This window comes from Sphaerodactylus townsendi, linkage group LG11 (assembly GCF_021028975.2).
Source record: "Sphaerodactylus townsendi isolate TG3544 linkage group LG11, MPM_Stown_v2.3, whole genome shotgun sequence".
NCBI lineage: Eukaryota > Metazoa > Chordata > Lepidosauria > Squamata > Sphaerodactylidae > Sphaerodactylus > Sphaerodactylus townsendi.
In genome coordinates, this window is record NC_059435.1 from 21,970,722 (window position 1) to 22,031,669 (window position 60,948).

Genomic DNA, 60,948 nt, shown 5'->3' on the forward strand with positions numbered 1-60,948 from the left:
ACCTTGATGCTCTGAACAGAAGGAGGGTGAGAACTTTCCAGACAAATTTCTGCATTTCATATCTGTTTTCAAGACAACTTAAAAAAATATATGCCCCAGGCAGCAAGGTACTGTCTTTAACAATCAGTGTCCGATTTCATGGGATGTTGGTGTTCATGACTGAAATGTAAGTGGTCTGGTCTGGTTCAAAAGAGTAGTTGCAGATGTGTGGGGAGATACAGATCAGGGCCAAGGCACTGGGGCATTTTTCTTGATCAGAAATAGACACTGAGGATTCCTTCTTTAAAAAACATGGCTTGCAGAGCATGAGGACAAGAATTAAATTCCCCTTCCACTATGCTGTGGCCACTGTTCCCTTATGCCGTGGCCACTATAGAAGAAGAGAAGAAGAGTTTGGATTTATATCCCCCCTTTCTCTCCTGCAGGAGACTCAAAGGGGCTTACAATCTCCTTGCCCTTCCCCCCTCACAACAAACACCCTGTGAGGTGGGTGGGGCTGAGAGAGCTCCGAGAAGCTGCGACTAGCCCAAGGTCACCCAGCTGGCGTGTGTGGGAGTGCTCAGCCTAATCTGAATCCCCCAGATAAGCCTCCACAGCTCAGGCGACAGAGCGGGGAATCAAACCCGGTTCCTCCAGATTAGATACATGAGCTCTTAACCTCCTACGCCACTGCTGCTCCTACACCACTAACCTTCCCCGTCCCCATAGCATACTAAGGTCTTATGAACTTTAGAAGATAATCTTCCCATACCTTTCCCCTAATGCTTAATTCCTTTCATTCTTGATCATATTCAGTCTCATCAGGCCTTTATGAGCTTGTGTATGTGTAAATTTCTTTTACTTTACGAAGTCATACCTTCTGCCTATCAGGAAGACCCTAATGCAAAATTTACCATGAATGACCCCACATTACTGATCTGCTGGTAAACACAAAACCATCTAGTTTACCATGAGAAGAAAAGAGATCTGAAAACTCTAAAACACAGGTTTGTTTACTGCTGTTACTGTGTTTTACTAGCCTTTGGCATTGACTTAATTTTACCACTTTATTACCAGGATCTTGCCTGGTATCAGTGAACCTAATAACCAATTCCAAGAGTGGAAAGAAAAACAGTATATTTTGCAGAAGAGGCATTCTGTCAGCGTGAGGCACGCTGTGATATTACAATTCCTTATATATCGTTCCATCAGTATGTGGCATAGCATTAATACCCTCATTGATTCTTTATTTCACATCTTCCTCCCTCTACAGAAATACATAAATACTTAAGTTACTTATATTCTTAACATGCAGGTTTACCACATATGGTAAGTAGCCCCCTTCCCCCACAAACTGGAACTCAGAGGCCCCTTTCGCACATGCAGAATAATGCGTTTTCAAACCACTTTCACAACTGTTTGCAAGTGGATTTTGCTATTCCGCACAGCTTCAAAGAGCATTGAAAGCAGTTTGAAAGTGCATTATTCTGCATGTACGGAAGGAGCCTGAAGCTGTTTCTCACAATACTAGAACCAGGGGGCATTCATTGAAAATGCTGGGGGGAAGAATTAGGACTAATAAAAGGAAACACTTCTTCACGCAACATGTGATTGGTGTTTGGAATATGCTGCCACAGGAGGTGGTGATGGCCACTAACCTGGATAGCTTTAAAAGGGGCTTGGACAGATTTATGGAGGAGAAGTCGATTTATGGCTACCAATCTTGATCTTCCTTGATCTGAGATTGCAAATGCCTTAACAGACCAGGTGATCGGGAGCAACAGCCGCAGAAGGCCATTGCGTTCGCATCCTACATGTGAGCTCCCAAAGGCACCTGGTGGGCCACTGCGAGTAGCAGAGAGCTGGACTAGATGGACTTTGGTCTGATCCAGCTGGCTTGTTCTTATGTTCTTATGAGCCTAACATGGCCTGCAACAATTTCTGCACATTCCTACTATCAGCTTCTTCAGAGGGGGTTAAACCTGAAGCTGTTTATATGCCACTGTGAACACAAAATGCAATACTGCTGAAACTGAAATTGACACACACTAGTTGTATGAAGTAGTTTTAGACTACATTGCCAAATTGATTTAACTCAAAACTCCCAAACAAAAACAAAAAAAAGCCTCTTATTTAGGCCAAGTAAAACAACACAAATGAGCGTACAAGCTTTTTTGTCCTCTAGAATTAAAAGCCACTGATATAAGGGCTGCTTCACCCAGCTCTATGCTGGCAGCTCTCTTCCCGTACACTCTCAGGCACACTGAAACCCTCTGACTGGGTTCCAAGCAGCTATGGATATTGCATTTCAATCCTGCCCTTCCTTCAAGCAGTTCTGTGACAATGGCAGTTTTATTCCCTTGTGAGATATTTTAGGCTGAGAAAGTGTCCAATGGCTGCCCAGTGAAACTCAGGTCCCTTCCGCACATGTAGAATAACCACTTTCAATGCACTGTGCAGCTGGATTTTACTATGCAGAATAGCAAAATCCACTTGCAAGCAATTGTGAAAGTGGATTGCAAATGCATTATTCTGCATGTGCGGAAGGGGCCTCACAGCCGAGCAGGGAGTTGAGCTCGGGTCTCTCCAGCCCAAGACCATAGTAGCTATTTGTGACCTTTATTTTTATACTTTCCTTACAGCAATCTTGTCAAGTAGTTCAGGCTGAGAGTGACACTAAGGCTTGCCAATCGCCAGGTGAGGGCTGGAGATTTCCCAGAGTTACAATTGAACTCCAGACTACAAACATCAGTCCCCTTGGAGAAAATGGTTGTGTTGGAGCCTTTTGGAGGATGGACTTTACAGCGTTATACTCCACTCTAAGACTGTCAGTTCCTGGTTGGGAAATAGGTGCAAATTTTGGAGATGGACTTCAGTGGCACATGTTGCCATACAGTCCACTCTGCAGAGCATCCATTTTCTCCAGGGGAACTGATCTCTGTAGTCTGCAGATCAACTGAAACAGCAGATCTCCAAGCCTCATCATGAAACCTCAGCTTCATTCCCAAATTTAGAGGCGTTTCCCAACTTGGCAACTCTGCCAAGGGGCCAATTTGTTTTACAGCTGGCATCTTCAGTGGTGTATCACAGACAGAAGTGTGTCACACACTGTGACATCTCTGTGATACACCTCTGAAGATGCCAGCCACAGATGCAGGCGAAACGTTAGGAACAAGAGCAACCAGACCACGGCCACACAGTCCGGAAAACCCACCACAACCAGTTGAACCCAGCCGTGAAAGTCTTGGACAATACATTGTTATGTTTTTATGCCATCTTGTTGTAACTGGTTTTTAATACTTTTACTTTGTGTTGCTTTTATCATTCCATATTTTTATATACGTCAGCCGCCTCGAGTCCCTGGGGAGATCGGCCGGATATAAACTTAAAACATAAATACATAAAAACTATTATTTGTGTTGGCGGGAACGAGGGGCAAGGCAGAAGGGCGGAGTCCTCCCTCACGCCAGGATTGGGCACGCGCCAAGAGGAGTGGGCGCTGATTGGCGCGCGACCGCCCCGCGCGGGGCTGCTGCTCCGTGGCGCCCACAACAGCCCGGGGCGCGTCGGAGCGGAGAGCAACCGCCGCCGCCGCCGCCTCTCGCCCCAACCGGCGGAGGAGCCAAGTTTCCCGCCCGTAGCCTCATCACTCCGCCTCCGGGCCTGGCGCTTGCGAGAGGATGGTCGGGCCCAAGCGAGGCCGAGGAAGGGGGCGGTCGTCCCCCACCAAAGCCCCAGCCGCCGCGCCGCCTCCTCCTCCGCCCTCCGCTCCCGAACCGCCATCTCCGGAGCAGGGCCCGGGCGACGAGGAGAGGCCCAGCCCCGAGCCGGCCGCCGAGAGCGGCGCCGCCTCCTTCCCCCTCCGCGGACTCCAGCAGTCTCTGGGCCGGCTGCTTCCCGGCGGGGCTGTCTGCGCCATGAGGCGTGCGGGAGCGCGGAGAGGCGCCGCCCCCAGGCAGTGCAGCCGCGGCCGGTGGAGCCTGGACTTCCGCGCCTGGCAAGGCTGGCTCTTCGGTGAGAGAGGAGAGGAGGGAAGACGGGGCGGGTGGGAGGCGGCTGCGGTCCGTCCGGGCAAGCGGGGTCCCGGGCCGCCCTCCTTGGAAGTCAGACCCCCCTCCCCCCCCCGAGCGCCTTCGGATCGCCTCCCAAGGAAGGAGGCTTCTGATGAAGGGGGGATGCCGCCTGTCAGCCAGGCGAGGAGAAGGTCGCGCGGGAAGGAAAGCCCTGCCTGCCAATCAAGATGCACGCTGGGCAACTTTCCGCCCCCTCCCCGGAGAGCCGCTCAGAGGGGCCGCTTTATAAATCTGGGGGGGTGGGGGGTGGACCCGTTTGGAGATGGGCGCCTCCAAAACAAATGACGGCCGTTTCCTCCCCACTTCATCACTGCCCCATGGAGGGGGGTGGGTGGGTGCGTCTCATCCTGCATTAACGCTGTTGGCGGATGCTAAAAGCGTTCCCCCCGTTTGCAAAAGAAGGGGAGGCGTTTGCAAAAGAAGGGGGATTCTGACATTTCCCCAATTCCTTGATGGATCAGTGTTGGGAGAGGAGGGCAGAGGAACAGCACTTGTCGCCGTCCAAGTCACTTGCACAGAAAGCAGACCCGCTAAAACGAGAGGTGGACTCTCTTTTCAAGGCAGATGTGCAGCGCAGCTGCGGCTCAGGGGTGTAGAATCTGCTGGGCGCGCCGAAGGTCCCGGGGTTTCGTCCCTGGTACCTTCAGTTGGAAAGATCAGATAGTGGGTGAGGTGAAAGATTCTACCTGGAGAGCGTTGCCAGTCTGAGCGGCTATCAATATTGCTGAAGATCAGCAATAGCTACAGGTGTTCAGCCAGCTCGGCTGGCTGTCAGGATGTGTTGAGAGACCTTTTCAGTTTCTTCCGTTTGAGTTTCTCAAATGTGATGGGGATTGATTCCAGCATGAAAACGAAATCCTAGTGAGAGTCTTGTCATCAGTTTCCCTGGTGCTGGATTAAGTTTACAGAGCACTGTTTGGATGCTCCAGGATTAAGTTGTCAGGCGAGGAGGGTGTGTTCTCTTGCTTTCCCTTGCCTGTGAATTTTGAAAGTTGGTGCTTATGCAGTGAGAAATGGCTGGGGGAACAGCAAGTGCTCCCAGGTGGCCTCCTCAGTTTTGGCGTTAGAGAAACGTAAAGATTTCTGTTTTCTTGGTAGTACTGAATGTGCTTCTGATTTGCAGGTAAATTAGCAGTGATGATGGATATCTGTTGATATAACAGTGTGCTAGCTTGTAGCTGCCCAAGGCAACAGGCTGTAGTTATTTAAAATATTGATAGCCTATATTCCAGCCAAATGTTGCCAATGTGACTAATTACAGACTTTGAAACAATAACCAAAACGTCAATTAGTAAATAAAACCTAATGACAGGTAACTGAACCACAGCAGTCAGCTACGCTCAACATGTAGTACATCTCGAGGGAAGGTGTAGAAACCAGATCAACTAACAGAACTCAGCAAGCAGTGGTCAGGACAAGTGGGTTTACCCTGGAACGGTGCTCATAAGCATAACACGCTATTTTGTGCTCTAGAACGTCCTTAAATATAAATACTGCCCTATTATGCATGTTTACTTGGATTGAGCACCATTAAATTGAATGGGAATGACTTCTGAATAAAGGTTTGGTCTTAAAATACGTTTGGTCTTTGCATGCCATGCCATGTCATACCATATTATTTTTCTTTGTTAGGAATTTGAAACAAAACTTTATTTCTTGTAATTCAGAATTTATTGGTGTTAATGGTCATATCAAAATGAAATGAAATGGTCTCATTAACCCAAAAAGAAACTGGACCATATACAGTATTAACTTTTGTTACTTGTTTTTGAAAATCCCTGATTCAGAGGGTGTGGAATAATTTTTTTAAAGGTAGCCTCGCCTCAAAGGTGGAACTGGAAACTATAAAATCTGTAACAAAATTATATTTATTATATGGTGTATACAGTACGTTTCTTAAAAACACACAGGCCTGGAATACAGGCTATGTATAAAGACAACAGTGTAAACTGTTATAAAGATTTCAAATTTGATGATACACTAATTATAAATGACCAATGCAGGACCATACACATTTCAGTCTTTTGGGCTTTCCTCAGTGGTCATAAATATAAAACATGATTATTAAAAACACATCTGGAAATACACCTTACAAGGAATTTTTATCTCAAAATAGAAAACCTCTTGCATGACCTGATATTGACACAACATGGAAATTTGCTCACACAAAAATCTAGTGTAAAATGACCAATATTTCTGGGTGTCTGTTACATCATCCAGTGATATAAGGTTTTCTATTTTCAGATAAAAATACCTTGTAGGATATATTTCAGGATGTGTCTTCAATTTTTTTTCCCATTTATGACCATTGAGGAAGGCCCAATAAGTCAAAACATGAATGGTCCTGAGTTGGTAATTTATGAGTGTGTCATCAACTTTGTTTGAGATCTTTGTAACAGTTTTTATATGTAGTCTATACACTAGGATTCCTGTGTTAACAAACTTATTGTGTATACCATATAGTTATAAATATAATTGTTTTGGTATCATTCATTTATTCAATTTATATGCTGCCCTTCCACTTGCAGATTCAGGGTGGCTTCCAACGTATTCTAAGCACATTAAACATGTAAAACGTAGATATAGATGGCGATTGAGTTATCTTAAAAATGATGTAGAAATTCAGAATTTACATCCCAATCAATAACTCCAACTCAGTAAAGGATGGGCAGGGGGAAGAGGGGGGCCATTAGTTGGAAAATTGTAGCTGCCTCAACCATATTCCTGGTGGAACAGCTCTGTTTTAGAGGCCCTGTGGAATTGCATCAGATCCTGCTGGGCCCTGGTCTCATTAGACAGAGTGTTCCACCAGGTTGGTTGAAGCCAGCTGGATCCAGGGATCACCAGCAGATTGTTGATTTCAGTGTCCTTTGGGGGACATATTGGGAGATTTTATAGTTTCCAGCTCTTTCTGTACTTTTCTGGTTCAACACCCCCCCCCTTTTGTTGTTTAATAACATTTTAAAGATAGTTCAGTAAATGCCCAGGTAATATTTTAAACTTTTAAAAAAACTGCTGTCGTTTTAGCTTCTTCAAAGGGAAGACTATTTTCCAAGTCCAGTAACATTTTAAAGTCTCAACAACATTTTGTAGCATTTAAAGCAATTAAAAGTCTGTTCCATCTGTCTTTTGCCAGCCACTGTGAAAGAAACGGGAGTCTGCGTTACGAAAGCAGATTCACGCTTATGGGTCATGCTTCTAATGGGTGAGAAGAATATGTTTGAAATATCTAATTTGCATTTATATGTTGATGTGCTTTCAAATTCTACAAAGTATGTGTGTGAGTGTTTTGATTTTTGGGGTGCATAAAGTTTAAGCAGGTGTGAATTCTTACATGGTGCCTTACATTGCTGCTTGGGAATTGTAGGATAAACTGTCAGGGTTTTAACATGTTGTTTTCACTTTTTCTAATGTATAGTCTTAAAGATAACAATTACTAAAATGAATGGATTAGTGAAACATAGGAAACCAACTTTCTATTCAGAGGCTATGCTAACATTCCTAGAAATTTGAGTATAATTTATCTATTTAGTTAATTGTTACCTGCATTTCTCTTCAGTGGGTGCTCAAACTGGCTTCCATCATTCTCTTCTCCATTTTATTCTCACAACAACCTTTTGAAGTAGTGATGCCAAAAGACTGACAATGTGTGATTGGCCCAAAGTCACACCTGGGTCTCCCAGATCCTAGTTTGATACTCTTAACCACTATATGAACACTAACTCTCTAATGCAGCATTAATGTAGTTTTAAGCTGGCTTTTGGGTTTGGAATGCTCAGGAAGAAAGTTAGCATTTAATGGAACTTGCATTTCTAGTGCTTTATTATTATTATTTTCTTAGCAGAAGGGCGCATATATAAAAGCGCTACTTTTGAAGTGAGATATATGTCCACCCGGTGTATGACCTTTTAGTCTTCATGCACTGATACTTCCATCTGTCCCCATAGTATTACAGACATTCCATTCTGAAAGTCTTTTGAAAAGATATCTGCACTTGTGAAGACACCTTCTTGTAAGATTTTTTAACTTCCAGATAAGCATACTGAGTTCAAAAGAAACTGTTTGATCTAAGTATAGTAAATTACCCTACGAACAAAAAGAAAGGATAAAATAAAATGGGTACCATGCTGATGTTTGAGGGATCAGTAGAGAACAACTCTCAGTTGTTCTGTTTTTTTGTCCAAAGTGCCCTAAAATATAATAAAGCAACGTGTAGTGTACAGGATTATAGGTTTGTTGCATATTTAGGTGCTGAGAATGCAGCGAGGTGGGAATCTAATAGACAAATAAATGAATAATGTTTTCAGTGCTTGTACCTGAAGTAAGTTGTTTTCTTTAATTTTTTTTAAAACAGCTGCAATTTTTGGAATCCTGCACTGGTAAGCATATCTGTAAGACATGGCATGGTTGGGAAATTTAATCCAGATCCAGAACTGGGTGGTGAACCATAATTATGGTGTCTATTTGTTTTGTGGCTTGGGCAATAATTTTCAGTAATTCCAATTTCTTTCTCTTTGGAGTCAGACTTGTACAGTTCTTCATTTTCTCACGCTTCACACATTTTTATGCACATATTCTTCATCTCTCATTTTCCTCAATCAGGAATGTCCCATTTCCCAGATTTGGGACCATTCTCATCTGCAATGCTATTGATAGGCTGGAAGCCTGTTATGTAGTGTTTCTGGGTTTGTTGTTGCGCTAGCATTAATACTGCATAAAAGTGCATGAGTCTTTGTAACTGCATCACACAGGTGATTTGTGTTAACCTTTTGCTTTAATGTTGAGATCCTTTTTACGTACACTACTGACAGGCCATGTATTGCTGATTCTATATCTGTGAATTTCATAGAATCATAGAGTTGGAAGAGACCCCAAGGGCCATCAAGTCCAATCCCCTGCCATGTAGGAACACACAATCAAAGCACTCCTGTCAGATGGCCATCCAGCCTCTCTTTAAAAACCTCCAAAGAAGGAAACTCCACCACACTCCGAGGTAGTGCATTCCAGTGTCGAACAGCCCTTATTTCCGGAAGTTTTTTCTGATGTTTAGGTGGAATCTCTTTTCCTTCATCCTGGACGCATTACTCCTGGTCTCTGGAGCAGCAGAAAATAAGCTTGCTCCCTCACCAACATTACATCCCTTCAAATATCTAAGCGTGGCTATCATTTGATGCTCGTTATGTTAATACAGAACTTGATGCTAGTTATCTCAATACAGAACTTTATAGTTATCTCAGTTGAATTTTATTTTAATAATTTCGGCATTGTTGTTTAGCCTGTCTAGGTTACTGTGAATTTTATTTCCGGCTTCTAAGAATACCCAGTTTTATGTCACTGCAAAGTCAATAATGACTTTCTGAAAACTGTTTTGTAAACAACTGTTTATCCAATTTTTAGAACAATTTATCCAGTTTTCTAAACAAATACCGAGGGAAGTTTGTCAGATGCGTTACTGAAAATATGTTACATTACAACCTGCTAAGATTGTAACTGAATGAAGAAGGGACTCTTCAGATTTACTTCTGAGAAATATTGTTTTTGTTTACATAGGTATTATGTAGCAACACTTTTTGAAAACAACAATCACTTTTCCCATCTGTCATCTCTGGAAAAGGAAATGGTTTTTCGAACGGAAATGGTGAGAACCTTTTGTACTTTAAGTTAGTTTTAAATTTGTCAAATACCATATTTTTTCTGACATCCTGTTGCAATGTGTAGTAATAGTATTTTACGCTAGAAAGAATTATTGATGCAAACCTACAAAAGAGACTTTTAAAATCTAATCCCCTCCCCCCGCAGTCTTTATGATTCTCTGTTTTAATTCAGCTTCAAAATCAGACGATCCTTTTGTGCACCCTTTCTGGTAAAAGCGGGAACAGGACAACAAACCACAAAGCCTCAGAGAGAAGAATAAGATTCCCCCTCCCCCCCCCAAAGCAACTGATTGGCTTAGGGCCAGCCAGAGTAGGAACAGAGAACTAATCCCTTCAAGGAGATGTGATCATTACAAGATTAGTAAACCCCTAAAGTGAGAGTTTCTATTGTCTTTCCCAGAAGTAAGCAAGGGAGGAGGAGTCCCTTGCAGGATAGGCCCATATCAGGCTGACATGGCTCAGCATCCTGAAGAACCGGAAGCTGTAAAGCTGGGGAGCCAGATTATTCAGACTGTTCTAGTTTTAGGAGTTATTTTATGTGTTTTGCATTCTCCCACATTTGTGAATCCTCTCCAGTGGTGTTTTTTTTTGTCTTCCCCTGCAAGTAATTATATCCACTTCCCTTCTTACTCTGCTTTCCCCAAATAAAGTTAGATGTTGTCCCCAGGTGATTCAAGTGTGAAAGCATTGGGTTATGCATAGGCCAGCTCTTAAATGAGCCAGGCTGCATGTTTAACTGAATAAGGTATGTGTGTGAGACAGGTAGGCAGAAGTTGCCCTGTCAGACTTGGCCTCAGATCTCAAAATGACAGGTGGTGACAGGTACTCAGTGAGTGTGTGGGGGCGGGGGGGTGGGGTGGAGCTGCTGTTTCAGGGGCAAGCAGTAGCCAGTGAGGCTTCAGATAGGCTGAGGAAGTAAGGTCTTCCACATCTGCTTTCCCCCTGCTCTTTCTGGAGAGCCTTTAACACAAACAGTGTCATACTACATTAACACCGGACAGTATTTAAAATTATTGCTTATTTTAGTCTACCATTCTATTGCATATTTTATTCTACCAATAGTGCAGATGTATTTATTTATTATTAATCTTATATACCACCCCTCCCCCGAAGGGCTCTGGGCGGTGCACAACATGAAATACAACAACAACACATATGGAGCACATAAAAAGAATACAAATTATAAATAACAAATACAGGCTCCATTAACCATAAATGCTAAAACCCCTTAAAATACAGCATTCAATACAATATATAGAATAATTATTATCGGCGTCCAGCATTAAAACCCTCATTAAAACCCCTCCTGAGGAGGGGGAAACGGTGTGTCCTGTTGATGTTAAAAGGACCCAAGGTGTAAAAGGAGAACAAAAGGGGCGCACCAATCAGCGGCCAGTCACTCCAGAAGCCCGGTGGAACAACTTGGTCTTACAGGCCCTGCTTAACTCACCAAGATCTCGCAGGGCCCGGACAGCTGGAGGAAGAGTGTTCCACCAGGCAGGGGCCAGGCCGGTAAAGGCCCTGGCCTGAGTGGAAGCCAGCCGCATCATTGAGGGGCCGGGAACCAACAACAGATTGGCCTCTGTCCAACTCAGAGGTCATGCAGATACATTTATACTTATACTGTTCATTCTGTATTTCCACTCTTCAGCTTTTCGTAACTGAACGCTTTCAACACAATTTGTTTCTGATATTGGAACAAATGCTGTTGCCTTGGACTTAGTTTGATTTTGCACTTAAATGGTTAGTGCTGTATGTATATGTGTATTAAATGAGCAGACTGCCAGTGACTTGGACAATTCTGAATAGACTTCCAGCAATCTGAGGCAGCACAGTAGAACTACAAGCCAAATACAAGCATTTACTTTCAATTATATGCAATGAGAGAGATTTTTGCTGTGTAGTTAACTTTCATGTGATCGCAGTGAGTGACTGTAATCTAGAAAAGGTTACGCAAGCTCAATGGGGCTTAAATTAATAGCTGTTATTGGTTGACTTCTGCTAGTGGAAGAAAATATAGTGCTATGTATGGTGATGTGATGTATTTTTGCTGATGTATTTTATCTATACATGTATTCTTTTTAGGGTCTTTATTATTCGTATTTCAAGACACTTATTGAGGAACCATCATTTTTAAAAGGACTGTTGATGATTATGAATGACAACAGAACTGAATATCCTCTGGTCATCAATACCCTGAAGAGATTTAACCTGTATCCAGAGGTAGGACACTTCTTAAGAGGTGCTTTTTTTTTGCCATGGGACTTTGTTATCCTGTACCTAAATCCTACTCAGGTAATTGATACTTACAATAACAAATTAAACATCGTTTCTTAAAAGGGAGCTGTACTGAAATGAATAGATTTTCCAGATCAGTTTATCCAGAATGTGGGGGTATTTGTCAGAAACCTATGAGCATAATTATTTGGACTATTTTATAGGACAGCAGTTCCTTTATAAAACAGAACTGTCAGTATATTTCCTGGCCAGAAAGGACCAAAGCTGGCTCATCAGCTGAAGTTGCTTGAAGGCACCAGTGGCCACCACTGCAATCTGTTTATCTAATAGGAGGCCTGGATCCAACAGGACCCCCAAATTATGAACCTGTTCCTTTAGGGGAGTTCAACACCATGTGGAACAGGAGAATCCCAGGCCCCTTCCACACACGCAAAATAATGCGTTTTCAAACCACTTTCACAAACTGTTTGCAAGTGGATTTTGCTATTCCGCACAGCTTCAAAGAGCACTGAAAGCAGTTTGAAAGTGCATTATTCTGCATGTGCGGAATGAGCCCCAGTTTTGGGGTGAACCTCTGCCTCTAGTAGCACCTCTATTTTGTTGCAGTTAAGTTTTGGCTTGTCTGCCCACACCCATCCCAGAATGCTCCAGGTACCAGTTCATGGTTTCCACAGTTTCCCTGGGATCTGCTGGAAGCAAGACACAGAGCTGAGTGTTATCTGTATATTGGTGATAACTTGGCCCACACCTCCAGATGACCTCTCCCAGTGGCTTCATATAGCTGTAAAAAGTGTGGGGGACAAGAAAGAACCTTGTGGGACCTTGGAGGCCAGAGGCCAAGGTGTGGAGCAGCAGTCCCCAGTACCACACTGTGAAATCTACCTTCAAGGTACTTCCCAGTTCTAATCCTGAAAGGAAGTCTAGAAGTATACCATGAGCAGTGATACCAAAAGCACTGTGTGCTACCCCCATCATTCTCCTGGTGCAAGTCAATCAGACAAGGTGGTTGCAATCCCATAACAAGGCCTAAAATCAGTTTGGAATGGATCCAAACCATCAGCTTTATTCGGGAAACCTTGAAATTGCCCAGCCACCACTCATTAAGTCACCTTGCCCAAGGATGGTACCTTTGAAACTGGGCAATAGTTATTCAACTCTCTTGAATCCAGAGTAGCTTTCTTTAGGAGTCGATGTGCTACTGTCCTCTTCAAATCAGGAGCAACCAACTCCTCTCTAAAGGAGACATTTACTGTCTTCTGGCCCAATTCACCAGCCCTTCCCCACCCCCAGCAGCCCAGAGGGACAAGCAGGTGGTAGGCCAAACTTCTGAAAATCCTGTCCATACAACTGGAGAAGTTGGCACCCTGGGACCATCCAATCCTGTCATTGTAAATATACAGTCTAAGGTGAAATGGATGGGGGAGATTACATCCACAAAGTGGTGAGCAAAATGATCTCAGGGGGCTTCAGAATGAGATGTTGTTCATTGGGGTATTGATATGGTCCCCAGCATCACCCTGGCTAGAAGGAGAACTAGAAAGAACAGCCTGTGGATGTCTCATTTCCCTTCCCCTCACCTGGCATGTTCTTCTCCCACTGTCACATCTTCCCTTACCCCACACCCTGTTGATTCTGACATCATACACTACCCCATTCTGTTCCCCCAAATACATCCCCAGCTACAGATTAGATAAGGACAAACAACTACTCTTAAACATTAGATTCCAGAGACCAGTTCTCACCTGAACCTGGGCAGGACAAGCGGACATTACATTATCTTGTATTGCACTTAATTTTGTAGTGTACATTTAATATAATTTTAATTTGGCCTTAGAGTATGAAGTATGGTTTTATCGTTAGCCCTGTGGCCGCATCTGTCTGTAAAAATGTAAATCTAATATCGGGGGACAGAAAAAGTTAGAATATCCAGACAGTGATTAGTCATGGATAAGCCCATTTTAGTCACAGAGATAATCTGAGACATTCTCCTTTTGAAATGTGAAATCCTGTTTTCTGCACAGGTTGTGTTAGCCTTTTGGTACCGCATGTACACAGGAATAATGAATGTCCTTGGTATCGCAACAAAGAGCTGCTGGTTTGTAAACAGAGGAGAAGGTGTCAGTCTTGTTGAAAGCTGTGAAGGCAAGTAGTGCTTTTTCTTCATTTTGAATGGTTCACGAGATGCAAAATAAAATGCGAAAAGAAAAATGTTTATATGGCTTTTCACTGACTAAAAGATTCTTTAGCTGATAATTAGGTGACCAATAAGTTAATTTACTGATTTAGTTAAACGTTAGTGTATTGCACAAACCCCAATTAGGTGCCTTTCAAGGAACTGGGTAAAAAGCAAATGCTACTACCTTTGGAACAGAGAAGGCCATTTAATACAGTGAATTTAAGAAATCTGGCAACCTATAATCTAATAAAAGTACATCTACTACAGTGATGGCAATAGTGATTGGGGCTTCGGGTCAGAGAAGTGTGGGAAGAGATCCACCTCACTGCTCCTGAGCCACCTTCTTGAATCTGGGCAGGACAAGCAGCTGTTGCATTATCTCATATTGTGCTTTAATTTTGTTATTCTCCTTGGGTCCTGGTTATCTGGGAAAATGTTTTAAATAAATAATGCTAATAGATTTCTTCCAATATCCTTTTACAACATACTTTCTGGTACTTTATCCTGTTTTTTCCCTTATATTTTGACATACTCGTTCAATACATAATTTTAGAAATTTCAGCAGGAATTCATAGTATTATTTCAGATCTGTATGATTGAAAATAAGTTGAAATAAACTTGCCCAATGTCACAAAGTAAATATTGAGGCAGTTGTGTAAGAAAAGTACACTATCAGTTTCTGGATTATTATCATCTGCCTAAAGGATAAAGTAGGAAGTGCTGAGGTATGTGTCTCTTGCAAGGTCATTGCATTATTTATAATGCAATCCTGTGCAGAGTTACTTCAATCTAAGCCACTGCAATGCCTAGAAATACTTTTTTTTAGAGAGGCAGAAATCTTTCTCCTTGCCTCTTAAACTTGACCCTAAACACTGCGATGATCTGCATTGGGACAGAAAGGGAGAAGGGGGGGGGCGTATCCCATAATAGATTGCTATGTGTTCTGTAGGACCCTTATAGTTTCTTTTGCTTTTTGCACTCAACCTGAGTTGTAAGTGGATTGAACTGCAGCCTTCTTTTGCAGTGACTGACCACTTCCTCTCATTAATCTTCATACAGCTATATTTATTTTTGTAGAAAACCAATAAATAGATCTAGTTCCAGATTTCTGATTTTCCCTTCCCTCCACTTTCACACCAAAATACTCAATTAAAATGAGCAAAAGGAAGAAATGTGTAGTCTCGTTATAGATTTGCAGTTGCTCATCAATTGCACCTTATGTCTGACTTGTATTTGAGAGCCAGTGTGATGTAGTGGATAGACTTTCAATTTATAACCCTACTACCATGACATTTGTTAGCTAACTTTGAACCAGTCCCTTGGCCTGACCTACTTCACAGGATTGTTGCGAGCATAAAATGAGGAAGGGAGAATGAAAATCTATATGCAGCTTTGAGATCCTTGGAAGAATTGAGGAACAAAAATACACTAGATGTGGCTTCATCTTTTCTTGTGTCTTTGTATTGCCTTATATCTGTAATTGCCAAATATAGGGACATTAACAAAAACCCTTACTAAGAAATTACAGTTGAGAAATCTGTCAGTTTGTTGCTGGTTTTATTACCATTGCTTAATCTTTGCCTCTTTTTTTGTCTGTGCTAAATGCTGTAGAAGAAAAAGCCAAGAAAATCTTGCCATTTAGTTAGTCGACTGTTGTGATACTAAATCAACTTAAAGTGTTTTGAAGACATCTGTTAACCCCATCTGTATTTGTGGTAAATTTAGAGCTTGTAGACTTAAGTTTACTTGTAGTATGAGGTATGTACTTTAAAGTAGCATCCACTTCAAAGTGAATTTGTGAAGTATTAATGTTATGTGAACATTAATTTCTGTTTGACAGGATTGGGAGATCCTGCTTCTTTTTATGTGGCTATGATATTTCTTCTGAATGGATTATTGGCGTCAGTATTCTTCATATACGGTACATATCTAAGGTAAGATGGACAAGAGAAAAATTGAGTCAGATAATGTGCTTACTGCTATTTGTTTATTACATCAAAATAATGTATATTTTATTTACATTTTAAGTGCCATTTCACACACCAAAATTCAAATTATGTAAGGATAATATTAAGGCTGAGAATCTGATTGAATTTTGATTACTTCAGGAGAGTTTTCTTAAATTGTTCATAACAGCAGTCTCATTAATACCTTTTCCAGTCCTGGGGAACACTTCTTTTGAACTTGATAGTAAATGCCTTTCAACCTGTTTTTCTCTCGCCTTAATTTAGGCTGTATGCTTACTACTGTATCTGAACACAACTACTTCCAGTACTGAGTTTGTTTCAGATTCTGATGGGTTTATGGAACATTTCACAAAACTCTGTTTGCCAGTGTGAACTCTTCTGTAGCAGTGCAGTTGGATAGCATTTACCCACATTTTCCTTGCTGCATTTACCCACATTTTCCTTGCCTCAGCCTCTGGTGACCACTGTTTCCCCCACCCCCTTCTAGAGCAGGGGTCAGCAACCTTTAACACCCAAAGAGCCATGGGGGTGTGGCCCCGTCTCCCCAAGCCCTGCCCCCACTCCCGGCCTCCCCAAGCCCCACCTTCAGCCTGCAAGCCAGCTGTGCAAGCTGACGGTCAGAGTAAGTTGCAGGAGAGGCTGCACTTATGGAGGACGCCCCCAGCCGGGCAGGTGACAGCAGGCGCCAGACGAGGGAAGGAGGGGAAAGGACGCCTGAGGGAGGAAGGAGGGGGCGGGGAAGGAGGCGTGCTCGCCACGTGCCAAGTGCAACTTGCCGTCGTTGGCGTCACCGCAGCGGGATAGACAGCGGCAGCGACGCCAACGACGGCAAGTTGTTTCCGGTGTCCTTTCCCCTCCTTCCCAGGCGCCAGACAAGGGAGCTGCAGTACAAGGACGAAAGAGCCGCATGCGGCTCCAGAGCCGCTGGTTGCTGACCCCTGTTCTAGAGACTTGCTTTATACAGTGAAATCTAGGGACTAGTAGAAGAGCAGGGGCTATAGATTGTGGCAGTGAATCCTTATTTATTTATTTATTTTTATTTGGTTTGATTTGTACCCTGCCCTTGCTAAAAAAGTTGGGCTCAAGGTGACTGACAACAGTATATATACAGATAAATAAAATTATAAAAACATAATTTAAGCCATAGAACCTAAACTAACTTGTTATATACCGACGGCACCTTGACTATGTTGTTCCTCCTTAAGGAAAAAACATTCTGATGTAGGGGGTGGTAAACCAAAGAATAGAGGCAGAATACCTACAAACAGCAGCAATTTCATTACTTTAGGAGAGAGACAGAAAAAAAACAGGAAAGAAAAGGGGAACAAAAAAATGAGAGGAAGAGGGTCCGGTTATTGTTGCAGTTCCTGGTAAAACATCTCATGCTGTGCAGAGCTCAGGAAATGTCTTGTTTCTCTCACCCAATTTCAAAGCTCTCACTTCCATTTTCTCCTCTGCTCGTGCTCACTATTTTCTGTTGCTGCAGCGATTCTCTGTGCCCCCTGCCATTTGCTGAAGATTTCCCACGAACGTTTCCTCTGCTTGCATTGCAGCCGCTCACCATTTCAGTGTTTAAAGTACAGAAGTAAACTTTGTTTTGCCTGCGACATTTTTTCCTTTTTTTTGGTTTTGTTTTCAATGAGGTGTCTTCGAAGCTAGGCTGCAGCCTCTGAGTGTTATTGCTTTGGACTTATGGCAGCTCTATGGCTTAATGCCCTCCAAAATGTCCTGCCATTTACAGCCTCGTTCAGGTCCTGCGAACCGAAGGCCACGGCTTCCTTTATCGAGTCGATCCATTTCTTGTTGACTGCAGCCGACTTGTAAAAACAAAAACCACAACCTGGGTAGGGAAGCCATATGCAGCACAGCATCATGGCTTAGATCAGAGCCGGGATTCTCCACCTGGGTTCCGTAGACCTCAGCAGGTCCATGGATGGATTCCAAGAGCTCCATGAACCTGGATGGGGAAAAAAATTATGTCTTGATTTTCACTAACCTCTCTAACTGAAGTTTAGCAGAACTAGTTCAATATAATTGCTTTCCTTTCTAATCCCGTATTTCATTTTAAGCATTTAAAAATTATTCTGAGAGAGGGTCTGTCGACTTCACCAAACTGCCGAGGGGGTCTGTGGCACAAAAAAGTTAAGAACCACTGAGAGCCTTTTTGTGCATGGGAGGATTTTGGCCCGCAGAGCATAACTCTCCCCCCCCACCCTTTGCGCTTCAGCTTGTAATGTCCCCTGGGATGTTGTTTTTGGGAGCCCCTCTTCTCTTGGAGCAATTCCAGGGAGCATTTTCAGCTGCAGCAGGAGTGAGGGTGAGGAGCAAGGAAGTTGAGTTTCATAGCCAGATTTTTTTCTGTACTCAGAAATGATCCAGTAGTACAAGCCATTGTACAGTTTGATCCTGAGGCCAGTTTTGCAAATAAGACAAAGGGCCCTTTTGTTTTAATGCACCTTGCAAGCGAACGGCCGTGGCTGCGGGCCACATCATGCGACTGTTTTTCTTTTTGTTTCCATCTCCTGGCTTCCCTCTGCAGAGCCACACAGGCACTGCTGGTTCCAGCGAGGCTCTGGGGGAGCATGTGTGCATGCCTGCCTGCATAGCTGCGCTTTGGAGGAAGCTAAGTTTACAAAAAGTTTTTTTTTTAAGGCACGCGCCCCGTCCCAGGGCTGTGCCAAGTTAGTTTATCCTGGCTGCAAAACGGTCTAAATTTGCTGTTCGGAAAGATTCTCAGAAAATGTTAAAATTCAGGTTCACTATGCAAGACTGGTTGAACAAATCAGGCCAGCCTATAACATTAAAACCCATTTAAGTCAGTAGCAGAGGCGTAGCTACCATGGGGACATCCGGGGACAAGTGCCCCGGGCGCCACCTTGTGGTGGGCGCAAAAATTGCAGGCTCGTTTATGGCTTTTTCTATTTTTCAGGTTTTTTCCATTTGTGGCCTGCAGGGGGCGCAGTTTTTCGGCTAGCGGCACCAAAATTTCAGAGTATTGTCAGGTGGCTCTCCTGATGATACCAGCCAAGTTTGGTGAAGTTTGGTTCAGGGGGTCCAAAGTTATGGACCCCCAAAATGGGTGACCCCATACTCCATTGTTTCCAATGGAAGCTAATAGTAAATGGGGCTACCATTTTTGAGGGTCCATAACTTTGGACTGAATCAAACTTCACTAAACCTAGGTGGTATCATAAGGATAGTCTCCTGCTGATACCACCCAGAGTTTAGTGAAAGAGTTGGTTCAGGGAGTCCAAAGTTATGGACTGACCCCAAAGGGGTGCCCATTCCCCATTGTGTTTCCAATGAGGAGCTAATGGTAGATGTGGCTACCCTTTAGAGGGTCCATAACTTTGGGCTTCCTGAACCAAACTTCACTAAACCTGGGTGGTTTCATCAGGGAGGAGTCTCTGAGAAGATAGCCTCAAAAGTTTTGGTACTGTTAAGCTAAACACACTCCCCTGACAAAGGCACCAAAACTCAAATTTTCCCCAGGTTCTCTCTTTAGAAATCCACCCCTTTGGAGTTGGATTTAAAGGGAGAATCTGGAGCTCCCTAGATTAAAAAAAAACATTGAGAAAGTATTGTTGAAGGCTTTCAAAACTTAAGATTCAACTGGTAGTTGTGAGTTTTACAAGCTGTGTGGCCGTGGTCTGGTAGATCTTGTTCCCTATAGCGTTTTGCCTGCATCTGTGGCTGGCATACTTCCAGAGGTGTATCACAGAGAGAAGTCTGTTATAAAGAGAGCTGGACATAGTGTATAAGCCAAGAGCTTCTGTCTGTGATACACCGCTGGAAGTACCAGCGACAGATGCAGGTGAAACATTAGGAACTAAAGATATACCAGACCTCTAAATATGCAACTAGAAAAACTCCCACAATAATCAACATTGAAAATGATGCTGTATTTTGGGATGGGGAATCTACCCTGAAACAGCATCACTTTCAGTATGTTGTTTTAAACTAGGGAGCCCAGAGTCTCCCCTTAAGGTGGATTTAAAAGGAGAATCTGGGATCTGTAGTTTAAACAACACTAAAAGTGATGCTGTTTCAGGGTGGATTCCCCGCCTTCAAAAAAATAGCATCACTTTCAATGTTGTTTAGACTAGGGAGCCCTGGGTGTGTTCAGATTTGTGTGTTGGGGCCTGTTCTATAATGTGATGGTGACTTTGAGATGACCTGGTGCAAAAAATGTTGTTTGGTTGTGGTGGGGAGGAATGGCTGCCCATGTATGGGGCAAACTCCAGGAATTATGCCCCGGGCTCCATTTACCCTAGCTACACCCCTGGTCAGTAGCACAAATTTCAGTAAATAATTTTTGGTAGAGGCATATCAGGAGAAAGTAGTCATTTAACCTGTTCATTTTTACCTACTTTGTATCGTCTGACCCTGCAAAATACCATAGCAGTGGTACTCATTCCCTGGCTCCTAGAGAGCCACATTCATAATTACCATCAGTCAAAAGAGCACCATGAGGTTTGCACCTCACAGGTCACCCATTCTTCTGGGAGTAGCTATTTTAAGATGTGAATCACTTGTGAGCCACAAATTTGACTGCGCTGGAGCTTTGCCTACTTTTCTGATATATTGGGCAGGTCCAACAGTTCTTGCAAGAACCACAGTGGCATGTCAGAAAGCCACATGTGACTCCTGAGCCACTGAATGAATATCATTGTACCGTAGTAATGGATGTTGCTGAGCAAACGCTGTAACTTTCATTTATATTAACTCAGATTTCTTTAAAAACAAATACATTATGGTAGAAGATCTGAGATGTGAGGGTTTAGAAGTCACATTCTAAGGTTCAGGGGCATTTCTTAGTAAGTGCAAAACAGCCCAGATATCCAGAATTCATGTAAAAATGCTGATAATAAATTCAAATGGATTGATAAAAATAATGAAATCACATTTTAAATTGTATCATTAATCCCCTAGATGGCACTGTTTGACTAGTAGTTAGCTATGCTTGAAGATAAGCTTTATTAAAGTTGCAGCTTTTTCAGATTAACAGTAAAGTTTCTTAACCAAAAATCTACTTTGCACTGACTATGGTCTAGGTTGGTTTTCAATCCCAAGGCGTATAAAATTTGAAAAGAAAACAGTTAAAAGAGAAGCTTAGTCGATGAATGTAAACTTTTGGCATCCTCTGGTGGGAAAAGGTCTTTAAATAGCTACACAATTGTTAAGCCCCAGTGATATCTTAATTGTGCAGTTTTTCTTTTGCATTTCCTAGAGCAGGGGTAGGGAACCTGCGGCTCTCCAGATGTTCAGGAGCTACAATTCCCATCAGCCTCTGTCAGCATGGCCAATTGGCCATGCTGGTAGAACTGAGTAAAGATTATGAATTCCTGAAGCTATCGGTAGAAATTCCAAATCCTAAATGGCATTTATGGTTATTATTTCATTTGCCTAGTCTGCACAGATAAAGTACTATACCACTGCCATGTAGCAGAATCTAGATTAACCAAATAGGAAATACTCCACCAGTAAACTGCCTGGTACCCTGCCGCAAATTTCTTGAATCCACATCATCACAGGCTTTAAGGCAGCCAAGCTGGTATGAAATTCTGGGTCATCCTGAGGTTCCTAGGAGCCAGCCAAAGGGCCAGTAGTTTGCTATTGTACATCAATAATCAAAATACATATTTTGTGTTGTTCGTAGTTTACCTATAAATGCTGTTATTTTGAAATTTCAGTTCTGTTACTTAATATTTAGTAAATTTCATAGAAAATTTCATGTGAACTGTTTGGGATGTTATTTACATTAGCGATGGTGATAAATATAGTACCCATTTAGCCTATGTTGGAGAAAATGTTCAGTTTTACACAGGAAATACAAAAAAGAAACATCCAAGGAAGGATGGCTCGCCTGCAGTGAATGTTTGGTACCACCTCGAATTGAAGAGGCCAGAAGACTAGAGGTGCTGTGGTTTCCAGGCTGTATGGCGTGTTCTGAAAAGCAGCATTCTCCTCCTGACGTTTAGCCTGCATCTATGGTTTAGCATCTTCGGAAGGGATCTGAAAGATGCCAGATCTGAACAGATACCAGCCACATATACAGGTGAAAAGCGATCAGTAGATAATGCTGCTGGAACGATAGACCATACATGACAGCCTAGCACAACATAATATTCCATTTCAATGAAAGCCCAACCGACAAATAGAAAAGCCAAGACTCTTTTTCCACGGTGCATAAATGGATGAGTTGTACAAGTATTTAGATTACCCTGGTATTTAGATGTTACCCTTTCTCTCTGCTTCTTTCACTGTGTATCGAAGGTAGTGCCCAAACTGGTAATAGATTTTTTAGTTGTTTGAATATTAGACGTTCCTTATCCTGAAAGGTTGCATCTTTCTATTTTCAGCACTAGGTTCGTGCTGTTTTTGTATTAAAATAACTGCAGTATCTCTTGGTTCAAACATTGTGTTCTGCACAGAGGGTGGAGGAACGGGGAGGAAATATGTTAGCCTGAAGACCACTGTTGATTTTCCTCACGTAGCCTGCAGCAGTTAAGAATTAAGTCTGGTATTAAAAATGATTCATGCACACTTTCTTTTGTCAGCCATCAAAGAGAATAATTTGTGTTAAATTTTACAGACAATGTCTTTGAAATCTGAGTTGTTTGCTAACTCTGAAAGTCACAAGATCTGTTGCATTTATTATTATTTCAGTGGGAGCAGATTTGGAGGATTAGTTACAGTGGCATGCTATTTCTTCAACCACGGGGAGGTAAGTTATTCAGAATGTAGCCATTTGTAACAAAAAAATGGTAATCTCATAAGTAAAATATTAATACTTAAACATGAGATAAGCTAATTAAGAAAAGCAAGTGGAAGCTTGAAAGTACTCCATGTTGATTGTCAGAATTTCCATACACAAAAATATGCAGTCTTTGGTTTCCTGACATCATTTTTTTGGGTAATTGCAGGGTTGCCTCAACCCAACTGTAATGTTTGTATCATCTAGTTTGGGCTGAAGACCATAAACATTTAAAATTTAAATTTATAACTTCCTCTAATAGTACACTTGATAGCTGCACTTCTGTCAGTAGAACAAGGGTTGTGGGGGGGGGGGGGGCATCTTTGTGCTTAGCCGTCTCTTGAGGTATTTAGAACATAGGATTTGCCCCCCTGTGTGTATGGAATGTTCAGGATTGTTGACCAAACACCTGAAAGCTAAAATTGCTGGTGTGTGCTAGTTTTTTTCAGCGCCAGCAGAGTATTTAGACTATTTGATATCCTTCACTTTATGGCTTAATCTTTTTATTTTCTTCTTACCATCTAAATATTTTAGTTGAGTTCCTTGGAAGAAGAGTAGGAAAAACATTTAATAAACTGGTTTTTAAATTTTATTATTACACTCATATCTTGCCCGTCCCTGGACATGGCCAGGCTCAGGGCAGCTTACAATAGATAAAACACTTCATAAAATGTAACGAAGCAAGCCTTTATTGGCATATTAAAAATAATAAAAACGAATTCATATACAATACAGGATGTCGTGTTAGGGCCGAAGAAATCTACTGGCATTTAGTAATTTCAGGAGAAAGTCTGCCACTGTCATACAGAGAAGGAACAGGGTTGTCAACAGAGTAGTGTAATCTAATTAAATCCGGAGATGGGGTAAATGTAAAGGAGTGATGATATTCATACTTGGATCTGATTTCCTTGAATCTAGAACAATTAGAAGAAGTAATTGGTGGGCCAGAGATTCAACTGAGCCTTGTTTACATGGGCACAATCGTTTTAGCCTTTTTCTTGCCAGTAAATCTGCCATGTAATGGACAGAAGGCATAACAGTAAACCTGGTGAGCATTATGAAACTCTGCTTTGAACAGGGTTTATTAAGCAATACAGCAGGTATTATTGCCAAGTGGCCCCGTTCAAATGGGAGAGAAAAATCAAATGTAACGTTAAACCAAGATCAGTGTAAATTACATTAGTGATGGTGATAAATATAGTACCCATTTAACCTACAGAACCTCATTTCTAATCTCAAATGAATGGGAACTGTGAAACGGAAGGGAAGCACTATGCCGAGGTGGGAACCTGCGGCTCTCCAGATGTTCAGGAACTACAATTCATCAAGCTCACATCAAGCGGCAAATTGGCCCATGCTGGTAGAATCTGGTAGAATTATCCCTAAGGTATCGGAAAGCTGCGTCCTCGATACCACAAGAATAGGTGCAATTGGTGTTTAATTTGTTCGCAGATTTATTATGTTTATTGAAACTTATCAGAAACCACAGATCTGTTGACTGTAGAGAAGGGCAGGTTTTTGCTTTTGCTACTTCATGTTACTGCAATATTAATTTCAGATGAAGAACTAGCGCAGTGGTGGTGAACCTGTGGCTCTCCAGAATTTAATGGACTACAATTCCCATCAGCCACCACAGTAGTGGCGTATAGGAATAAGTTTGCAAAAGAAATTCCAGTATCTCCAAAATCTGCCACATTTTTTACTTATTTTGTGTTCCTGAACAGTCTTGTCTTGTAATATGCTGTTGCGCTCATATATGTATCACTGTATCACTGGTAAAAATCTTCCAAAGTTTCAGCATTACTGTCTATAAACATTAACATCAAATGCACTTTTTTGAAAAATGGAATTATGGGGACTATTGCGTTAATTAGCCTCGCCCCTTTTTTCCCAGAGTATTTCGTGATGTGGACTCTACTTAAGTGAAAGCTTTTAAATTACCCGTTTTTGTGTTTGAATGTTGTTGCTGACCTGCATTCTCAGGTAGTTTCTGTTCTTATCACTAATTAAATGTAGAGCATCAAAACAAAATTCCCAAATGATATTTGTATGTCAAAGGCCATTGCTTTCACATCCTGCATGTGAGCTCCCAATGGCACCTGGTGGGCCACTGCGAGTAGCAGAGAGCAGGACTAGATGGACTCTGGTCTGATCCAGCTGGCTTGTTCTTATGTTCTTATGTTCTTATTTCGCGGCCGGAATATCTGGAGTGTTGTGGGGTTTCTGGGCTGTATGGCCACGTTCAGTAACATTTTAAGCCTGGCGTTTTAAGCAGCATCTGTGGCTGGCATCTTCAGATCTGTAGAGAAGGCACTTTATCTGCTCTCATTGTGTATTAATACTTTGTGTAGAATATAGGGTTGGAAGATTATCACCTCTCCTTGCCTGAGTATTGAACCAGTGAATGGCACGGGCACATAAATAGAGGATGAAAATAATCTGAGGAAATAATCTTCTCCTCTGAAACTGGTTTTTAGTTATGGGTTCAATTAAGGCTACGTATGCTGCCATTAAATTTTTAAAGGCTCCCTGCATGTATGGAGTCTGTTAACTTTTGATTTTGTGTGTGAATGTAAAGTGCCTGCAAGTCATAGCTGACTTACGGTGATCCCAGCAAGAGTCTTTCAAGGCAACTGATTAAGCACAGGAGGTTTGCCGTTGCCTTCCTCTCTTCCAAGTACTTGTTGGCGTTCTCTCTGGGAAGAGATGCCTTTGCATTATGAGCAGAGTGCACGGAGGCATAGCAGAGCACAGCAGAGCATCCCCAGGCAAGTGTGTGTTCGCTGGCACAAAGAAATGTTGGAATCATTTCGTAGTTTCTAACTAATATGAGGAGTCTTCATTAGTAAACTCCATTGTGGATAGAAAAGTGAAGAGACAGGTTCTCTATTCTAATCTGTCTGGCTAAATGGTGGTGGGTGCAGTCTGCATCCCTCTACACATATGGTGCAAGATGGAAGGTGAGAGTAAGAAGCGTGCGAGAGAGAGTAGAAGAAGCAGGAAGGAAGGAAGTCCTTAAGAGTATCAGTCTACACATCAAAGGGATAGTGTCAGTGTGATAGAGAAAAGGTGTCAGTGCCTTGATCCTCTCTAGCTATCTGACTCACTGGTAAGACCCCCTCTGTCTCTGAGGCAGGAAACAGCGTACAGTCCTCCACTTCCAACAGTACTGACCCTGCTTAGCTTCCAAGATCTGATGAGATCAGGCTGTACCGTGCTGTCTTCCCTTCCCCTTTTGACTATAGCCCCTTCCTTTTCTCCATTCAAGTCAGCAAAGCCATTATTGCGCCATTGGCCTCTAACCATTTTGAGCCTATGGGCATTTTTTGGAATTTTGGGGCAGGGTGTTAGAGACAACCACAAAATGGTTGCGGCCAGAAGTGTAGCCACGCATACAGGAAACCCACGCACTGGAAAAGAGAGGGGTAATTTTAAAAATACACAGATGCAGAGGAGTGAGAGAGAACAAAACAAATACTATGGTGGAAGATGCCACTAAAATGCTATTTTATTCTGCACAGCCAGTTGGCTCTTCAGTGGCCAGTCAGAAACCTGCCTGGTCTCAGCCACTTTTTAAGAGACTTGGTAGGCACCAGGAAAGGTATCGGTGGGTGCCACAGTGCACCCTGTTGGAAACCCCTGTGAATAGGGGAAAGGTTTATAATCGTGGAAGCTGATAAGTGGGGGCCCACATTAGCTCTTTGTCAAAGGATCGCATTCCTCCCTATGCTCGAGAAGCTTGACCGTCGGTTCCGGCAGCCAAGAGTCTGCAGAACAGCAAATGTGGTTGTCTTCAGACGTGTTTGTAAGATATGACGTTGCAGATAGCATTGCAAGAAAGAAGAAATCAGTTGGCGAGGCAGTCCATCACTCTCTTTTCCAAAGAGAGCATCACCCCACTCCATGGTGCATAGCTTGATAGGGTCCCAGTGTCAAACTGCACAGAAGACTGATGGTAAAAACAAACTTGCACTTGTTTGTAACTGTTGTTCATCAGGTTGCCTTCTATGCAGTCACCCATTCCCTTCCTCTCCACTGAGCTCTCCTTGGTAGTAGTATAATTGTCCATTCAGCTTGCAGCATCTCAGGAAAACTGAGGCCCTTTCCGCCGGAGGCGGAAGGGCTTGGAGTGTTCGTAACCCGGCAACGCTGAGACGTCCGCACCGGCAGTTGCGGCAGAGGCGGCTGCTGTCGCGCGTCGCCTGGCTCGACTTACCTGCTCTCCGGCCCTCCACGACGCCGGGGCCTGGGGACCACGCCTCCCCTGCCTCGCACCTGCTTCCGTGTCGCGGGGCAGGTGTCCCAAACTGAAACACTGAGGGCGGACTGAAAGAAGGAGGAGTGGAAGTGTGAGCGCTGCGTTCACCGGCAGCGGCTGTTTCGGCATTCTGGCTCACACTGAGAGCGTTGGTTTTGGAAACGCTGGCTCGGCGGGGTGAAGGCGCTGCTGCGCCTATTGCAAATAAGCTGACCTGGGGACTGGCGTTTTATATCCCAGGCATATATTCACGCCCGTCGCGAGAAGCGGCCTGAGGGGAAGGAAGTGCCCCCCTTTACTTGAGGCTTATGTGACGTTGGAATGGGCAAGGTTTAAAATTACGCCTCCCAAGGGGAAGGGCACCCTGTGAGCTTTCTAGAATGCTAAAAAAAAAAGCTGGGGAAATGTTCTCATGGCTGCCCTGTGCAATTCCAGTGTGTGCCTGCACAGAAGTCAACTCAGTGAGCAACAGATAAAGGTAAACCAACACAGTTTTCCTTCCCTTCTGTTCCCCTTAAATCTTTAAGTTCCCCTTCTGTTCCCCTTCAGTTTTGCAGACTTCCCTTCGTCTCTTACTTCCAAAGGGACAAGCTCTTGTGTCTGGCATCGCTTTTCTGCCTGAGGTGGCATCTGCTTTTTTCTTCTAAATCAGGTCCTTCTTGTCCATTTTGCCTTTGTTATGCAAATCAGAATGGCTTTTACCACTTACGGCTTTACCCTTTTCCAAGGGTCAGCTTTTCCGTCTGTGTACTGCTCTGTGCAATGCGAAGCCTCAAGATGTTAAAGCAGGTTGCTTACCTGGTGCTGTTGATCAAGTGGTTATCTGTTCATTCACACCGTTTGCCCACCTTTTCAGCAACAGGTGCCTTTTTAACTTGCTGCATCTCATTCATATGTTTTGGAAGGAACTGAATGGGAAGCCGCTGTGACCCTGGCGGGGAGGAGATCCCTGTGCCCCAAACCTGGCTTTAAAAACTCTCAAATGCTGCAAAGCCCCAAAGTCCATCATTGTGAATGCACAGATGGTCACTTGAAGAATGGTAGTCACATGTAAACAACCTGTTTTTCTTTTCTGCTCTTGACATTGAAAATGTTGCTGAACTTAACTGCTTTTCTGTTTTTCCCCTCAAGGTCTCCAAATGTATATAGGAGAAGCCTGATTGCATTCTCTGTTGTTAATGTTTTATTCATGCTTCCATGGCAGTTTGCTCAGTTTGTCCTTTTAACGCAAGTAAGATTATTTCAACGAATATTACTTCAGTTAGGGTTATGTTCATATGTTTGTTTATTTATATTCTGCTTTTTGAAATAAATTGCTCAGAGTGGTGCACAGCAAATTGCAAAAGTTTTCTCTGTATTATGGCATCTTGAACACAATGTTAACATACCTGAACATGAGGTAGTGAGGAAGACACAGATTCCATGGCTTTAGCTGAAATGAACTGAGCTTAGTTAACTTACAGATCAAGGGTAAAGGATTAAAAGGAAGGATAAGGAGGAAATTATAGCTATACGAACCCGAATGCCCAAGCATCATGGGGGGATTCCCCCAGCTCACCCAACTTAACTTTCCCACAGCATCGCCCCCAGCCTGCTCAACCTCAGCTTCGATGCCTCAACTTTAGCCAACGGACCTGGCGTGGCAGCCCCCCATCCCACAGACCTTCATTGACAGGGGCTCCCTCCACTCTGCCTAACAACAGCTACACACTTTGCTAACCAGCTCAAGCCTTCTGTTGGGGAAACCAGTTTGGCCCGCGTGAGTGCTTAGCGTGTCAACTGGGTGGGAGATCCGTCCTTGGATCAGAGTAGCTGTGTCTGTGGACATTTTAAGAGTTGTGTGAAACACTGCAAAACTGCTGCCATCAGAGGGGGCCAACCACCTGAGCTTTCTATCTTTGGTTTGTAAAGCCAGGAGCTGTACTTCTCCAGATATCAGGGCCAGAAAAAAAGTTTCTCCCCCCACCTCCCATTTTTTTTGGGTCCATCTTCGTTGTCCTTTTGATACAAGGAATTCAGTGTCCGTTACTGGAAGTACACAGAAGTACTTATTCACAGTGGTAGTTAATGTACTTAAAACGATTTTCCATATTCCAGTTACAATGCCGAAATGTTGACTAGCCATTTTGTGTTCAATGTTTCAGCAGTATGATACTTTACTGTTTGGAAAATGAAGCACTATACAGTAGATCTCTCACATATTAGCAGTGGAGCTTCAAATTATTTATAGCACAATGGCCAGGACCCAGACCGCTTCTTACGCTCAAATGAGAAGTAGATTTCTTTTGCTCTGGCCTTCTGAACAACTGTCTCCCATGCCCTCACAAGGACATTTGAAGTCCCCTTCAGGTTTCAAAGCAGGGGGGCAAATATCGTACTGAATGAACAGTTCTAAAGCCCCTTTGGGCTGATGGGATACATTCATTCATTTTTTTTTAATCTTGATGGATTTTCTTATGCATTCAGTTTGTTCTCTTCAATTGCAGATGGCATCAGTATTTGGTATATATATATTGGGATTCATGGATTCATGCAAACTACGGATGATACTTTATGCAAATATGGTAATACGTTTCATGAATTAATCTTGTTAAATCTGTAGAAGTAGTACTAATTTCTGTAAATGCTTTCTACTTTTGATTATGTTCATAATTCAGGATAGTTTTAAAAATAAAAAGTGGATCTACACTAAACATTTTTTGCTCATATACTTATTGTCATTAGTAAGTTGTGTTACATTTGAGTGGGTATATTTTTTTGCCAGTGAACTCATGTGCACAGAAGTAAGGTTTGTTCATATCCTCCTGAGTAATGGGTGGGCAACTCCTTATTCCTTTAAGCAGGACCTTAAGCAGATTGTTTGTGTGGTGGGTAAAGATTCGTAGGCAAATGAAATAACACTGTCTTAAAATAGCATCTTTACTTTGTGAGAGTGTTCCATAAAAACCCATTGTTTCAGAGTCATTATCACAAAATCATTAGCTTAAACACTGCATTAAAGTCGACTCATTATTTTGTGTATATTCTTTCAGGCATCACTTGGAGCCTGTTTTTTCTTGATGTTTGGAAACTCTATGCTGCTGACATCCTTTTATGCTTCCTCTTTAGTAGTTAGCTGGGTAAGTTCATACAGAATTAGCTAAGAAGACTTTATCCATTCAATTTAATTATCTGGCCATTGTGAGATATCTAGAAGGAACACTTCATATAGCTTGCAAGGTATAACGCTCCTGTGTGTGGAAGAGGAGGAGGAGGGAAAACTGGGAATACTGAGATTCAGTCTCAAGTAAATATATTACTCTTTTTATAAGTGTGTCCTGTTCACTATTAATTGGAAAGAAATTCTGGACACACAACGTGTCTGTGCATTCAGAGCTGTCTCTGACACTTCAGTGAACTGGGAAAAACTATTGCTCTTAGAAGTATTCCATGTGTATATCAGAATTACTTCTTCTGGATCAGTTCAAGTAAAATCAAGTCTAAACAGGCTTTATCTTTATGTTTTCTTAGTATCAAATGTCTTAAAAAAGAGAGTTCATTTATTAATAAAAATCTATTGGCAAGATTATATTATATAGTGTTTTACTCCTTATGTGGACAGATGCCAGCAATATTGTTCAAGAAGACAAATTAAGCAGACCGTAAACAAGCATAAGAAGGCTTTCCGCTTTTTTCTTTGTACTGGCCAAAATGGTGCAGTACTTGAGCCTCCACCCTCACACCCATGCCACCCCTCACTTTCCTTTCTCCCTTCCACTGTGCCACTCCTCCCCCCTCACCTCCACCCAGGATGGGCCGAACCTCATCCCAGTCTCACAGGCCCCCTCCCTCCCCTCCCCTCCCTCCCTCACATGCCCCACCCCTACCCCGCCCACTGGGTCAGCTCTCAGCTCTGCCGGCTTTTTTTTGGTCACAAGCCACCAGGTGGTTCTCAGTGGCACTGCCCGACAGGCTTGCCGCTTCCGAAACCCAGCATGGCACCGCTTCCAGCTACTTTGACCTCACATACGAATGGGCCACTAACCTTCCATTTCAGGCTGGCTGTAAAATGATTTCCACTCTATGAAATGACGGCTAAAAATCAACGTTCTGCCACGGTCGGTACGACGGCTCGGCTCATATATCAGGTCATTTTCAAATGATCTTTTTCAATAAAATTTCAAATCCACTTCTGAGATGACTTGATTTGGAAAATATTTTCAAATCTTGAGAAATCAAAATGCCTGAAATGAGTTTTATTACATTTAGGGATGACTATGAAACCAAGGCTAAATACTTGGAACAATCCATGGAAGAGGCATTCTCTGGGAGCAGAGGACCGATACTATGTGAATAAGCTACTCCAGCTTCCGAATACTATTGGTCCGGGAGGGATAACTCGATGAATCACCATTAAGGAGGATTGGCCTATTTCCAAAATCTTTTCAAAAGTAATAAATCCCAATAGCAGCGCACCTTCAAAACAAATTAGTACTCACTATTCACCGGGAACTTTGAACACTCGGAAATGGGATCAGATTTTGCTTCTGTTGACTTTGCTTTGCCATTTTCGGCTCCATTCGCCAGAGGTTGCGGTATTCACAAAGGAACAATATACCATTTCTCAACGGTTGCTTCAACACCATTCCACTGGTGATTTTGCTTATTAAAATCATACCGCTTTCAACCTTTTGACTCAGGTGCCGGCTTTCCCGCTGATCAAAGGAGACTGCCTCCAATTCAAATGAACTTTCCCGTGAACAAAAAACCAGCTTCAGTTGGGAAAACGCCAGGCTGAGAGGAACAGTTGAACCACCGGTGAAAAGGCTTTCCTCCGCCATGATACTGAATCAAATGAAAAGAACGCCTTCAACCGGTTTTAGTACGAAGATGGGAGCGGCAGAGACTTAAGGACAATTAACGCCATTTCCCTCCCCAAATTCAACCGCGGATCAGGTCGCACGACAACCAGAGCAGAACGCTGTACAACGAACTTCTCCCTCAGGCTTCATGACTGGAACTCCGGAACACCAGAACCAACGGCATGACCAGCGGTATCGAGAAGCTGAATGGACTGTAAGAGCCGCTGATCATAGTGCTAGTAGAAACAGGAAGTGGCGAAACCGGCAACACAATCTTAAGCCTTCCCAATGTCCAGGCTGCCGAATACTCACGATCCGACTGCCGAGCACAACATCCAAAGCGCCGATCTTAGAAAGAATCCAAAACGGTTCCCGAATTACTCCGTACTCTTTTTTAGTGAAACTTATCGCTTCAACCGGTATATTGCACTCATATTTCAGGCAGGCATTACCCATATCGCGAGGATACACTGAAACCGGCTTCTCGCCGATTTCTTTACGGCCAATACTTTCTCCACTATAAATATTACAGACTCAACGCCTGAAATCACCAACCAAATAAGAGGATTATCGAGAATCTCAAAACATCTTTCGCGGTGATTACATTCGAACTCAATTGAAAATATTGCTGGAATACGCATAAAATTCCGCCGAGATTGTACGGCTTCAAGGATCTTGACAGCGGTTTTCATCTTTACTTTACACTTGTTTCGTATTCACCTTTAACTCATTGTAACCATATATAATTTCGATTTTCAGTTATTTTTTGAGTTTGGAATTTTGTTGGTTGTGTTTTATCCCGGCCAGGGCACCGCTCTGCGCCGATGCCAGCACCCGGCGCAGTCTATAAACATCTATAGTAGGTACTATTTGTCACAAAACTAAGAAAAAAATGTACCAATCTTTTCAACTTTCACCATTTGATATCTTTTATTTTTTATCTAAAAAAGTATCTTTCAATTTTACGGACATTAAAGGATTTGAACGGCTGGAACAGTATCGCCAGAATAGCGGGATACGATAACCAACTCCTTTCCCTTGGAATATCCGATAGATGTAAAACCTGAAATATAAATATTTTCATGCGACTAGTTTTCAAATGCCACCTACTGCCGAACTTAGTGCCAGCTTTGTTTCAAAACGACGATGATGATGATTCTTTTGTTTATGAATCCGGCGATAATAATAACAAAACTCAACCGACGAGTTTGCGGACAAAGGCTCGACTCAATCGTTTGCCCCTGCTCCATAAACCGCTAAAGATGGAAATGAATCAGAATAAAGAATACCGAAATGGACTATGCAGTAATACGAAGTTCAGTTGGTTCAGCCGAAGGTTCGCGCAAACGGATCTCGGAACGCCAGTCCCCGATAAAAAAAATTGGGCTGTAGTTTATTTTAAAGACTCCACTATTTTATCAGGTATTTGTGGACCGGTTGTATTGCTCCCGGTAAAAAACTTGAAGCAACAAAGATTATCAGTTTTCCGATTTTCAATTTTGGGAAGCGGCAAAGTCTCCGAATAATTCGCGCGCTATCATTTACTTTTTAGCAAACTTCGTATACGGCACAAAAAGTGTTTTTTTGAATTTCAGGCTCATAAATTAACCATTTCTGTTTTATGGCACTTCAGCGTAATGCCGTGAGCAGATGAACGCTTCTGGTGCATCCGCCATCGGGAACGCATCAAAATCTACTGGGTTTGTTTTTACCGAACACCGAATGAGTTTTCATTGCAGGCTGCGAGAGGTTGCCAGGCTAGCGGCACAAAAGAACACCGGCATCATCAAGAATTTGTCCGCCTACTCCCCAGTTTGATGGGGTTTGATTCGGAGATCAAGTATGGTTCAAAGGGGGAATTCGCTCCCCGACCACGACACCAATGGAACAATAGAAGGATGAGCCGGTTGCGGGGGGTCCGCAGCACAGCTGAATTCAACTGCGTTCTTTGAAATTCAAAGTGAATCTCCCTGATGAACCAAAGACACAGGAACTGTCGCTTCGAAACTATTTTAACAAATACCACAACCCGACCGACAGCAATACAGAAAACTCAATACCGGAATAAAGATACCGGAACAAAATTTCGGGATATTCCGGGATTTTGCCGGATATATCGACGCAAAATTTCAGGAACGCTCATCTGGAATGATGGCACTGAGTTGAGACACGGACTGGTTCGGAACAGGGATGTGGACCCTCTCAAAACTGAAAACTTCATCTCTATTATCCGTGGAAACAATGGGGATGGGAACGTTACTGGGGATCCGCAACGCCGGACTCACCGGAACAAACTCTGAAACGGGGGACAGCGCAAAAGATTTGAATTTATGATATTCTGAACACCGGTACTGATCTGCCGCCGCAAAAAATACCCTACGGCGAGCTTTCAATATCCTGGTTACAAAAAAAATATTTGATAAAGGCGTGGGCAGGCATATGGGGATGAACATCGAAACTTCAGGTTTTGCCGAACAATTTACCCAGGGGCTGCACTGAACAAAAGCCGTTTATCCAGTTCTACCGGACTGATAACATATTCACGAAACACCAGGGGTATCGCCGTCAGAACCATTTTTTCAAACTATTCGATCAAAACCGAAAACTTCAAAACAGGATACCGCCCCTTCCACCTGACCGCTTTTTTTTTTACGTAATAATAAACAGTTCCTGAAATGGGATTTGGTGCGACGTTTTACGTTTCTATTTCCTGGGAGCTTCGTATTCGCGTAAATGGGGCTGGAGATGCAACCTAAAATCGCTGCAAGAATTAAAAGGCTCTGGACCCTCTCGGCATCATCAAGATTCATTTATTGCCGAAAACGATGCTTCAATCGAAAACCAAAAAGCCATTATTCTTTCAGCACGCTTGATTTTCAACTTTTGATCCTTTCTTTCAGTTATACACTCATGATTCTCGGGCCATTTCAGCGGCTTCTAACAATAATTTGAATCTCAAAGTATTTAACGCAAAGGGCCTCATATTATTCACATGCAATCACGCCACATTACAAAGTGATGAGAAGCTCTGGTGGAGTCATTGCGCCTGGCACGACGTGCCTCAATTAGGGATTAGATCACCCTCTTTCGAACAACCGGTTTTCGTTATCTAAACTCTCCCATTCCGCTCAGATCCGTTGTTTGGATGACGATAATATGGAACTTCCACTAATAAAATGGCTTAAAGAACGGCCCTGAAGGTTTTGAATAAAGCGTTAATCTTTTCAAAAGCACCGGGTTGTTTTCCTAAAGTAAGGAAATCGACATGCAAAACGAAACTCCGGAAACCGAGCAATTCAACCTTCAAACTTTCGATCATCGATAAATTTCGCCATCACCAGGAACCATTTTATTATTGGATCAAATCGCCACAAAGATGAGACAATACATGCAAAGAATACGGCTACTCTTTTGGCAGGGCTATTCGACCTGAACATACATTCAGGAATAAACTTCGGTAGAACTGGGTTGAGAATCAGTCCAGAAAACTTTCGCAGAGGTTTCCTTCGTTCATCGCTAAATTATTCGATAAGTTGATTCCCGCTGTTATCCGCCTCTATCATAAACTTTTCGCTCTTCTGCCATTTTGAAACCACCAGTATCAATAGAAACTCAAGATAGCTTTCAAGATCGCTTTCTTTACTGAATTCGCACGCCGGTTTTTCTGGAGTGACTTCAATTTGAAGACGAAATATGATACCGCTCTTTCGGTGACAGCAGAATAACATCGAAATATTCGATTCATCGCGTGGGTTTCTTTCTATTTTATCGAACTTTATATAAACAACCTACTTCCAGAAAACTTTCAAAACCGGGTATAAAGGATGCCGGTCATTACTAAACGCATGGGTGGGTTCGCGGAAAAGTCATTAACAGGAAAACATTTTAGGTTTTTTAAAATTTCTTGCTGGAGTTTTCCAGACCGAACCGAAAGAACCGAACTGCTGCAATATTGAATCGCCAAATGAAGGTTGGAATATAAAGCATTTTAAGTATTTATTGGCTTTGGCATAACCATTTGTTCATTATGGACGGTTTTCGACTATTCACCAAAATACTCCAGTTGGTTGTAGGGTTTTCCACAGCACACCAAAATCATCCATTAAAACCTTGAAGAAAGAACGATTCGAAGTCGACCTCAAATACCAAAAAGCATAAAGCTAACACCAATAACTTTCTCTTCGTTTCGATTCCCTCTCTCGCACCATGAAATTCCTCATGAAGAAGAGTTCCGGACCTATCACCTGACCCGGAAACTCAAAGGGACCCCTGATCAACTACTTCCGCTACCACCGGCTTCAAACACCACAACGAAATTGGGTGGGAACCTGAAATCGAAGAAACTATGCGGTCAACTTGGTGGCATCGTTGGAGTGCTGGAAAGCCGTCAGAGATTCCCTCGGATTAAACCAATGACGAAGGCGTTCAAACTGGTTTTCCGGATGGGTATCTATGTAACTCTCCACCACTACTTCGCTCTACCGCATTCCGCCCACATCATGCGACGTACCGGAGATCGCCCCGGGAGGACCGAACGAAATTCGACTCGAAAATCACCTAAATCCGGAATCCGACACCTAACGGCTGCCAGGAAAACTGATGAAATGGAGAAACTACAGCCATACAGATATCACCGTTAAGAATAAATCAGATTTTTTCATTTCGGAATCAGATCGAGATTTTACAGAGAACTCTACTGCTTCAATCAAGTTACATTTGTCAAATTTTTTTAATCAGGCTTTTCATAGAGATAGGTCAATTCAGTTCAGACTATGAGGAGATGGGTCTCTGAACAAAGAATCGGCGATATCTTTTTTTGCTCCGTGCAAAATTACAAGGGGATGCCAGACCGCCGTACAGGTGGCAGACGGAATTTCACTTCCAAAACAAAAGACTAAGCGGGTGAATCAGGATATTTTGCGGTTAGCGAACAACAAAGAAGAAAAAACGAGAACCAGACGCTAGCATACCAAAATAAGAAAAAAGATTTTTTCAAAACCATTTCGGCTTGTTTGGAAGTGGTTTATATTCGCGATTTCAAAGAGCACTGGCTGGTTTGAGGCCGTTATTACCATCATGCAAAATCAGACACTTCCTTGCGACCAAACGCTCAACTACGATCAATGGCTTCGCCTTTATTGGGTTTGCCAGCATAACAGTACGCAGTCACCGGCAAAAGGCGCGTTCACCTGGGCTGGCGAAAACCCTCGGAAGCGACTAATATCGCTTCCACACAAGGATTCCCTCCACCGGCGAAACGAACGGAATGCACTGACTCAAACAACGACACCTGGAATTATCGCCAGATACCAACACTGCTGCTTCGAATATCTCGCAAAACATGTTACCGCTGGACGGCAGAATGTATTTGGGATCATGGCATTCCAACCGCCACTACCTACTTACCGACCGGAATACGATGTTGACATTTAATTGAAGACTTTCAGGGTTGGGTGAAATAATAAATGAGTTCTTTCGAACCGTGGTTTGGCTTGCCGACAGGGAGTCGGACTGATAATGATGTAGAATAGAAACGGAACACAGTTCGAGAACGGCACCGAACTATTTTGCGCGGCCGACAGCTCGTACGACTTCAATTGAACATCGGCACTAACTTCAATACTGCAAAACCCTATAAAGTCTGTTTTCGATTGCTACGAACATATCGGCTATTATCGGCGATCGAGGCTAATAAGGAAAGGGTATAAACTATTCGGCTGTCCAGGGTGGCGGCATTACGGGCATTTTATTTTCGAAGCTTTTTCGCGGACAAAGAGATCGAGTTTTGAAATGCTGAACGCTCTTGCTGGGAAGTAAAGAGCATAAATGCCAGCTTTCACGCTTGGCACCTGACGGAATACGAATTCGGTGCGCTTTCGGGGAGTTATGAGATGAAAATTTCGCTGGCTGCTGCCGGAAGAAACGGTTGAGAACAATAGAGTTGGAAAATGGGGCCGGCTGAATCTTGACATTTGTAACATGAGGATACCGGTTTACATTGGCATCACTCTTCCATGATACCTGTTACTTTTGACTTGAAGGGAATGAACTGGCAAAACCATAAACTATATTGAAACTAACATTACGCTTGCCGGAACCAGTAGAGATTTTATCGATATATATAAGAAATACATGGAATCAATGACCAAAGACCACACTAATATTAATCTTGATGAATACCAGAGACTACGCCCGGCGTAGGTGCTGGATAAGGTATCGTCGATACGGTCTGGGGGAATCGGTGTTGCACTTTCTTAGCCAGCTATATTGGCATCTGCGCGAACTTCAATTGCTTACCGAGCAATTACTGGTTTACGTTTAAAATCTATTCTTTGAAGTTGACGTGTTTTGGTGACTTTACGCCATTTCTAAGGATCCATGGCAGATCATTTATAACGATACCCTTAACCTACAACGCAGAAGGTCAGATCATTCTGAAACATCACCACAGGAGACTAATTATTTCAGTCCGCCAGCCACGCTAAACGATATTCTCGATGGGTGAGCTATGCTGCTCAACAAACGGCGCTACAGCTTCCAGCTATCTGATCTCGAACAGTGGAGGAACGGGCAAGCTGACTGAATAGAACAGTTCAGAACCGATCGCTACGTTAAACCGCCGGAACAGACATCTTTTCCTTCACTGAGGAGGGCGACGAGCAACCCGCCGTTTTTTAGGATCTGGTTTGTTTTGAATTCAAAACCTTTCCCCTCAGGAATTACCGAATATTCTGAAGACGTAAATGTAGAGCACGGGGTTTTTTACTATCAGTTGGTTTAGCGATCACCAAAGGAGTTAATGAATCACCGAGAGACGGAACCAGCCCTCACCGGCATAAAATGAGCATAATCCTTTAAACACTGAGATCGCTTCTTGAATCATCCGACTAGAAGAATCTGGCTGAACGAACACCAATTCGGAATATTGGATACGCCAGCTTCGAGGCCGTTAGACTTCCCTGACCTTTCAGGAGCTGAACAGACTTTTGCTGACTTAATTGCCATTGGATATCTATTTATCGGGATTCCTGCCACTTTCAATACTCCTTTCCCAAGTCGAACTAAATTGCTTCAAGGAATACTGAAAGAACCAAACTCCTCGCGGAATGAATTTTCTTCAAAGATGATACTAACTACCGTTCGCGGTAGAACTTCACCCTTCTTCGTTTGTTCCCCAACTTTTTCTGCTCGAGACCTGACCACATTATCACTGCTCTACAGGCCGAACTTCAACTTCCTTTCTCTGAAGGTAATGATTTCCGCCTCGAGAACGAGATTCAACCTCTGTCATCCTGCCTACATCAGCCACCTGGTGAGACATAACTGCTTTGAAACTCATTCTCCGGGAACGGGTATCTTCCATCCCTGAACGCTTGAATCACCAGGGTTGAGCAACGCTTCATGCAAAATTTCGGCTTCGAAGGACTTACGCGACAGAATCGAACTATGGCGAGGGAAAACGTACCGGTTAAATACCTCAACTCAGATAAGACCACGAAGAATACCGAACTGGGCCGCTTTAACTCGAGCATCAAACTTCGGTATCTTTAACGGCTTGGATAAATCACCACGGTTGAGGAATATTCCGTTTTGTTCCTCGAAAGAACTTCCCGCCCGATAAAGAGGAAGATAACATCACCACAACCACTATTTAGATGTCGATCATTCCTGAATAGCAAACAAAAGAACTCCAGATCCATCATTCTAGCCAACAAGAGTTGTGAATAAGCTTCGAACATTCGGGGGGATTAACTCAACTCGATTTTCCTCAATAAAACTACGCCTTCAACAACGGACTGAAATATTGAATACCGGATAACGGTATGATGGGTAACTTCGACTATACCGCTATAGTTCTGAGAGAACCAGAATCCCAGCGAAGATTCGACTGCTACACTGGAATATCATCGTCATTGCGATCTGAGGACTCTTCGCAATAAGTCTTTCGCCAGAGATCCAACTCATCGTATAAACGAAGGCGGAATGGTTTGCTCCGGGGTCGGTTGCTCGCACTTTTGAACTGGGAATGACGATATTTTAAAATCTCAGGCTATACATACATATGGTCGATGGCTAAGAACCACGAAACCAATATGAAGCTTTACCGATCCAACATATGATTTTCAACGTAAACCATAGTCCGTTTATTGAAGATACCAATAGAATTCAAAATGGCCCAAATGAACCATTTTTTTGTAAGCCAGGCGGGGTTGATTTGCTTCGGTCGATCAAAGGTGAAGGCGTGACAAACTTCCTGAATCTCCGCCGATACCTCTATTGATTCGCCAACTTCGCCAGAGTTCATTCAGAATCCCACCAGAATCCCGCCAGGTTGGGAAGCTGACGGGAAGGGACTGAAAAGCGCTCACGCTTCATCGAAATCAAACGCTACTGAAGCGTTTTCATACGACCTCTCCGGAGACTTAGAAGGTCGTTTCTATGAAAGTTGAAAAGGTCGCTGGAGGAAAGGATCTCGATTCGCCGGATGTCGGAACAGACCATGGGGATCAACCGCTGCTCGATTAGCTACTAAACTCTTCAAAATGACCCGTTACTGGCAATACGAACCAACCAGAATAATGGCGTTTTCTGTTTTAACCAGTTTCGGAGGGCTCAGATTTTAACCGTGGAGAGAATAAAGGGATCCTATGCTAACATAACAGTTTCATCCGCAGATTTTTCCCTGAAACCAAAGCCAGAAATCGCTGCGACTTGGAATGAAGTATAAAGAAATAAATGAAATGGTACCGCTCAATGGGTAGGAACATTCTCGATCATTCAGGAACTTCAGTTATCGACTACCGGCAGCGGCAAATTGGCATACTGACGAAGCGCCGATAAGATTCGATTTCCTGATACATCTGGAGAGCCGCAGGTTCCCTACCCCTGATCTAGTGGCTAAGAGATTGAATTGAAAGTTTCCAGTTCAAATTCATTTCCCTTTCTCAGTTTGTCCCCACCCCAAGAATATAGATAATAGGATGAAAATACTGACCTCCCTCAAGTTGCTGTTAATAAGGATTATAATGTGGTAGTGTACACGAAACTGCACTGTGAATATTGACAGTGCTGTATAAATGACAAGCTGTAACAGTGGTGACTATTATGGAAAGCACTGTAGCAAATTGATGCGTACTGGTAACTTTAAAACAAGCTGTGATGCTGATTAAAATAAAAAAACAGTAAAGTTCCAGTTCCTTGCAAGAACTGCTGAAATGATGCGCATTTAAATTCTGCTGTTCCTCTTAGTGGTTCTACATTATTTATTCATTTGTCTATTTTTCTGCTATGAAGGATACAAAACTAAAATGTTTACCTCACGTTATGGGTTCTACAATTTTGCACTAAACCGTTGTTCACAATTTTGCAGTAAACGACATCGGGACTGCACTTGCACAGGCCAGCCACGGTCAGTTTAGAAAGCTTTCTTCAGTCTTCTGTTTGCTGTCGCTAGGTAAAAAGGGACTCACTCCCCTTCCCCATAGCTGTGCAAAGAGGCTTCCCACTTAAACAATCACATGGTGGGACGGGGAGGAGTGTCATCCCCTCAGGTCCTCTGCTGCCGTGGTGTGAGGAAGTTCTGTCCAGCATTCTTGGTGGCAGTCGCTTTGGCTAGGTGGGTTGGAGACCTTCATGCCCTATGCCCATTCCCCCCTTCCTCAAATTTCACTCCAATGTGGTTATGTTATTCTCTAGTCTTGCCCATTTACCAAAGGTTGCTTCAGAATTCCATGTTTCTCAGAGTGTGCTCCTGCTGGTGTTTCTTCCTGACCTTCCTTCACATCTGAGGAGGCTTTGCATACCTTGTATGTCCACAGAGCATTGTTATATTACTTGCACAGGACTTCCAGTTTTCACAGAACTGATGGGTTGTCTGTTTTAGAGGTTCTTGCAAAGGTTCTCCTCTGTCTGCTCAGACGCAGTCACACTGGGTTCAAAAGGCCGTTCGCATGGCGTATGATGCAGCAGGGGTGGCCTGCCCTTTGTACCTCAAGACCCATTCCACTTGGGCGATGGCTACCCATGCAACCTGATTGTCTAGGGTAGACGTTATTGACATTTGTAGGGTGGCCACTTAGTCCTCTGAGCCTGCATTTATTAAACATTATACGGTTGGATGTAGATTCCCGCAGGGAGATTGATGTAGATTCTTGTAGGGCGAAGGCTGTACTCCAGGCAAGGAAACATCCTTGCCCACCTGCCATTTGTGGCTTGCTTACTAGTTCCCCAATGTAGGACTGCACAGAATGCTCACGACGATGTAATACAGAGTTGCACGTACCTATAACTATAATTCATTGAATGGGCTGTGCAGGCACACATTCTGCCCATCACGGTTGTTCATTTGGTTGCTTGGTTGTATAGTTGGTTTTGGATGTGGTGGTGTCTGGAAGGACTGAAGGGATGGCACTCCTCCCCCTCCCACCACACGACTGGACGAGAAGCTCCTTGCAAAGCCATAGGGGAAGGGAGTGAGTCCCTTTTTACCTAGCAACAGCAACAGAAGACTGAAGAAAGCTTTCTAAACAGACCATGGCTGGCCAGTGCAAACGCTGCCCCGACGTATGCCTGCACAGAAGCCCACTCGATGAACTACAGTTTACAGGTAAATACAACTCTGTATTTTTTTCTTACGCGAGTTGTAGATCTCCTCTGAAAGTAGTAGATGTGAACATTTTCTTCCTTTTTAAAATTTGTTTTGCAGCTAGTGTACCACACACTGCAGCTTTGTATATTTGCAGTTCTTGCAATTTTAGTGATGAGATTAAAGCTCTTTTTTACACCTCATATGTGTATCATGGCATCCTTGCTGTGCTCCAAACAGGTAAGTCGGGGTATTTTGTTGTAAGACTTTTTCTTATATAACAGTTAACATGTAACATTTTGTATTGTGGTTAATGAAGCATCTCAGTAAGGCAAGCAGTGTCATGCTGAACTGCATTCATCAGATCTTGATGAATACACACAATGCCTAGTCAGATCCGGTTCTTCAGGTGGATCTGTCATAAACTGACCACAGTGGGGGTCTAGTGGATAGGAAGCGAAGATAGTTTCCATCCAGAGAGGTTCCTGTATATTTCAAGCTTCTAGAACAGCACTTTTTACCTATAGTTATATAGTCGTCTGCTACCATTGTGGTTCTCTGGATTTCAAGGCTTTGTTTGGAATTTTAAGGAAAAATACAGGGATTTTTTTGAATCCAACAGAGGAAATTCTGAACCACAAAAAAATCTTTCCACAAAAACTTTATATGCTATCTTGAGCATTTTCAAAGGTAAAGTGGTTTATCAGATAAGTCATGGTGGAGCATGAAAGGAGAGAGCACTTTGTGTATTGGTTGAAGTGATTGAAAGTTTTATTGTGCATTAAACATATCTACTTCTAAACATAACCCCATCTGTAGATAGTGAAATCTGTGTGTCCCCCCTCGACAAATCACTCTTAACAACAGAAGCAAGCAAGACAGGCTGGGGCCCCCGCCGTCAGGATGCAGTGGCTTAGGGCAGGTGGTCCCTAAAAGAAAGAAGCAGAGCATAAATTGGCTCAAGCTTCGGGCAATAAGATTGGGGGCATTCGCCTTTCAGAAGAACATTCAGGGCAGGCACGTATTAATTCAAACAGACGACGTGACCGCAAAAGCCCATGTGAACAAACAGGGAGGCACTCGTTCAGTGGCCTTGCATGTAAAAGCAGTGAAGTTGCTGAGATGGGCGGAAACACACCTGGCAAGTATACAAGCAAGGCATCTGAGTGGGGTGCTAAATGTACAGTGAGACTGATTCAGCCGGTCAAGCAGATCAGGGTGGGTGGACCCTAAAGGCCGCAGTGTGCAGCCAGATTGCCAGGTGGTTCAGCCTGATTGCCAGGTGATCAGGTTTTAGCGTAGTGGCTAAGAGCAGTGGCTAAGAGCAGGTGCACTCTGATCTGGAGGACCCAGGTTTGATTCCCAGCTCTGCCGCTTGAGTTGTGGAGGCTTATCTGGGCAATTCAGATTAGCCTGTGCAGTCCCACACATGCCAGCTGGGTGATCTTGGGCTAGTCACAGCTTTTTGGAGCTCTCTTAGCCCCACCCATCTCACAGGGTGTTTGTTGTGAGAGGGGAAGGGCAAGGAGATTGTAAGCCCCTTTGAGTCTCCTATAGGAGAGAAAGGGGGGATATAAATCCAAACTCTTCTTCTTCTCTTACTTCTACTACAGAGACTCTCTAGCAGAGAGCAGAGATGTACTCAAGACAGTCTTGGCCCAGGGGAACGGTTTATATCCCCCCCCCCCCATTCCATGGATATTGGATAAACAAAAAAAATGCATTTTTTCATGCAGTTGAAATGTTTAATTTCCTGGAAAATTGATACCTCTGTTAATTTTTTTTAGTTGTTCGGAGGGGTCTTCTGCAAAATCCAGTCCTATAAAGTCCAGCCGAGAGTCCTTATTGTTGCCCTTTTAGCAATGATGGCATATGAAGGGATAGCAAACGTTCAAAAAGAACGCAGTATTGTTGGAGAATTTAGCAACTTGCCACAAGAAGAGCTGTTGACGTGGATAAAAGCAAACACCAAAGAAGGTACAGTATTCAAATACCCTTTTCATTATAGCAACTATAACATTCAGTGAAGAAAGCATGCAGTTTTCTATACACTTTTCAAAGCAGGAGATAAAGCTGCTGAACAATTTTCTCAGATGTTGTATTTTACTGTAATTTCTGTAGAGAAGGTAATTGTCACAGACCTGCCACGTGTCTGCACTTTCTCGCATGCATGTTGTGGGATGGTCTGCTTGCCAAATGTTCTTTGTGCCGACCAAGTTATACAATCCAGCCTGTCACATAACTGGTGTCTTGGAAACCCTGGCAAGACCGCCTCTGTGTGTCTTAGCATGTGTAAGTGGTCTAGGCGTGTGGGTAGGATTTGAATCACAGTCTACTTTCTTAAACAGGAAAGAGGTTTATTGTTAAAGATTAAACTAGAGAACATACGTGGAGAATAGTTGTCATTCTTAATGGTACTGGTCCGAGGAAAGGAATGCAAAAACATAAGACTGGCTAAGATACAATATAAGAAATGTACTTTAGGTGGAGCAAATACATCCCCAAGAGCCATTGCAGAGGAGCTTAGGTTCTAGCTGGTGATGATAGCATTAGGCCAGAGGTGTCCAACCCTGGTGCTTCAGATGTTCATGGACTACAATTCCCATCAGAGTTAGAAATCCTGTCCCTCATGGGAGATACCGCCATCTCATCCAGTCAGGCTCCCTGGCACATGGCTTACTTGTCTATACCCTGATCAGGCTTTTATGAGTGACATCCCCATCTTGTTCCTTTGGCATATAAGCCAAATAGGTTACCTTCAAGGGGAAACCCAGTTCCTGCTTCTCCTGACTCTGGCATGTTTTTATGGCTCTCCCCTGTGGAAGTAAGCAGTTGTCATGGTTTCAGAGATTCCACATTGCTCTCAAGCAGCCCCATTGAACAGGCCCGATGCCTGGCCACAGCCATACCAGCCCACTGCTTCCAAGGAAGTTTCCCGTTGGTATGGGGAAGCTACAAACAGGAATGGCCTCCCTGCTGCCAGAAAGCCCCCACTGGGCTTAATGCATTTATGCCACTGATAAGGTGGCATAAGTCTAATGCCCCAGCTGCCTGTGCAACTGGGGTGATGGCTAGGTGGGAGTCAACTAGCATTGACTCCTCCCCCAAACCTTTTCCACTACACTACAGTGATGGCGGGAGCCCAGGGATATCAGCACAGCATTCAGCTCTGCGTCCCACCATGGTGACCACTCACTGGCTGATCCGCCCCTCTGTCAGTTCAAGTGCCCTAGGGTGGGCAAATCTGCCGGTGTGGCCTCACACTGCTCCCAATGACGGAATTCGCCTCCTCTCTTTGGATGGGGCTCTCTTAATACACAATTATATGCTGTTAATAGTAACAATAGATTTTATAGGTAAAACTGCAAGTCTTCCTGTGAATGAATGCATTTCTAGATTTGCCTCAATATAACAGTTATTTCAAATATTCTTTTGGATTCTAACTTTTGGAATGTAAAACCCATCCGAACTTCATTAGACATTTTTATCATTCTTCTGTTACTTCTTTCTCGCTTTTGTTTATATATTTCAGACGCTGTTTTTGCAGGAGCAATGCCTACAATGGCAAGTGTAAAATTGTCTACACTGAGGCCTATTGTGAATCACCCCCATTATGAAGATGCCGGATTACGGTGAGATTTAAGTTTGTCTTTTTAAATTTACTTCTTTGTACTTATAGGTTCTAGAAGTTTTCATCATTTGATCAATAATGTCTGTTAACCTGAGATCTCAAGCAGCTGTTCCCCTGTTGTAATATTTTGCTTCTGAAATCTATGTTCTTTTAATCTATGGACCTGTTTGCTATTGTACCAGATACTGTTTTCTGCTGTGTATACAACAACAACAAATCTTACTTACATCAACAGACAGCATCTAGAATACAGTAGTATAGTTTACAATCCCTGTCCCTTTATAAAAGTACTTTTCAGAAATATTTTGTTACAGTAGAGCCCTTATTACCTCTGTAAAAAAGATGTGCTGAATAATTCAGTATTTGTGCCTGATTTCTTAGTAAATGTTTGTTGATTCATGTTTTGAACAGCAGTGTTTTATCCCCCTTATTTTCAGTTAATGTGGCTTATTCAGGGCTATACACTGCCTTCAGGCATGCTAAAGTACACCTTCGGCTATAAAACGCTGGGATAAAGCATTTATCTGTAGACCTATCCCTAGAAGTTACATTTTATTCTTTTGTTGTTGCTATTTGTATCTGTGCCTTTCTTTTCCTTACAGAGCAAGAACAAAAATAGTTTATTCCATGTATAGTCGAAAACCAGCAAAAGAAGTTAAAAGGGAATTGCTAAAGTTGGGAATAAATTATTATATATTAGAAGATTCCTGGTGCTTGAAAAGAACAAAGTAAGTAACAAATTAACTATGGCTGATGAGATGCCAGCGCTTTGTACAGTAGTGATTGACAGTAGGGTTGTAATTATGTTTCTGAAATATAGTTCAGTGAAACTGCATATTTACATAACAGACTCCTTTATTAGTGCTGTGAAAGGATGCGTCACTAGTGTCTTTATTTCTACAAAAACCAGAGTATATTCTTTGGTCCACTGTCGGTGATGACAAACACAGCTTCACAAACCCAGCCAGTACTTCTCCCTAACATTGCTGACTGAAGGAAAACTCTAGAAATGGATTACTAAGTACTTTGGCCCCTTCTGCACATACAGAATAATGCTCCTTCAATCCATTTTCAATGCACTTTGCAACTGTGCGGAATAGCCAAATTGGCCATCCACCCTTGTGGATTAGAGCTGCCATTGGGTATTCTTGACATGCTACAATTCTTGATTGTACATAGCTTTAAAAATAGAATTCAGTCCTTTAAAAGAAAGTGTTGAAGCATGACCTTCAAAAGCAGTGGTTCTCAAACTGTGGGTCGTGACCCCTTTAGGGGTCGAATGACCCTTTCAGAGGGGTCGCCTAAGACCATCGGAAAATAGTCTTTTTATATTTTATATATACCAATTTTATGGTTGGGCGTCACCACAACATGAGGAACTGTATTAAAGGGTCGCAGCATTAGGAAGATTGAGAACCACTGTTCAAAAGACTTATTAAAATCAGAATTCTGCTTTTGTGGCTACTGTGTGAAATCAAGATGATTGCATTCTTTTGATTTACCTTTTATTTTCTGGATAGTAATCAGATCCAGTTTGGTTGCCATGGATTTTCTGAAGTCTTTGTTGCACGTCTGCATTAATTTGTGATTAGCTGTTACGCTTATTTGATAAGATAAATATTTCTGTATTTTTGACAACTACGGTGTTTCCCCGAAAATAAGACAGGGTCTTATATTAATTTTTGCTCCAAAAGATGTGTTAGGGCTTATATTCAGGTGATGTCTTATTTTTTTCCATGATTTGTGTCTCCCACGTGACCAGATCAGCTGCGCCGGGGAATCTGTAACTAGGGCTTATTTTTGAAGTAGGGCTTATATTTCAAGCATCCTCCAAAAATCCAGAAAAATCATGCCAGGTCTTATTTTCAGGGAAACAGGGTATTAGTAAAGATCAGTTGTTAAAGAACATCTTGAAAAAGCAATTTTATGTCCCTTCAGTGTTTTTATGTTATCATGAGAGGTGGATTCAGAACATGCTTATCCTAAGTGGTATATCATTGAGAGGTTTAATAAATGGTAACTGAAATTTCCCTGTATTTTGCTTTAGACTGTACCTTAAATTTGAATGTGAAAAGGGGGGGGGGGGTAGGAAAATACGAACATTCTATCTGTTACTATTCAAGAATGACTCGAGTTCTGTTCCTCATCCAAATGATATGTTAATTTTTTTTCTGATTTTATTTAAATATTTTCTAGGCCTGGCTGCAGCATGCCAGAAATCTGGGATGTAGAAGATCCATCCAATGCTGGCAAGACTTCAGTATGTGAGGTTCTAAGCAAAAACTCCTGGCCATATTTTAGAACTATTTTTGACAATCGCGTTTTCAAGGTGTTAGAGGTTTCCAGGATAACGGTTTAGAATTTTGATGACAGTGTGACTTTTAAAAATAGTGTATTTTTTATGTATTTTGACAGTTGTTAAATAAAAGACTTATTTGAATTCCTGTGTAACTGTGTATTCTTGGAGGCTGGCATCCACTGGCTCTTGTGGGTTTTCTGGGCTGTGTGGCAGTTTTAGCTCCTAACGTTTCTCTGAGGCTGGCGTCTTCAGAGGCATTTCACGGTAAGATGTGTTTCTCTCCGGCATAGCGGGGAGTGATTTGTGTGGTTGGGTATCTGTTTTGTTTTCCTCTCAGTTGGGAGGGGGTGAGGCACGTTTGCAAGTGTCTGGGTGGAGTTGGTTTGTAATCTCAGAAACTGGAGTGAGGTGAGGGGGGATGAGGAGAGGGAAGGAGTTTGTAGTATCTGGTGGATTGTTGAAGCCCGTTTTTGTTGAAACTGTCTTGGGGTTTGTGGATTCCCATGGCTTCCCAAAGCCATTTCAACAAAAAAGAAGGGTCTGAAAATCAACAAAACCTGGCTACTGGTTCCAAAGTAGAAAACCAAACCACCGTCCCCCGGCTACTAGAAGATCACATTCAAGCATAGACTGTTCAGTAATATATTCTTAAAGTTCAGTACAATAAAACTATATGCAAAATTGGCTTATCATTCCTATGACATTAAATACATATAATCAATCATAGCAGCATATAGACACATCCATGTGAAAGAAGATTCATGTAGCAGGTAGGTGAATCAAACACCATCCATAAACCAAATGCTGCCAGTCTATAGTTCAACCTGTAAAGCCACAACACACACAAAAGAATACCACATTGCTGTGTGTGCCCTTTGTTTCCTGTGCTGGATTTCCACATTGACTCTGGTAAGCATGGGATGACAAGACACAATAAAGCGAGGATCAACTGTCAAGGTTCAAAGCCATCAAAATTCAAGATCCATGTAGTAACAATCCACATTTTCAACAACTGTCTTCCTCAGTGGAATATGTCAAGACTATGATTGCACATTCCATGACTGAATCCCGGGATATAAATGCAGCAAACTGTTACATAAACATCTCAAAACGGCTATGCCACTCTGCTATTTTGCTGCCTATAATATAAACCAAAGTAACTCGGATTCCTAATTTTTCTCACAAATGCGTTTTTCCAACTAGTCAATTGATTGTGTTATATGTACTCCCAGTTCTTTCAAAAATTCAAGCTTTCTTATTTTGTAAGTGATCCAAGTATTGCTCAGACCTAAGGGCTTATTTTCTTTAACTGAGCGGCATCATGTGCCTTTGGACTTCTGGGTCCACCTGACCTAGTGCTCTTGCCTTGAAACACCGGTATGGATGAATTGGAGCATTCGACACTACACTTTAGGAAACAATGGCCCCCATTATAAAAATCAGGGAATGCATCTATCATTTCCAACTGTCTGACAATCTGTGTTCATTTCAATGACAGCCACAGTTGTGCCCAGCAGAGCGACCAGCTGTTTGAGTGGGTTCATCATTTAGCCAGCTAAGCAGCTTTGTTAGTTTCTGTTTGAACATATGCCCATTGCACTTCAGAATGAATGGAATCAAGGCACATAAACGGACAGCTGGTTCCCTGTAGTAAGGAACTTTGGGGGGGGGGTACCAATAAATAGCAGGTTATAATTTTCACTGGTGTAACTGGAGGGGCAGAGGGGGCAAAGGACCCCGGTGCCATTCACCTGGATCAAAGGGCACGCTTTGGCCCCCCGCCTCCTCTTCCCCTGTGGCCAACCCTCAGCTGAACTCCCCCCCACACCACTGAATGCCCCCCTCCACCAAACTCCCACTGAACTGCTGCTTCCACCTGAATATCTGGGTTTATAAGATAGATTGCTTGAGAACAATTAATCATTTATTCCTTATGTCTGCATGCCTATGTGGAAAACGGCAAGTCTTCTCTTCTCCAGTCCTCATGGTAGCGTGCGCCCAAAGAATGCTGGCCCAGGTCATTTGCCTACTTAAGTGGTTGAGCTACCTGGAAAATGGTGATGGTAGAACGTGCCATCAAGTCACAGGTGACTTATGGGGACCCTGTGAGGTTTTCAAGGCAAGAGCTCTTTAGAGGTGATTTGCCGTCATTGGCCTCCGCATGGGCTGAGAGTTCTGAAAGAACTGTGACTAGCCTGAGGTCCTTCAGTAGGCTTCATGGGGAAGCGTGGGAAATTGAACCATGGGTCCCCAGATTAGAGTCCACAGCTCTTAACCACTTCGCCACGCTGGAAAAATACCTTATCCATTTTTCCTTCAACAGAGTCGCACTCTGCATTTCAGGTCTATCAGCTCCAATCATATGGAGAAGATTCCAGAGGAATCCAATTTTAGAGACTTCTTCCCTGTCAACAGATGACTGATCCTGTCTGCTTTTTCATGAGATTCTTGTGTGTACTGTAGCTGCACGAACTCTCTGCAGTCTCAAGGAACTTATCTCGTTAGGAACAGAGTTTTGCCAACATGATCAGCGCCTTGTTGAATTCTCACCAGAATGGAAAATGCCGGCGACAAATATGTTCCTTGGAGAAGTGATATGTAACTTTTCCCAGATGGGATAACAGATGTGTTTTGTTGATCATATGTTATGTGAATTTAGACTGTGGGGATAATGCAAATATTTATCTCACACTTTAAGCATGCCTACGGATTTGCCTCTAAAACTTGTCTTTAAACCCACTCATATTGAGGGGCCCCACCGCCACCGCCCCCTCATGGGGGAAGGTTTTAAATTGGGGTTGGACGCCTCTTGTTGTTATTATGTATTATGGTTATTTGCTGTTTTTATGAGTTTTAAGCTATTTTGTGGGATGGAGCTTATGTATTTATATTTGTATGACCGCTCCTGTTGATGTTTAAATAATGTTGTTCACCGCCCGGAGCCCTTCGGGGATCGGGCGGTATATAAATTTAATAAATAAATAAATAAATAAATAAATAAATAAATAAATAAACAAACCCACTCAATTACTACAACCAATAAAATAAATTAAGTCGAATCTAATCTACACCCAGTCTTTTGACTGGCATGAAGAGATACCACGGATCATCATCTAATCTCAACGCTCTGGATAGGTACCAGATTTTGTGCAGTGCTTCTTGTCTGATCTACCACCACAGTTCAGCTAAAGTACTGAGCTTGTATCCAGTAAAGCACCATATAAACTATTTGGGTTAAGTTGGTTTAACAGAGATTCCAATTTAGCTGCATTCATGGGGGCTCACTTTCCCTCCAATGAAAAAACAGCTTTGGTTTTCCATGGCGCCCAGGTATCCCGCTGCTATGAAAATCATCACTTTCCTTTTAAATTCATGTCTGTCCTTACATAAATGGAATGCTTAAGCTTTCATTTGACCTTTCATGTTCCAAAGAGGATGATTTATCTCATGAAAACTTAATGGCATCCCCATCAACATACTTTGTTATTTTTTTTTCAAAAAAATCTTCTGTTCTTCATCCTTTTTATACTTCGGATCAGTGAAGGCTCCTTTCTAGCAAATTCCTCTGAGCTTCTGCAGTACACGTTTCTGCTAAACAATTGAAAAGTTGAACTGTAACAAGGAGGGAAATATAAAAATGCCAAATCTGAATTGCAGTGGGAATAAAACAGGCTACCAGTTGGCAGCTAGCACAGCTAGTGGAGGCTGAACAATTCAATGAATCGTCACACATTCTTGTGTGAGATGCTAGACAGGAGGAAAAGAATCCAAGCAATGCCTGGATTTGCATAATAATTTTTGATTATCTACACCACATCCCTGAATGTTAATTAATTGCTTTTTTAGGCATCTAAACTTTTCATATGTCTTCGAAAATGGATTACAGCAGGGCCTACCTACATTAGAAATAAGACGGGATTTCTTGTGCAACTTTAACACTCAGTAGATTGTCCCTGCCATGTTGATCCCAGAGCAGCCGGTGCTGAATTAAGGTTATATTTTAATGTAAAATCGGCTCAGCTGTGGTGCTGGAAGACAACGTTTTCCCCACAGATGCTTTAAACCTTTAACAGCTCTGGGTAAGCCGATTTTCAACAAGGGATACAAATCCCACCCACCCACCCCCCCCAATAAGTAATAGATCAATGTTTTCTGTGCTGTGTGGCTGCAGAATATAAAAAGGGTTTCTGAAAGATCAGTTGCCAGAGAACCTATAGCTGTCTGGGGGGTTGTATCTAAATGATTAAGATGCATTCCTAGCTCAATGTAATTGCTACAAGATATACGTAACCAGCCTGCTATATGTTACAACTGCTATTCTGGGGCATTCTTTCCTTGATCTTCACTTTATGGCTTCACACACTGAGTAGATAACTAGGCTTTCCCCTGACACTTTGGTCTCATGAGCATTGGGATTGTTTCCATTATCTTGTGGGGGCAGGATGTCAGGTAGCTCTCTAGCTCTGTTTGTCACCCTCCTTGGGGCGCCTCAGCTCCAAACTAACTCTCACATTTCTTGGGAAAACGGGAGGGGGGACTAACATCGGAATAAAGGGGATAGCAAAAGCCAGATTCACCAGAACTGGCTTTGTCAAGCTAGGTGCTTCAATGCATGTCAATAAAAGCTACTGTTCAACAGTACAGGGTTTGAAACCTACCAATAGCAAAGCGGCCCTTAACTTGGGTTTGGATCCAACTAGGGTTTTTTTGGTCTGTCATGTTTTGTTTTTTGCTGGTGAAAATGGCTACTCTTTGGCCACTCAAAAACGCTGTTTGGGGGATCATGGGACCTGCAAGTCCAAAAGTTATATGGGATGCGAGGGTGGAATTTGGATGGGAATTGAGTGAGATTAAGTGAAAAATCTGGATGGATCCAAGTATGTACCAGTCATTGTAGCAGAAGTTATTGAGCAAGAGCTGAAGCCAATAAGATTTCTGCCCTCTGAGTCACTCCCACATGAACACATAATCTCTTCTTTCTTGGCGTGAACTGAAATCCATCCTTTTTGCTACAGGGTGCCTCTACTATTCATTGTGAGACGTGGGTCATGTATGCACTCGTGGTCTGCTTTGCACTGAGCGTATGTAACACCCATGCTCAGAATGGGTTGACCCAGTAAGGGGTGGAGACTCAAAGCAGCAAGAGGCTGCAGACCTCATGTAGTTTGGAAGAGACAAGGCTACCAGACTTGGACCTTGATTTGTATAAGCCCTTAACACCTTGTTAAGGGTTTCTTTTTGTGGTTGTAATGGGTGAGAGTTCTCCTGGTAACCTTCATCATGTTGAATCCTGTTCATCAAGCCCTTGGAGTCTTCAGGAGCCAACCCACTTGCAAAGAAGAATTGGACTTGGGAGTATCAGTAGACTGTAAATATAAGGACTTGAAAATACAACCTGAACAGGACCTTGAAGTGTGATGTTAAATGTTGATGTTGTATGTTAAGAAAGTAAACCATTTTGTTTTTAAAATTTGTTGTTGCAAACTCATTCCAAGTTCTGCCCCACAGAACCCACAGATAGAGGTTACATGTACACTCCCTTTGGGTTGGATTCTCTGTAATGCACATGTTTCCCCCTCTCCTGAACTCACCATTCCTCAGATCAGATAATCTCTGCTGTTTCCGAAACCTCTGAAAGTGTGACTTTTCCTCTCATTTTGCAGGGACAGTCAAAGGAGACCGCATTCATTTGGCTTGCATTGGATTTTCCTCTTCCACTTTTGCCCACCCAACAGAGTTCCTCCCACTCTTCAGGGCAGCAATTCAAAATGATTAGAAGAGCTCTCACTCTCTTTTAAAAACGCTAGTGAAATCTACATGAAATTTACATTTTCCAGCAAAATAATGCTAGGTCCAGTTGGAGGATGTATGGAGAGAATGGGTGGGTAAAATAGCATCTCGGCTGCAGCACGAGAATCTCATTTAAACAACAACAACAACAGATATGGAAACACCCAGTTAAGAGAACCTGGAGAAGGAGAGGCCAACAGGCAAACTGCAATGCAGGCTGTGGGCTCACTCCTTGCATGTAAACAGAAAAACACTTGGAGAGCTCTCTCAAGCCCACTGCGCAGAGCATAGCTCCCAGGTAAGTGTCCCATGCGTAATCAGCCACAGAGATACTGATGCTTGTGTCCTCTGAAATGTACAGGAGGCAGAAGAGGGCAGGGTTCAGCTCTGTGCTTTAGGGAAGACACACAATTTGTTTTCCATCTGCTAAGACAGAGAAGGGCTTGTACCCTGTGTGGGCTGTAGTGAGAAATTTCCAAGCTTGATGTCTAGTGAAGCTGAGGATGCCCAGTTACACCTGTCTGAGATGGACCCAGCATTTTACTAAGCAGTGAAATGGTAAGGAGTGACTTGAGGTTCCCTGGTTATGTTTCTTTTATCCCCAAGAGCTGAGAGGCACGGGGGAGTCAGGAAACCCACAGGTGGATGCCACATGGAGATCACTGACTTCTCTATCTTTACTACACAAGACGAACTGATGGGCAAGATCCTTCTTGAGCAGCAGTGGCGTAGGAGGTTAAGAGCTCGTGCATCTAATCTGGAGGAACTGGGTTTGATTCCCAGCTCTGCCGCCTGAGCTGTGGAGGCTTATCTGGGGAATTCAGATTAGCCTGTACACTCCCACACACGCCAGCTGGGTGACCTTGGGCTAGTCACAGCTTCTCGGAGCTCTCTCAGCCCCACCTACCTCACAGGGTGTTTGTTGTGAGGGGGAAAGGGCAAGGAGATTGTAAGCCCCTTTGAGTCTCCTGCAGGAGAGAAAGGGGGGATATAAATCCAAACTCTTCTTTTTCTTCTTCTTCTGTAAATACATCTTTGCTTTGAATATGCAATTAATAAGAGCGGCTATATGCAATGGGAACATACTTTTGTTCACTAAAGAAGTGACTTCTAGTCCTGCTTTTGAAATCTGCATAAGCTTAAACATACTGAGAAGTATGTATACATAAGAAGTATTTGAGGCTTATAAGTTTTCCCAGTTAAGCTTTGTTTATTGTTTACCTTCTTTGCAGTTTGGAAGCAGGTGGACTATAAATCCCTCTTCAGCATCTGAAAGCAGCAATACTGGAAGCATAATGGGTACAACATCACAGCCAGATGACATTTTGTTTAAGAAAAGTGCCACAGGTCACATTGGAAGCAAGGAAATTGACCGGAGGAATTAAGAATGTATAAACTGGGCAATCATTCATTCAGTTTTGTAAATATTGAGGCATTTATTGCTATTATTTTTGGCCTTCTAATGATATGCTTAGCTCCTGGATATTTGACACCCTATAAATTCTCCAATCATCAAATAAAGAGCAGTTCTTAGATACGGAGAAATTCTCTTTTGGTTGTTTTTAGCACATTTAAATCCCAGATCTTGGCATTTTCAGGTAAATGGAAGATCAGTTCCCATAGGCTGCTCTTCTAAAATGCTTTCAAATCTGGGCTTATTGGTAGATGATTTGCAAAAGTACACTATATTGTATGGAAGTTAAAGGTTTTCTAGGCCAGAAGGGCCTTTGCCTGCTAGAATGCTGGCACTGGGGGGTGCTTTTTGGCTTTGTTTTGTTTCTTGCCCCCCCTTCCCCCTGCCTCTGAGAAGTTCTCTCGGAGGTGGCAGGGTGCCTCCACAGCAACACTGCGTTCTGCCACCTGGGGCTCTGGATTGGGCTGCCTGGGTGAGTTATTTAATAAGCAATGTAATAACAAGAAGAGAGTTTGGATTTATATCCCCCCTTTCTCTCCTGCAGGAGACTCAAAGGGACTTACAATCTCCTTGCCATTCCCCCCTCACAACAAACACCCTGTGAGGTAGGTGAGACTGAGAGAGCTCCGAGAAGCTGTGACTAGCCTAAGGTCACCCAGCTGGCGTGTGTGGGAGTGTACAGGCTAATCTGAATTCCCCAGATAAGCCTCCACAGCTCAGGCGGCAGACCAGATTGCAGAAATCTGAAGCAAAGCAGAAATCTGAATCAGCAAGAAATCAGCAAGGAAGCCAGAAGGCTGCACTGACCGCCTGCCAGCAGATTTGCTCCTCTTCTGGGGCAACTGCCCTGAGGGCAATTCTGCTGGTGCCCCCACCGCACCCCTCCAGTCAATTCCTCCCCCTTGAATTGGGCCATGAGTCTCAGTGAGAAAGGTGGACTATATTAATAATGCAAATAAATTAAAAAATGGAAAGGCCACTTGAGAAGAAAGGATTCGAGATGCTCCGTGCTCTGATCCAGCCTTTTGCTGCAGAATTCCATTTCCTAGCTGCCTTTTGTTCAGTGTCAAGGAAAACCACATGCTGCTCAATGTCACCTTTAGTGACCTTCACACGGAAACAGATTCTGTTAATGTCTGAACCTCTGCATTGATCCCAAAGAGCCGCCCTTAATTATCCCTGACAGGACTGTCAGCCCTCCAAAATCTCTTCTCATGTGGTTACACAAAGACCAGTTGATGTTTTCACAAGAGTCTTTGGCCAAATGACCCATTCAGACAAAGGCAGCAAGGAAAAGGCACAATCCGCCAGACTCACTGTCCTAAAAATAAACACATTTCACTTGTTTCGGAAAACACAGCTATCTTTTCTATAATGGGAAAGAAGCGTTATAAATACATGATCAGCCAGCTAAATACATGATCAGCCAGCGTTATAAATACACTAGCATGGCCCGGCCACGCGTTGCTGTGGCTTATTGTGGTGAAATGGGAAAGGAACAGTAACAGCAAATCAATTGCAGAGGCCAGCAGTACGTGCTCATGCAAACATGCAGCCTGATACTGTGCGATGTCAGTAATGTGTGTGCCCGCATTCCTTGGGGGGGGGGAATGGAAAGGCACCCCTCCCACACATCTAGGCTGGCTGGTCATGATCCTTTACCTGGGAGTAAGTTTGGTTGGTGGCAATGGGTGTCGCTTCTGAGGAAACCCTGACGGGTGCGATACAGCCATTCAAAGTATGTCATGGTTGCTGTACTGAGCTTACTCCTGAATAATGCGTGCCTGGTTTTCTTAACTGTAACTGCAGTATTCAGGGAATCTAGGGTGCCTGGCCCCTCCCTCCCGTCCCTTGCAAGTAGCCCCTCACTCTCTTCCCTCCCTCCCTTCTCTTCCTTTGCATGCCACCCCTCCCCCTCCCTCCCTTCCCTTTCCCTCCGCTAGGGTGGGTGGGTCATATCAAGATGCTGGGCCCCCTGCCTCCCCTCCCTTGCATGCAACCCCTCACTGTCTCCCCTCCCTCACTTCTCTTCCCTTGCATGCCACCCCTCCCCCTCCCTCCCTCCCTCCCTCCCCCCCTTCCCTTTCCCTCCGCTAGGGTGGGTGGGTCATATCAAGATGCTGGGCCCCTGCCTCCCCTCCCTTGCATGCCACCCCTCACTCTCTTCCCTCCCTCACTTCTCTTCCCTTGCATGCCACCCCTCCCCCTCCCTCCCTTCCCTTTCCCTCCGCTAGGGTGGGTGGGTCATATCAAGATGTAGGGCCCCCTGCCTCCACTCCCTTGCATGCCACAGCTCACTGTCTCCCCTCTCTCACTTCTCTTCCCTTGCATGCCTCCCCCACCGTCCCTTTCCTCTCCCTCCCGCTCTTCCCTTGCATGCCACCCAGTGGTGGGATCCAAAAATTTTAGTGACAGGTTCCCATGGTGGCGGGATTCAAACTGTGGCATAGCGCCAATGGGGCTGGGCGGGGCACGGACGGGGGCGTGGCCAGCCATTTCAGGGGCGGGGCATTACTGGGCAGGGCTGTGGCAGGGGCGCCCAGCCACTGTGCGGTCCTTGGGTGGGAAATGAATGCGCGCGAGGCGCAGGCTGCACGCGCGCGCCCGGTGCACCTCCTGCTAGACTGCTTCAAGTTCTGCGCGCTACTGCTGAGAGGAGGGGCGTAACTAAGGCAAAAATCACGTGACAAAATCACCAATTAGTAACCCCCTCTCGGCACACACAAATAATTAGTAACCTACTCTCGGGAACCTGTGAGAAACTGCTGGATCCCATATCTGATGCCATCCCTCCCTCTCAGTGGCAGTGGAGGTTAAGAGCTCGTGTATCTAATCTGAAGGAACCGGGTTTGATTCTCCGTTCTGCCGCCTGAGCTGTGGAGGCTTATCTGGGGAATTCAGAGTAGCCTGTACACTCCCACACACGCCAGCTGGGTGATCTTGGGCTAGTCACAGCTTCTCGGAGCTCTCTCAGTCCCACCTACCTCACAGGGTGTTTGTTGTGAGGGGGGAAGGGCAAGGAGATTGTCAGCCCCTTTGAGTCTCCTACAGGAGAGAAAGGGGAGATATAAATCCAAACTCCTCCTCCTCCTCCTCTTCCTCTTCCTCTTCTTCTTCTTCTCCTCCTCCTCCTCCCCTCTCCCTCGTGTGTGTGTGTGTGTGTATGTGTTTCACTTCCACTCGAGTTACTGCCTATGTGCTGTTTCCACTGCTCATCTTTGGCCATCTGAGTGAACATTCTAAGGGCACGAACATTCTAAGAGTGACAGTTACACACAGGCCCCTCCCTGTCCTTCACCAGGGAGCGCCAGGAAAAAGGCGTTTTTACCTGGGCCAGGTATGAAATTTCAGGTATGTGAACATCTGAAAACACTCTCGCCTGACTGACTATAGTGGCTGGGAATTTTCAGAGGAATTGGCCCAGCAGTTACTGAGGTACCCTGTCATCAACACATACACGGTTAGCTTTTTATATATATAGATGATCAGCAGCAGTGGCGCAGGAGGTTAAGAGCTCGTGTATCTAATCTGGAGGAACCGGGTTTGATTCCCAGCACTGCTGCCTGAGCTGTGGTGGCTTATGTGGGGAATTCAGATTAGCCTGTACACTCCCACATGTGCCAGCTGGGTGACCTTGGGCTAGTCACAGCTTCTCGGAGCTCTCTCAGCCCCACCTACCTCACAGGGTATTTGTTGTGAGGGGGGAAGGGCAAGGAGATTATAAGCCCCTTTGAGTCTCCTGCAGGAGAGAAAGGGGGGATATAAATCCAAACTCTTCTTCTTCTTCTTCTAAAATCCTTGTTTATGTAAGCAGGAAATATCTGAGTCAGTTATAAAAAGCTACATGCCCATTTGTTTCATCCACCCTCTTTTTCTTTAAAACAATGTATTTTCATAAATAACTTTTTGATTGTTTGTCTTTGAAGCTGTGTCTTGTTCAGATTTTTGAGCTACACTTGGGAAACCTTGGAAATGTTATGGTGTGTGTAGGCATATTACCAGGAGGCAAGATGGCTGGGAAAAGATTTGGACTTTAATTTTTGTTTTAAATTAAAAGCCATACAATTTCAGCACATTTCATTTTACACACAGAAAAGCAGGCTTTGTGTCAGGAGAAAAGCCTGTTGGAATATGCTAAATCAATACAGTGAATTACAATCCAAGAGAGAATGGTATCTTACAACATACTGGAAGGGGTTTTATGACAAAATTAACATTCACATTTAAATAATTTGCCCAGCAGCTGAATTCAAAGTAAAGGAATTTGCATTCAAGAACGGGGGAACTAAGAAAAGGGGATTCCCTGAGAGACTGTGGAAGGGGAACCTAAGAGCCGGTGCACCCCTTTGTGGTTGCCATAGCAAATCACACTCACCTTGGGCTGTAATGTGGAGTACTCCTGGACTCATGTTTTTGCATTCCTGGTGACCACTGGGAGGAATATGATCTGCATGTTCTAGGCACCTTTCAATAGCATTTGTATATCACTTTCAAGCATATGGAAGATGCCACCCACAACTGGTGAATATGTCCATAGTCTCCAGATTTTAGACCTAATTTCACCACTGCAGGTATGGGTACACCTTGGCTTTTGACAAGAAAACCTGTTGTTGTTTTTTAATGATTTTGGCTACTTCCTTTCATGTTTGCCAGCAACCCTTCAAGCCTATGTTTGCAAGAAACTCTTTGGAGTTCAGAGCACACTGAAACTTTTTGGCATATTATAACAAATTAATCTGTACGAAACTGCCTCAATGGCTCAGTCCTGTATTATAACCTTCCCTTGACACAAACCATTCTTTCCCAGTAAGCTAACAGCTTGCTTTGCTAGCTGTAATCAAAAGGACAACACTCACAGAGTAGCATGCTTTGTTGCATATATCCAGGACAAGTAAGTATTATTCCTTTTTCTACGTGGTTTCCTCTACGTAAAGCCTGTTGAAGACTTGATAAAGCATCAGGATAAAAGCCTGAAACTGGCATTGGTAGAAACAACACTGTATGCACTTGTGCTGTGAATGTAAGCTTCAGCCAAGGCTAATGGCAGCGTTTTATAAATAGGACCCATGCTCCAAGGGACATCAGCGTGCTTTACAATGTACAATAAGGGCCAGAAAAAATGTCAGGTGGGAAATCTTGTATCTCATAGCTTTCAAAACAGAGATCTTTGACAAAGCCATTTGTTCACTTCAAACCAGAGCATCTACACATGAAAGTATACTGGCTTTAAGGACCATCTCAGGTACAAAACATGTGACACAGTTTCCGCTCTATCTTGTTTCTTAG

General features: G+C 43.3%; 1 protein-coding gene and 1 long non-coding RNA gene across 2 annotated transcripts; both read left to right on the forward strand.

Moving 5' to 3' along the window:
- The first annotated feature begins 3,504 nt into the window (after nucleotides 1-3,504).
- DPY19L1 (dpy-19 like C-mannosyltransferase 1) lies at nucleotides 3,505-48,599 on the forward strand. Its single transcript, XM_048510460.1, is given in 21 exon segments — nucleotides 3,505-3,993; nucleotides 7,189-7,257; nucleotides 8,407-8,431; nucleotides 9,603-9,690; nucleotides 11,792-11,929; nucleotides 13,966-14,086; nucleotides 15,961-16,054; nucleotides 22,757-22,814; nucleotides 24,741-24,799; nucleotides 24,801-24,827; nucleotides 28,234-28,333; nucleotides 29,589-29,666; nucleotides 30,135-30,240; nucleotides 32,087-32,362; nucleotides 33,594-33,783; nucleotides 39,329-39,484; nucleotides 42,618-42,768; nucleotides 44,316-44,505; nucleotides 46,061-46,160; nucleotides 46,762-46,887; nucleotides 48,356-48,599. Coding segments are annotated over 21 exon segments (2,649 nt in total). The 5' UTR covers nucleotides 3,505-3,659; the 3' UTR covers nucleotides 48,519-48,599.
- A 2,148-nt stretch (nucleotides 48,600-50,747) lies between these two features.
- LOC125441303 lies at nucleotides 50,748-55,778 on the forward strand. The gene is made up of 3 exons (XR_007245817.1): nucleotides 50,748-50,908; nucleotides 54,122-54,546; nucleotides 55,481-55,778. It is a non-coding gene; the product is annotated as an uncharacterized LOC125441303 (long non-coding RNA).
- The last annotated feature ends 5,170 nt before the right edge of the window (nucleotides 55,779-60,948 follow it).